Here is a 72,089-nt window from a genome sequence, read left to right as displayed (position 1 = left end):
AAATTTACATGTTTTGTTGTGTGCGAGTGCGAGTAATTATATGTCTCACATCAGATAGAAAAGTAAAGGTTGAATACCTTATAAGTAAGCGACTGTGTCGGCCCGTTTCCGGAGAAAGCAACAACAACGATACGTAAGAGCTTCCTCTTGAAGGGGGAGCATGATGAATTAATGGACTCACACTTGAGAGAGAGTGTTATGTGCAAGTGTGAGTTATATGTCCCGCATCAGATAGAAAAGTAAAGGTTGTACACCTTATAAGTAAGAGGATCCATAAACACGTTGCCTTAAGGTTTTGGGTAAGAGTGTGGCGTCCCTATCACTTATGCGGTTGTTCTGACCTCGATGTGGGCAGTACCCCATGCTCCACTCAGTGACCCAACAGTGGTATCAGAGCCCCGGCTTGACGAAGGGTACAACCGAGACAGTCGGTTCGTTGCGCAGAAAGCAGCAACGGTGGTACAAGAAGCAAGTGGCTCCTTGTGTCGGTCCATTTGCGGAGAAAGCAGCAACGACGATACAAGCAAGTAAGAGCTTCCCCTTGAAGGGGGAGCATGATGAATTGATGGACTCACACTTGAGGGGGAGTGTTGTGTGCAAGTGTGAGTTATATGTCTCACATCGAATAGAAAAGTAAAGGTTGAACACCTTATAAGTAAGATGTTTTAGCCTCGATGTGGGCAGTCCCCCATGCTCCACTCAGTGAAGTGGTATCAAAGCCCCGGTTCGACAAAAGGTACAACTGAGACAGCCGGTCCGTTGCGCAGAAAGCAACAACAGTGGTACAAGCAGTAAGTGGCTCCTTGTGTCGGTCCGTTTACGGACAAAGAAGCAACGACGATAAAAGCAAGTAAGAGCTTCCCCTTGAAGGGGGATCATGATGAATTGATGGACTCACACTTATATGTCTCACATCGGATAGAAAAGTAAAGGTTGAACACCTTATAAGTAAGATGACTCGTACACTCACTGCCTTAAGGTTTTGGGTAGGAGTGTGGTGTCTTTCTCACTAGTGTGGTTGTTCTAGCCTCGACGTGGACGGTCTCCCGAGCTCCCCTATAACCCAACACGTTTATTTAACCAATTCATATAAAATATAGAATCGTAGAAACTGTTTAAGGATCATCATTAAGAAAGAGCGTCGCGGAATGATTTATCTATGTATATATACAATATCTCTTAAAAATACACTCATATAAAATATAGAATCGTAGAAACTGTTTAAGGATCATCATTAAGAAAGAGCGCCGCGGAATGATTTATCTATGTATATATACAATATCTCTTAAAAATACACAAAATATCAAAGAACATTGCATTTGACATCAAAAATTATATTTCAAATTATCATTTCTCAAGGTTGAATGGAGTAAGTAGCATTGGAGTAATGGCCAACCCTTTGATTTCGAACCTTCTAATAGATGAGTTGCCCACGTTTCTATAATGTTTCTTTGACTCACGTGCCAACCCTTTGTAATTCAAGACTAATAAAAAAAAATGGATATCCAAACCCATCCCCCCTTGACCGGAATCTTTCAACATCACTTTATTATAACTAATTTAATCATTTTTTCTTTATCTATGTGGTCGTTTTGTTCCCTTTTTTCAATGAGTATATAAAGGAGCCAAACACCCCAAATCATAAAGTAGTTAAGAAAAGAAAAACATAACACTTAAAATATTGTGCCCACTTTTTTAGTTACACAAGACATGGATTTTGATTCTTCATTCTTCCAATTCCAATACCAAAACCTTGACACTTCATTTGAAAATTCTTCTTCTTTTTTAGAATCCTTTTCATTGGACGATTTCTTTTTCTTCAATGAAGACAACAACATTAACAATAAAACCTTTCCCATGAATTTCACTGACCAAAACACACAAACATTCAAAGAATCATCAACCTCTCATTCCAACTCTAACACTTCAAACTCTCAAGTCAGCACGGAATCACAAGAAGTTTCATCGAATTCAACTCCATTGGTACAATCATCATCACCTAAGAGGCCATATAGAGGAGTCAGAAGAAGACCATGGGGAAAATTCGCGGCCGAAATAAGAGACTCAACTAGAAATGGTGTTAGAGTTTGGATTGGTACATTTGATACAGCTGAAGCAGCTGCTTTAGCTTATGATCAAGCAGCTTTATCAACAAGAGGATCAATGGCAGTGTTGAATTTTCCTGAAGATGTTGTTAGGGAATCATTGAAAGACATGGTGATTAACAAGTCTTGGGAAAAAGATGGTACTTCTCCTGTTTTGGCACTCAAGAGGAAACACACTTTGAAAAGAAAGTCTAAAGCAAGTAATTGCAAAAAGACCAAAAGGGTAGAAAGGGAAATGGAGAATAACATTGTTTCACAAAATGTGTTGGTGTTGGAAGATTTGGGTTCTGAATATTTGGACCAACTTCTTAGCTTGACTTCTTCTTCTCAAGACTTTTTCTAGTTTCCTATTTTGTTGAGTTTTGTTCATTACTATTTTTGTTCATGTTAATTAATTCGTTCATGATTCTCTCCCTTTCATTCCCTTTGTTGGTTTCCTTCCATTGGATTGTAATCAATAGAGAGAGAAGATATAGGAGAGAGTATGCAATTGTATAAATTTTGCTTCTAAGAAACATTTCACAAACAATTATTGTTGAAAGGTTTCAATTAATATAATCTTTCATATATATATCGTTTTTGTCCCCAAAACAAAGGTATTCACCCTCACTTTCTTCTACTATATGAGTGGTATAAATGGGATGTGTTAACTCATGATATGGCAAATAGATTGACACATCATCATTGTCATTTGGCAAATAGATTAACTCATATGATATGGCAAATAATTATTTAATAATTTAAAAAATGTAAGAATCTTGAGTCGTTTGTGCTCTTCATTTAATAAATTTTACAAAGTATACTAAGTTAGAGGTATGAGGTGTTTATTAGGAATTTAAGTTGAGTGAAATATACAAGCAAGACTCGCCTATAAATGAGCAGAGATCCTCTCTATTTTTTAAAGGAAGTGAACTAGTATTTGTATTTGATTTCTATTAACAATAATGTATGTCACATGCTCTAAAATCCAATTCCTAGTATTCTTTTGTTGCAACAGAGGTGTTGTTAAAGACATATCTCAACAGACACATTCAATACTTTTTTATTATATTATTCCTTCTCTCCCCTTTGTCTGTGTTATAGTCATATCCTATTAAGCGCTAATACGTCGACATTAGTAAGAATTTGAGAAAGTGACTCAATTGAACATAGAGTAGTGATATGTGAACAACTATTTGAGATAACTTTTGATGACAACTTTTTTTTTTTCTCTCTTTTCATTTGTTAAAAACAATGGAGAGAGAAAAAGGAAGAGAGAGAATAAGATGATAATGTGAGTATGAGAGAGAAAGTTATCAAAAAATTGTCACAAATTGGTTGTACAAATATTATTTCTCTTGAACATAATCATATATGTTGGACATCTTATGCCCTTCGATCAGAAGTGTCGGTGCTGCAAATATTAGGGGTGGGCGAAATTAAACAATAACTGAACCGAACCGGTTTACCGAACCGAACCATATCAAAATTAACTGAACCATTTCACAAATTTTTGAACTGAACCATTATTTTGATAATCACAGTTATCCAAACCGAACCGAACCGAACCATAACCATATAACACAATCACACAACACCTCTGTTTTATCTTGGTTTTTCGGGTGTCAAACATTGATTAAGTTTGAACCTTTTTAACCTTTGATATCTCATTTTTTCTTGGGAAGGGAAAAATAAGAAAAACCCTTGAGAATCGAGGTCCGGGAGTTGTTTTCGTCATGGGAAGGTGTTAGGCACCCATAACGACTATAGTATCCTATAGGAACCGTCTTTACTTTTTACGCGCGCGCTTTATTTTTAAATGCTATTTGAAAATGTTATTTACACCTAAGGGTTTGCTAGTTTAAGAATTGGAGGGAGAGGAAAGTGTTTGGATTTTTGTTTTATTGGAATTGGAGAAGTTTTGACTTCTTGCCTACATACCCTTTTAAGGGATCAAAATCCATGTAGTTCTCTTCCAAAAAAATGTTTTTGTTTTTGTTGGTTGATTTTAATTTTGAAAATGGAATTTTGAAGAATGAGAGAGAAAGGTCTCAAGGACATAAGATTTGGAAAATGTGAGGTGGAATTAGTTAATTTGCAAAAAAGAAGTCTAAGTATGATTAAAGTTCATTAAAGTTTTTGTTTAAGAAAATAAAGGGTAAATTCAATGGGGTTTTGATCCCAAGGTTTCTTTGGAAAATTATTTGAGTGAAGTTGTTCTTATTTTTTGGGAAAAGAGAATTTTTCTAAGTATCGTGATTCCTAAGCATACATCTAAAGCATACATTCCCTAAACATTCATCTAAAGTATCCATGTGATATGTGTGCATGTGTCGGTGCTTGTGTCGGTGTAGATCATTAGAGTCCATTGTCCTTTACATAGGCCCTAGTTTACATGCTATGGTCTTGCAAGAATTTAAATTGCATAAAAGAAATTACAAAATCCCTAAGTTTTACATGCTAAGCCTTGGCAAAACTTAAAGTGCAAGAAACAAAAACTAAAAATATAAGATGGAGGATGAGATGCTTATGGATGAGTGAAACATGAAATGAAAGGGTTAGTAGCATAAGGCATAATAGAAATTGAAATAGAAGCAAGTAAAATAGCATAGTAAAGCAATGAAACTTGACAAAGAAGTAACAAGTTCTTAGCACACGAAAGTGGTGAAATGTGCCTAAACTTTGTCATAAAATTCACATAAACATAAGGCCCATAACTTTCATGCCATGACAATTTTCAGAGTGTTTTATTTCAACTATGACATGGAAGTTATAAGACAATATCAAACCAAGAACTATGACACATTTCAAGCACATTTCACACTTTGTTTTCACATAGAAATATTCACATAACTTGTAAAACAAGAAACTAACAAATCAAACCTCAAAACAGTAAAGAATAGCGCCAAATCAGAGGCATACACATTGTAAATTCACATATCAAGGATCAATAGATCATAGTGAGATTTTAGGATCAAGAACATGCAAAAAAACTCACAAAAAATTAACAAAAAGTAACACAAAAATCACAAGAAAATTACACATATATTTTTATCAATTTTTAACATGCCAAAATATCATAAGAAACAAGTTTTAAGTGTCAAAAATAATTGCAAGGAAGTTCACAAAATTTTAGAAGTTTTTAACAAGATTTTTAACAAGAAATGAAAAAGAATTGAATCAACAAAGAACAAATTATTTTCATGTATTTTTTTTATCAAGATTAACATGTAAAACACATCAAAAATTATTGAAAATAACAAGAAAACATTGAACAATTTTTTTAGGAATTTTATAGCACAAAAACAAGCATGCAGGGGTTCAAACAGCAAGAAAACAAGTGTACATAGCAAAAGAAACAAAGGAGAACGAAAAAGAAAGCCCAGGCCCAAAGGAGGAAGATCCAGACAGATTAGGGGACAACAGGGACCGTAGGATTGATCCAGATGGATCAACCCTAGATCCAACGGCCAGGATGCAAGGGGAATGGACCGGTTGAACTAGACCGGTTCAGGTGCTTATATAAATGCCTAAGGACCGGTCCAATTCATTCTCCTCCTCTCTTTCTCTCTAAATTCTCCTAGTGAGAGAAGCTCTCATCTCTCTCCTCACCGGTGTTCTTCCCTTCGCCGGTTTCTGGAAAGAAACGGCTGGAGAAGATGAAGATTCATCGGAATCTTCATCGTCACCGCCGTGAATTCCAGATTCCGTCAACACTTCAAACAACTTCGATTTGCCTGGATCTAAACCCTAATCCACTTATTTTTTTCACACTGATTACGAATATGAACTCTGATTTGCAAAATAAACGGTGAAATGTTATAGATCTACATTTTGAAGTTTCGGTTTCAATTTTTTTTTTATCTTTTCAAAGTTTTGTGAAAAAGCAAGTCCAAAAACTTGTTAACATACTTCAATCCACCGTTTATTTGTGCTTACGAACTCTCGTTGAGCTTTTGCGATGAAAACGAAGGAGTTTTGAGAGATTACCTGAGTTTGATTTGGAGATTCGAACAAGAATTCTTCGGAGAACTTCAGATTCCTCTGGTAAGTGCTTTTGATTCTGCAAACCGAAAATAAATCGGTGTTAGTTCTCTTCTTCTTCTTCTTCTCCAGTTGAATTCAACTTCAATTCCTTCTTCTTCTCTGGCTCACACGCGTCCTTGCGATCGTGCTTTAGTTTGTTACACTTTGTAACGAACTCGCATTCGAATTGCAAGTGATTATGTGATCTTTTGCTGGATTAACAACTCGATGATGATGAATTTCTGAGAGTTCTTGTGAATTTCAATCGGTTATGTTGAATCTGAGGCTTCGATTGATGAATTTTGGTGGAAGATTGAGTTGGTTAGGGTTTGGTGATGATGAATATTGATGAAGTTCTTGATGAACTTCAACAATGTTCTTCAATTCTGTTGAGCTTTTGATCTAACCGCAAAGAGAGAGAAAACTCTGATTTGTTTTTTGTGATTTGATGAGTTGGCCAAATCTGACTGAAATTGTGATGATTGGATCCTTTTATAGCTTGACATGTGTATTTGATAGCCAATGGATTGCTGCCATGTGTTCCTGGACTTGAGAAATTCGGCCTTGCTGAGTTTCTTGCCTTAGGGGCCTCTCTGCAATTTTTGGAATTTTGGGACCCTTCTGCAATTATTGAAACTAAAGGACTGGACTGCAAAATAAACACTAAAGGACTAAAATGCAATCAATCAAAAATTGAAGGACTAAAAAAAAGAAAAAATAACAAAAAGGACTAAAATGACAATAAAAGAAAAATAGGGACTAAAATGAAAATAATAATAAAATTTGTTAAAATTGGTAATTTGAAAATAACGTAAAGTGAAACCAAAAATAAAATCGACAAAAGGACTAAAATGAACCAATTACCAAATGAGGTACTTTAAAGTAACCTCTCTTTGTCAAAATTTTATGTGAAATGACCAAAATGCCCCTAGGGACTAAACTGACCCAAAATGACTCAAATGCAATTTTTGAAATGGATTTTAACATAGAATTGGAACAAAGGTTTATACCAACCAATTGAAAAGACTCATAGACAATTTTTAGAGATTATAATGAGTTTGAATGCAGGAAATGGCTAAAATGCCCTTTTTCACGAATTTTTGCAAATAACACTGAAATAAAATGCAGAGAAATATGCAATTGATCAGAGACAATCTTCAAATGACTTGGAATGCAAGAAAGACCCTTTGGATGGTTTAAAATGCAAGAAAACATAGACAGAGTCACAATTGAAAAATTTTCAAAACAAAGATAGTAAAACATGCAGCTCAGGCATAGTAAAATATCAGGGTAAACAATATCAAATTGGCAATTGATAGACGTTTGGCAAGTGCACCAATAACTATCGAAGTAGTAAAAAAATCGTTCCCACGAGGACTGTTTTTAACTTCAATTATTCAATTTCGTTATAAAAGTAGGATGTATAAAAGTTTATTTTGTTTTGCCACTAGGCAGTAGATTTGGTTTGATTATAAGAAATCAAATAAAAAAGTAAAGATTTGATTAAGAAAATAGGAGAGAGATGAGATCAGGTCTTCGAATCCTCTATGTTTCCCCTAATTGGTTACTGCACCTATTATTACTAATGATTCTCTAGTTTCACGATAGTTAACAAATTAGCCCTAATCAATCCCTTGAGTTAGGACCCTCTTTTTAAACTACAGCCCCTAATTCCTTAGGTGGTCTAATAATCATCAAAGGTTTAAGCACGTTAACCTAATATCACTAACAAACGATTATCCATTCCTAGACTAACCATGTTTATTAGAACAATTCAATTTAGGTCTAAGTCGAAAGCTATGGTCAGTAGTCATTCGATCTCACAAAATCATGTTTATATTTGATCAGGATATAAAAAGCAGTAAGAACAATTGAATTGAATGAAAACTAGAATATCATTAATAAGTAATAGAGTTTCACAGCAACATATGATCAATTAGGGTTACATAGGTTCATCTCCGACCTAATCTCTAAGAGATTTAGCTACTCATAATTGAGTTTACAAATAGCATAATCAATGAAAGAATTAAAACATACATAAACTGGGTTAGAGATGATGAAATCCTCTCCGCTGCAGCCTTCTGGGTGTTAAAATCGCACTTTCGTTCTCCAAAATCGTCCCCCTTGTTCTTCAGATTGAGTGCAGTATTTATAGAAGTCATGGGCCTGACCCGTCAAAATCGCGCCGCGCCTTGTTAATTGGCGTGCCGCGATTTCCCTCAAACAGGGAGGATGTAATTTTGCTTCAAAAATCGCAGCACAGCTTGAAATTGGCGTGGCGCGATTTCCTTCGAACAAACTTCAAATTTTAAGCTTTTTGCACTCCAGAACAGTATAAATTGCATGAGAACTCTATCAAAATGTCACAATAAGTCCCTAATATTACGTAATGACAGAATGTCATCACAACCCCAAACTTAAACCATTCCTTGTCCTCAAGGAATTTGCTTGCAACAGTGACAAACGACAGTAAAATAACAGTTACCTGACAAAACGATAGTACCCAAAAGTTCATTCTCCTTCTAGCTAAAGATGAGCTAGTTTGACTTGTTCGCATCCACCAATTCACAACTCCACACAACAATATGAAATAGGGTTCTACCAGTCGACATGCAGGTCTACATATTACCATACGCTTGAAAAGTTTCTAAACATCAATCAAAGTCAATATCATTACACACTTTTGAGGTCTTTAGGGTTATAACGGGGCTTAGGTGAAAGGTGGGATATATTTGGATAAGTAGGCTACACAAAATTTGAGTTAGGCATTCCTACGGAAATTAAAGCACAAAATTCAATCCTTCGATCATTCACCTTGTGGAAATACAATCAATGCAAAGGTACTAGAGAATATTTTTAACATTTAGGGACAATCGAGTTTGAAGTTACTCGGATTTTCAATGTTTTGTCCCTTTTTCATCATTCAATTTTTTTTTTTTTGATACACCATTTTTATGTGTATATTTTGCATGACAATCTCATATTTCTTTTCATTTTTGTTCTCTAATTCTCTAGTACCCCCACCCCAAACTTAGTTGGTTGCAAATTCCAATAGCAACCCCAAACTTAATCTCTAGCAACATTCTACAATGCCTTAACTCAGAAATTCATTAAGGGACAAGTCCTAAAAGTCTCTAGGCTTGTAATGTAGTTTGTCACCGAACAAAAAGTTCTAATCCTACCGGCTCACAATTGGTTAAGAAAGGATAAATTCAACAAATTAAAACAGGGTAGGGTTCAAAAAGGCTCACAGGACCAAGCACTTTTGCCTCAGTGTGTAATTGACAAAGACCAATCAATAATAGAGAAACAATGCAAGTTCTAGAAATGTAGTTGCATGGAAAACTAATCTAAATATAAGTAAATTGAAAAACAAGATTTGGCAATGAACCTTATGGCTGAGATTTCTGGGAGTATGTGACTGCCTAGCAATGCCGTACACTTCGCCTTTGAATCAAGTCACCCCTCCTTTAGAACTTTTGGAATACCGTTTCATCAAACAACTGTTACTAAACTGGAATAGGTCACATGAAACAAAACAAATTCATTCATAATAAACAAGTGCAGGAGCAATTACAATAGGGAAATAGGTTCAATGGACTTTGACATTAAAAAGAAAATAAAAACTGAATGTATTGAAAAACAAAGTAAATCTAGTGGGTTGCCTCCCACCCAGCGCTTCTTTATCGTCACTAGCTTGACTGCTAAGGATCCTCAGAGGTCCTTCAGAATGAGTGCCACCCTTCCTTTAGGTAGGTCGCCACCTAGGTATGGTTTAACTCTTTGTCCATTAACTTTGAAACTTCGATCTCCTTCAGGTGTCACTAGTTCAACAGCTCCATATGGTGACACACTTTTGACCAAGAATGGTCCAGACCATTTTGACTTGAGCTTCCCAGGAAACAGCTTCAACCTGGAATTATACAACAAAACTGTCCTTTGGCATTTGTCACATCTTGTGACGAAGTCGTGGCAATCTTTGAAAAGGGTGGGCCACCAGAATCCACTTTGCAAAATTTTTGCAGCTGTTCTTTCTCCACTGTGGTGGCCTCCATAAGCTGAGCTATGGCAGTGCCACATGATACTATGTGCTTCCTCACCTGCAACACAACGTCTAATCAAACCGTCAGTACCTACCTTAAACAGATAAGGGTCATCCCACAAGTAGTGGTTTGCATCTTTGAAGAACTTTTTCCTCTGAGGGTAGGTCAGATCATCAGGAACTATGTTGCCGGCCTTAAAGTTTGCCATGTCAGCAAACCAAGGTCTTTCTCCAATAGCAAACAGCTGTTCATCGGGGAACTCGGCCTTGATGGCCTTCTCCTTCTTTGTTACCTCGTCATTCTCCAGCCTTGAGAGGTGGTCAGCTACCACGTTCTCGACTCCCTTCTTGTCACGAATTTCAAGATCAAATTCTTGCAATAATAGGATCCACCTCAACAGTCGAGGCTTTGAATCCCCTTTTGTTAAGAGATATTTGAGAGCTGCATGATCTGTAAAAACAATGACTTTGGAGCCTATTAGATAAGAACGAAATTTTTCCAATGCAAAGATTACCGCAAGCAATTCCTTTTCAGTTGTGGAATAGTTAACTTGATTTTCATTTAAAACCTTGCTTGCATAGTAAATTGCATGAAAAAATTTGTTCTTGCGTTGGCCTAGGACTGCACCAACAGCATAATCACTTGCATCACACATAAGTTCAAAAGGTAAATCCCAATCAGGTGCAATGATTATTGGTGCAGTTACCAACTTGTTTTTAATCAAAGAAAAAGCATTTAGACATTCAGAATCAAAATTAAACTCGTTTTCTTTGACCAAGAGGTTACAGAGGGGTTTGGAAATTTTAGAAAAGTCTTTTATGAACCGCCGATAGAAACCGGCATGCCCCAAGAAACTCCTCACTCCTTTAACATTGATTGGTGGAGGAAGTTTCTCTATAACCTCTATCTTAGCTTGGTCCACTTCAATGCCTTTAGCACTTATCTTATGCCCCAAAACTATACCTTCGGTTACCATAAAATGACATTTTTCCCAATTCAAAACAAGGTTAGTTTCGGTGCATCTTTTAAGTACAACATTTAAATGGAACAAGCATTGATCAAAAGACTTACCAAAAACAGAAAAGTCGTCCATAAATACCTCAATGTTCTTCTCTATCATATCAGAGAAGATGGAAAGCATGCACCTTTGAAAGGTTGCCGGCGCATTACACAGCCCAAAGGGCATCCTTCGATAAGCAAACACACCGAATGGACAAGTGAAGGCAGTCTTTTCTTGATCTTCCGGAGCCACTGCAATTTGATTATACCCTGAATACCCATCCAAGAAGCAATAAAAGGCTTGGCCAGCCAGTCTCTCAATCATTTGATCCATGAATGGTAATGGAAAGTGGTCCTTTCTTGTTGCGGTATTCAACCTCCGGTAGTCTATACACATTCTCCAACCAGTGACGGTGCGGGTAGGTATCAATTCATTTTTTTCATTTGCTACCACCGTCATTCCTCCTTTCTTGGGTACCACATGAACTGGACTTACCCATGAGCTATCTGAGATAGGGTAGATCATACCTGCATCTAGTAACTTCAGCACCTCTTTCTTTACCACTTCCTTCATTGTTGGGTTAAGTCTCCTTTGAGGTTGAACCACCGGTTTGTATTCAGCCTCCATGTGTATTTTATGCATGCAATAAGCTGGACTAATACCCTTTAAATCAGAAATGTTCCACCCCAAAGCTCCTTGATTGTCTCTTAACACCCTCATCAATTTTTCTTCTTCCAAAGGTGTCAAGGTATTGCTGATGATTACTGGTTTAGATGCATCCTTAGTGAGAAAAACATATTTCAAGTGAGAAGGGAGTTCTTTTAATTCTGGATTTTTCTCTCCTTCTCCACTCAAAATAGGAGCATCTATAGAGTGCTTACCCATTAATTCTTCTGTTTTTACCGGACCCAACTCTTGCTTGCTTGCTGCTAGTTGCTTCACACAATCACTTACTTCAAGATCTTCATCATCTTCACCTTTTTCTATAGAATTCACAATTGCACGTTCAAGAGGGTGTGTTGGTTGATGTTCACAAGAGTCATCTTTAACTATTTCTTCAACAATGTCAATCCGATAACACTTGGGATTTTCATCTTTGTGCTTCATGGCCTCAAATATATTAAACACTACTTGCTCCTTATGGAATCTCAACATTAGCTCTCCTTTCTCAATGTCAATCAAAGCACGGCCAGTTGCAAGGAAAGGTCTTCCTAGAATGAGTGGCATATCCTCATCTTCAGCCATATCTAAGATCACAAAATCTGCCGGGAACACCAAGTCATTAACCTTGACTAGCACATCTTCAAGCACACCGAAAGGATAAGAGATTGACCGATCAGCTAAAGTAATGGTCATTCTTGTTGGTTTTGGTTCCCCACACTTAAGCTTCTTCATCATTGAAAGAGGCATCAGATTTATACTTGCTCCCAAGTCACATAAAGCTCTTCCAATGTCTACCGGTCCAATGGAACAAGGGATAGTGAAAGCACCAGGATCCTTCAACTTAGGTGGCAGCTTCTTTTGAAGAATAGCACTACAATTTTCAGAAAGTGCTATGTTCTCATCATCCTTAGGCTTCCTTCGTTTGGTTAACAAGTCTTTCATGAACTTAGCATATAACGGCATTTGATCAAGAGCTTCGCCGAAAGGAATGTTCACCTGAAGTTGTGAGAAAAGTTGCATGAACTTCTTGAATTGGCCTTCATCCTTTTCTTTCTTCTTTGAAAGGTGAGGGTATGGAAGCTTCACATATGATGGAACAATCTGTGGTTTATCTCCATCTTTCAAAATTTGACTCTTCGACTTCCTCAAGATTGAATCTTCATCAATTAACTTCTCACTTTTTTCTCCCTCTATTTTTTTCTTCCTTTCGTTTTCAACTACTCCATTATCATTTTCTTTTTCAACTACACCCTCATCATTTTTTTCAACTACACCGTTCTCCTCCACCTCAACTACATCATCAACCTTCTTTGGAGCTTTAGGAACTAAAGGTGTCAAAACCTTTTTGCTCCTCAATTCAATAGCATTACAAGACTCATTCTTAGGGTTATCTTTAGTGTTACCTGAGAATCCGCCTTTGTTTTGTTCAGCCAATTGCTTAGCCAATTGCCCCAGTTGAGTTTCAAGCATCTTCCTAGAAGCTTCATTGTTCTTTCTTTCAGCTTCTTGACTCTTCTTCATCTCTTCAAAGTTGCCTTGAGTCATCTTCATGAAGTTCATCATAGTTTCCTCAAGAGCTGATGGCTTCCTTTGTTGTTGTTGAGGAGGAGTGAGCATCTGAGAGTTCAAAGCATTGTTATTTGAGTAGCTTAGATTGGGATGCTTGTTGATGCCTGAATTGTAGTATTGATTCTGCCTTTGATAACCTCCCATGAAGTTAGCTTCTTCATTTGACCCTTCTGGAACACATTCACCGTTGGGATGTTCTTCACCACATAAGTCACACTTGATTGCAGCTACTTGTTGTTGTTTATGGGCCAAAGTGAAGCCTTGAAACTCCTTAGTTAGAGCTTCGATTTGTTTGTTCATAGCTGCTTGGTTCGCAAGGATAGCAGTTTGTTCACTCACCCCAAACACTCCTCTTTCTTTCTTCTTAGCTTCAGCACGATACTCATTTCCAGCCATGTTTTCTATCAAAGCTTGGACTTCATGATCATTTTTGCTCTTGAGACTACCTCCCGCGGAAGCATCTAAGAACATTCGAGTGTTTGGTGTTACCCCCTCAGTGAAGATTTGGAGGTATTGCTTCTCGGTGAATTCATGATTAGGGCATCTCTTGAGAAGCAAATTGAATCGCTCCCAAGCATCATACAATGATTCACCTTCTCCTTGCTTGAAGTTAGAGATCTCCATCTTCTTGTCCCAATACTTAGACATAGGGAAGTATTTCTCCAAGAACTTCAGCTCTAACTCTTCCCATGTTTGGACAGTCCCGTTTGGAATTGTTAGCAACCAATCTTTTGTTCTTCCCGTCAAGGTGAAAGGAAATAGCCTTAGCTTCTTTTGTGCTTCAGTCACGGTGGCTGGTTGCACACAAAACTCGCAGGTTTCAGCAAAACGGCTCAAGTGTTCATGAGGACTCATAGCTTCAGTCCCATCGAATTGCTTGTCCCTCAAACCGTTGAGGACAGTTGTCTTGATGTCGAAAGCTACAGGGTTAGCTGGTTGAAAAGTGTGGGTCAGTTGACCGCGATGAGTGGCTAACCCGTAGTCTCCTAGCTTAGGTCTCGGTGGTACAACTCTTTCTCCTTCCATAGTTGCAGATTTAGGAGAAGAGATTGTTTCAGATTCACTTGAGAGTTGCTCCGGTACTTGTTCTCGAACACCCGGTGGAACGGATTGAGCTAACCTTTGCGATCGGACAGCTTTCCGAAGTGCTCTAGCAGTTCTTTCAATTTCCGGATCGTACTCTAAGTCGTCCGAGCTCTGTTTACCTCGCATAAACAGCAAAATACCTTAGTAGCACTGCACAACGCAAAGTAATCAAGTGAATATGAAAACAGAAAAATAAAAAATTAAAAACAGAAAAATTAAATTGCAAAAACCCTAAATTATAACGTAATTGCCTTGTTGAAATAATTCAACAGTCCCCGGCAACGGCGCTAAAAACTTGATAGACGTTTGGCAAGTGCACCAATAACTATCGAAGTAGTAAAAATATCGTTCCCACGAGGACTATTTTTAACTTCAATTATTCAATTTCGTTATAAAAGTAGGATGTATAAAAGTTTATTTTGTTTTGCCACTAGGCAGTAGATTTGGTTTGATTATAAGAAATCAAATAAAAAAGTAAAGATTTGATTAAGAAAATAGGAGAGAGATGAGATCAGGTCTTCGAATCCTCTATGTTTCCCCTAATTGGTTACTGCACCTATTATTACTAATGATTCTCTAGTTTCACGATAGTTAACAAATTAGCCCTAATCAATCCCTTGAGTTAGGACCCTCTTTTTAAACTACAGCCCCTAATTCCTTAGGTGGTCTAATAATCATCAAAGGTTTAAGCACGTTAACCTAATATCACTAACAAACGATTATCCATTCCTAGACTAACCATGTTTATTAGAACAATTCAATTTAGGTCTAAGTCGAAAGCTATGGTCAGTAGTCATTCGATCTCACAAAATCATGTTTATATTTGATCAGGATATAAAAAGCAGTAAGAACAATTGAATTGAATGAAAACTAGAATATCATTAATAAGTAATAGAGTTTCACAGCAACATATGATCAATTAGGGTTACATAGGTTCATCTCCGACCTAATCTCTAAGAGATTTAGCTACTCATAATTGAGTTTACAAATAGCATAATCAATGAAAGAATTAAAACATACATAAACTGGGTTAGAGATGATGAAATCCTCTCCGCTGCAGCCTTCTGGGTGTTAAAATCGCACTTTCGTTCTCCAAAATCGTCCCCCTTGTTCTTCAGATTGAGTGCAGTATTTATAGAAGTCATGGGCCTGACCCGTCAAAATCGCGTCGCGCCTTGTTAATTGGCGTGCCGCGATTTCCCTCAAACAGGGAGGATGTAATTTTGCTTCAAAAATCACAGCACGGCTTGAAATTGGCGTGGCGCGATTTCCTTCGAACAGACTTCAAATTTTAAGCTTTTTGCACTCCAGAACAGTATAAATTGCATGAGAACTCTATCAAAATGTCACAATAAGTCCCTAATATTACGTAATGACAGAATGTCATCAGCAATCTCTCAAGAGTAATAGACACATATCAAAGGTAGGAAAATATTTTGAGCAAGTGTTTTTAGGTCCAAAATTAGGGTATGACAACCTCTTATTTTTCACTTGATCCATATAATATTGATGCTTCAAAATACAATATTGGCACTTTAAAATTTTTACTTCTGATCCATATAATATTGATGCTTCAAAATAGTAGTAAAAAAGAGAATTTAAAGTACCGTTCCTGCCAAAAGATATCCATATGCGCATTGTATTAATTTTCAGCATGCATGTTTGGTTATTATTACATGTAGTTTTATGAAGGAACAATGTTTTTAAACTAAAATTCACTGTTTCATTGATCTGTCATAACCAAAAACAAAAATGCAGACACGTTTAAATACCATAAACCATGCTTGGAGATCAATATGGACAAAAGTAATATTAAGTGAATAGCAGTTTATTCACCATGTTAGTGTATATCGTGTTATTATGATATAGGCTATAAATAATATGTGAAATAGTAAATAACAGTCACATTTAAATACCCTAAACCATGCTTAGAGATCAATATTTGAAGTAACATGAAGTGAAGAGAAGTTGTTTCACCATGTTAATGTAATTTGTGTACTTAAAATATAGGATAAAAAATATATTTTGGTTCAAAATTTTGGTTTTGGTTCGGTTCGGTTAATAGGCAAGCAAACGGTTAACCGAACCATAACTTTGGTTCAGTTCGGTTAGTTCCAAACCTTAAACGGTTCGGTTTAGTTATTCCGAACCATTTCAACACTTCGGTTCAGTTCGGTTCGGTTAATATGGTTAACCGAACCATGCCCACCCCTAGCAAATATTAATGAGTTGTATTTTATTATTACTCTCTAATCGATTCATATTAAGTAAATTTTTCACCGTTTCTGACTTTCACAAGATCAAAGGGAGTTCAAAGAAAATCACTATTGTCATACATTCTTATTCTTGACAAACTTGGGCTAATTAGGATAATTTTGTCACCAATGATATTTAGACACTTAATTCTTTTTTTTTTGTCACACTCATTCAACATCTCATTTTTTTTAATCTCTTTCTATCACATTATTAATTTACCATATATATCACATCACTTTCTCTTATCTCTCTCGGCATCTACATCTCTCGGCATCTACATCACATCACCTTCTCTCCCCTTTCTCTTATTAACAAAACAAACATTTTTCTACTTTTATTTGAATAGTCTTAGTTGAATGAAATTCCATCGAAGAACAAATATACGATTAATAGTTAGTCTTACATACACACGATCACAGATAAAATTATTTGGACACACACAACAATGAAAAAATAAAAAAAATAGTCACATTATTAAACCATTTTCTCTTTATAAAAAAAAACATTTGTGTGAATGTGGTCAAATTTTTTAAGTTAGGTTTGTACGTATTTCTCTGGGATTTGATCAATTGATTGACTCATGTTGTTTTCGGTCAATAGTTTATTTGCTAAAAATTTACATTATTAAGATGAATAAGTGGGATATTTGAGGTTCAAACTCCGACCCCTGCATATATTATACAATACCCATGCTAACTGTGTTAAAATCCCAAAAACTGATTGATTCATTTGTTGAATGAAATTTTAATATAGTATTTTTTTGTCAAATAGTTTGGTGACTAGAAATTCAGCTTTTTAAAGTGCATAAATGTGGGTTCGAATCCCGACTCTTGAATATATTATGCAATGTTCGTATCAATTGAACTAAGCTTACAAGAACTATGATTATTTTATATTGTAGGATTTTATGTGTTGTATAATTATATAAATATTGCTCCCCTAAAATAAATTATGTAAATATTTCTCTTGTTCTCCCTGCACATCTTTTTTATTTGTATTGTCGAACTTAATTTTTTTTCTTCACAAAACTGTTGAACTTCACGTAAAAAATTGATTGTTTGAGAAAGTTTTAAGAGAATGAGAAATGTTAACTTGTGCTTTTAGGGTACTCCCTCCGTCTCTAAATTATTGTCGTTTAAGGTTTGTGCACGGTTATTAAGGAAATGATTGATTGTGTTGATTTCAATGGTAAAATTAATATCATTTACTAAAATACCCTTATTAATTGTAGTTAGTGGAGTAGTTAAGTTTGATGAAATTCAATAAATAAGGGTATAATAATGGAAAATAATAATAAATGCTGCATTGGTATTCTAAAGTGACAATTATTTTGAGAAAAAGAAAAAATGCTAAAGAGACTATTATTGTGAGACGGTGGGAGTATATGTTTAAGAACCTAAAGTGAAAATTTTGTCTAGGAAATTGTGCCAATTTATTATTTTAGAAATTGAAAATTAATGTTTTGTAATAAATATTTACTATTTATTGAATCCTTAACATATGCCCTAAAGACACAACATAAGTTAGCATAACCTTAAGAGAAATGCTTATATAATCACAAACATAAATAAAAAGGCTAAAATGCACTTTTCCCCCCTTAACTTTCAAAAACTTGCAATTTTGGCCCCCTAAGTACAAAAACTACAATTTTGACCCCCTATGTTTTAGCCCCTTTGCAATGTTAGTCCTTTTGCCCAATTTTGACTCAGTCAAAGCCTGTGTGGCATGCCATGTGTGTAATAGCTAATTAAAAAAATAAGAAAAAAGCCACATCTCTATTGATTAATTAAAAAAATAAAAAAGAAAAGAAAAAGGGAAGGGGCACGTGACTAAACCCTTCGTCCTCTCTACCAACACCAACCACCACACACCAACCTTCATCAAACTCAGCAACAACTTGAACAAAACAAAAACAAAACATTCACTTCACTTTCAAGCCACAAAATATCAACACTGCTATGATATTGTATTAGCCTATTACCAATCAAAATAAACTAGTTAGTTTTTTCTTAAACAAACAAAAGATTAGTTCTTGAGAAGCATATCCAATTTTGCTTTTTCCTTTTCCAACGTTCTTAAGAAGCTGGTGAATATTAGGCAAAACACCACCATTGTTCAGTTCCTATTTCCTATTGTTCCTCACTAGCAGCGTTCCCAGCCAATTCCAAAACCCAAACCACAAAAAAATGGGTTTGTACGGTTCCGATTTTAAACAAACCCTAAATATCAATAACAAGCGGGTCAAATTTATTTGGATATGGACTTAAGTTTCCACGGTTCCGGAGCACCAATACCAACACATTCTATGAAGATCTGGAAACTAATTTGGTGGCCTTTGGTTTACCTCTTCTGCCCTTGGTTTAACGATTCTGGATTGAAGAGTTTGGATCTGGATTGCAGAAGAAAAGAAAAGAAAAGAGTGATTTAGTTATGGATTGAAGTTTTTGTTTGAATGAAATTTACCCATACTCTTAAAATTGATGAAGGAGTTTGGTAGGGTTTGAATGAAAACTCAGAAATTGTTTTAGGATTTGATTTGGTTTTTAATTTGATTTTAAGTTTTTGGTTTGATTTTGGGAAGAAAAAAATCTTCTGGAATTGTTGAAGTTGATAGCTTAAGAAGATGAAGGAGAGGGATTGTTTGATGAAGTTGCTGGAAAAAAGTCTTCACACGTGCTCCTTCCCTTTTTCTTTTATTTTTTATTTTTTTAATTAATCATATCAGATGTGGCTTTTTTCTTATTTTTTTAATTAGCTATTACACACATGGCATGCCACACAGGCTTTGACTGAGTCAAAATTGGGCAAAAGGACTAACATTGCAAAGGGGCTAAAACATAGGGGGCTAAAATTGTAGTTTTTGTACTTAAGGGGCTAAAATTGCAAGTTTTTGAAAGTTAAAGGGGGAAAAGTGCACTTTAGCCAAATAAAAAATAGTTAGACATACACACATAAATCACAGATTAAAAAAATTAAATAATTTAACTAAATTTTTGTTGTGTCTAAACATATTTAATTTCTATTTATGTTTAAGCAAGACTATCTAATAATATGGGTGGCACTTTGGTGACATAATGTCACCGTGACATTAAATCTGAGCCACACAACACACACCTTTGTGTGGCCCAGATTTAATGTCACCCATACAACACATCTGGGCCACACAATACAACCCTTTGTGTGGCCCAGATTTAATATCACGGTGACATTATGTCACCAAAGTATTATCCCTAATAATCTAGAGGCGGTACCTGTTACATCAGCCGCCAGTGTGCCCCACGTCACGTGTGATCCCACCAACATAAAGCTAGGTACGTATGTTCGCAGATTTTAGTTTACGAAAGTAGCAAAAATCACATAACATAAAATTTTAGTTATGTTTTTATAGAGGCAAAATTTTTAGTATCTTACTGTGATATTAGTCTTTGGTTAAATTTTTAACTAAAAATATTTAATTTGGTTATTTAACTGGAATCATAGAATAATATTTTTTTTCTTTTATATTTATACTGTCTGTTGGTTATTGTTGAGTTTAATTTTTATTTTATCTTCAAGAAAAATTAATTGTCAATATATATGGACGGATCCGTGGTTGGGAGATTCTCCCTTATATATGCGGTATAGCCGCTTTTCGACTTAACTGTAGATAAATTGATTTTGGTGGCGACAATGTGCGATTTAGGTTAGAAGGAAGGCGGATGTTTGGCAGTGGCGTTATCGGTTATAGGTATGATAGGAGGGTTTGTTAGGGGAGTGTATGGTTTTACTTCACGATATTTCTTTGCAGTATAATTCTACAGATCAGTGGTAGTGGCGGCTTGATCCTATTGGCGGTTACTTGGTCAGGGGTGTGTACAGGATGCTCACTAGCCAGGAGGCCCTAAACTCTGATGTTATTACAGATTTAATTTGACATAAACAAGTTCCTTTGAAGGTTTCGATTTTGGTCTGGAGACTCCTTCGAAACAGGTTACCGACAAAGGATAATCTGGTGGCGCACGATATTATTTCTCACGATAATCAGTTATGTGTGACTGGGTGTGGTGGGTTAGAGAATCTGTTTTTGTCTTTTCCTTGCTTTGCTTCTCTATGGGGTGTTGCATGATCTTGACTTGACATTTCTACGACCGATCTATCTCATCTTCAGGAACATGCTATTTAGTTTACTTATTCTTCAGGGGTTTGAGAGCTCGTTGTTCCTTTTTGCATCTTGTTTGGCTTTGTTGCGTTTGTGTTTTTTGGAATGAAAAGAACAACATATATTTAAGAACATCAAAAGTCTTATCCATCAGTTGCTAGATAAAGTGAAGCTACATTCCTTTTGATGGATGAAGACTACTAATATTGATATTCATCTAAATTTTCATATTTGGTGGTCGAGCCCGTTTATTTGTCTGAGCATCAACTAATTTGTTGTATTTTCGCTTTCTTTGTGATTTGATCGTTTGTATACTTTTGATGTTCTTATTGGCACCACTTGTGCTATTAAAAATACACCGTTGTTTGTAATATACCTCATTTTGTCTTTTTAAAAAATAGTAACAATTTAGTGAGTGGTAAAATAACTATTTAAAGTACTGGATTATATAACCGCTTTCACACCTGAGTGAAATGAGTTAATATTTTTTTTTTTGGCTACAAGTGAAATGATTTAATATATATCATCATTATCGATCTAGCCGTCAACTTTTGATTAAAAAAAGTCCAACCATCAAATTTGCTTATATTTTCTTTTACAAACAAACTTACTTTCAAATTGATATTTTGTTGAGAAAATTGACATATCAACCATGTTATATTCAAAGAAATAGAAATTATATTCAAAGACCGATGAGTATGTAACTTATGATTCATGAATGAACCATAAAAAAAATAAAAAATATTCATGAATGACTCCTGCATTTTGGTTATGTTCAATTCAACCTTCAAAAGTGTAATTCAACACTAATAAAAAATACATATCCAAAGACACCCCGTTTGACCAAAATCGTTCAACATCACTTTGTTATTTTTTTTTCTAAATCGTTTGATTTATATGTTAATGTTTGGTCGTTATGTTTCACTTTTTTCACAATCGGTATATAAAGGAGCCAAACACACAGAAAGAAAGTAGTTAAGAAAATAAACAATACAAAACACTTTAATTTGGTGTCTAATTTTTTAGATTCAAACAAGACATGGATTTTGATTCTTCATTCTTCCAATACCAAAACCTTAACACTTCATTTGAAAATTCCTCTTCTTTTTTAGAATCCTTTTCATGGGAAGATTTTTTTAGCTTCAATGAAGACAACAACAAAACTCTTCCCTTGAGCCAAAATGCACAAATATTCAAAGAATCATCAACCTCTAATTCCAATTCCAGCACTTCAAATTCTCAAATCAGCAATGAATCACAAGAAGTTTCATCCAATTCAACACAATTAGTGCAATCATCATCACCTAAGAAGTCATACAAAGGAGTTAGGAGAAGACCATGGGGAAAATTCGCGGCGGAAATAAGAGACTCAACAAGAAACGGTGTTAGAGTTTGGATTGGTACATTTGATACAGCTGAAGCAGCAGCTTTAGCTTATGATCAAGCAGCTTTATCAACAAGAGGATCAATGGCAGTGCTGAATTTTCCTGAAGATGTTGTGAGGGAATCATTGAAAGATATGGTGATTAACAAGTCTTGGGAAAAAGATGGTTCTTCTCCTATTTTGGCACTCAAGAGGAAACACACTTTGAAAAGAAAGTCTAAAGCAAGTAATTGCAAAAAGACCAAAAGGGTAGAAATGGAAATGAAGAATAATAATAATAATAATATTGTTTCACAAAATGTGTTGGTGTTGGAAGATTTAGGTTCTGAATATTTGGACCAACTTCTTAGTTTGAGTACTTATCAAGTCATTTGTTAGTTTCCTTGTTTGTTGAGGTTTTTTTTTGTTCCTTACCTTTTTATTCATGTTAATTAATTCTTTCATTACTTCCAAAATTGTTACCATTGATCATGATTCTTTCCTTTTCACTCCATTTGTTGGTTTCCTTCCATTGTATTGCAATCAATGTAGAAAAGATTTGAAAGTATCCGGTTGTATAAATTTTGCTTCTAAGAAACAATTTGGATCCTCTCATGTTCATTCTCTTATGGTGTTCATCTTGCCTTAATCTCAGACATTCATTAACTTTTTTCTCTCCCTTCTTTATTATTATCATCCTTACTTTCATGTATCAATCAACCATTGAATTAGAAAAGGAGAGATAGCTGAACCAAAAAGGTTGGAGAACCCTATGCGTAGGGTAATACAGTGCCTTCCACATACCCGCGTTTGTAAAAAATACCCGTACCCATACCCTATGGGTAAAAACTTTAGTTCCTTTCCCCATACCCTATGGGTACCTAAGTGCTCATACCGGTACCCATTACCCGCACTTTAACTATGAAAAACAATAAAAATATCACAATTGAAATAAATCTATAGTCCAAAAATTTTCAAATCAACTCATAAAATAGTACGAAGTTCCATGTTTATGTTGTTCTAATTCAAGACATAAAGGAGTTAAAAAAATCAAAGAAATATTAAGTTTTCTACACACTGCGCAAAGGGAATTAATGTGCTGACTTCATAGCTAAGCTTGAGGCGTTGTCGGATATTGTGCTTTTGCACCATTTATCTCCTCTGAAAGAGCTCTTGAAACTCCTTCGGAATGATGTTGTTGGAATTTATTTTTTTTACATGAATAACATAAATTAAAATACTGATTAAAAAAATCATAGACAATGAAGGTTGGCGGACTCATGTCATTGTTTGAGCCTTGATGTCTGACATGATGAGTCATAAAACCTAGCTCACCTAAATTTTCTTATAAAAATAAGAATTTTTATGTATATAATACAATTGATCTAAAAAAATATAATTATTCAATTGATATTAATTACGTATGAATAAAAAATTGATCTAAATATACAATTAGTAAATGAATCTGAAAAATTGAATCCTAAAAACAGAAATATGTGTTGGAAATGTGGATCTAAAATAATAGATCTACCAAAATGTATATCAAGAAAATACATTACAAGATTTTAACTTTGGCTAAAAGCACAAAGACTACAATGTTTTAAGTCTCTCTTAACAACAACAAATGCACTCAATTCTTCAAAATACTGATTTAACAATGTAACTTTGAATTTGAATCAGCAGAAGAAAAAAAATTGAAACTGATATTGTTAATAAATTCGAGTTAATAATAAAAATGATAATGACATAACTCCGATTGGTATGACTAACCCATCACCATCCTGCTTGTTTGTGATCCTTGCAAGAATAGTGTTCCTGTTATAACGACATGAATAAAGAAATGCTTTAGTGAAGAAAAGCTTAAAACCATATTAGTATATATAGAAAAATACCACATCGAGTCATGAATAGTGTTCATTAGTTAAAATATTGCATACACCGTTTGATTTTCATAAGAGGGAAAAAAATTGGATGACTCGGCTTGAGAATTTCTGAATTGATATGCACATTGCACATGTTAGCATGGATTCAACCGATGTCTGCTCATCGAGTCTTAGGGACTAAGTTGTCCCGGATCTTTTGTCACAGACTAAAAAAGTACCCTTTGCATATTTGTGTTTTTGTTATTGATTCAAGACAAGTTAGCATAAGATAACAGTTTCATTTTGCATTTCCGAATTTTGCAGAGAATTATAAACCATTTCAATAGCGAGAAAGGGAAGCAAAAACATTGAGGCATGGCTAAGGAGAATCTCCAGGTGTTAAATGCACTAGATGTAGCAAAAACACAATGGTACCATTTCACAGCAATTGTCATAGCTGGAATGGGCTTCTTCACCGATGCATACGATCTATTCTGCATATCCCTTGTCACAAAGTTACTCGGTCGCATTTACTACCATGTCGATGGAGCTGAAAAGCCACCAACATTGCCACCAAACGTTGCAGGAGCAGTTAATGGCGTCGCTTTTGTTGGGACACTTTCTGGACAACTCTTCTTCGGCTGGCTCGGTGACAAACTAGGCCGTAAAAAAGTCTATGGCATGACTCTAGCTCTTATGGTTGTTTGTTCCATAGCTTCTGGTCTTTCATTTGGACATGAACCAAAAACAGTGTTGGGAACTCTTTGCTTCTTCAGATTCTGGCTTGGTTTTGGTATTGGTGGAGATTATCCACTTTCTGCAACAATTATGTCTGAATACTCGAACAAAAAGACACGTGGTGCGTTTATAGCTGCAGTTTTTGCTATGCAGGGTTTTGGAATTTTAGCAGGTGGTGTATTTGCTATCATGGTTTCAATTGCATTTAAATCGAAATTTGATGCACCGACTTACATGGTTGATCCTTTGGTTTCAACTGTTCCGCAAGCCGATTATGTTTGGAGGATAATCTTAATTGTTGCGGATTCGTTGTGAAAACCACAACAATAAAACTTGATGTGTGAAGCAAATTAATACCAAGCAATCAATCAAGCGGGTGACAAAATAATTCAAACAAAAATAAACAGCAAGAGAAGAGAGAAAGAGAACACAAGAATCTGTTTACCCAGTTCGGTCTAATGATGACCTACTCTGGGGGAGAGAGCAGCTCTCCGTTCCACTATAATGATATGAGTTTCTTTACAAAGAGGTATTGAGTTACAAGAATCAGTCTTCAAACCTAATTCTACCCAAGTCCCAGCCTCTTCCCGTGACCAAGAGACTCAATCCTAATAGTGCTTTGTTCAAGGTGAATCAAAACAATCCCAACCCTAGTGTTGTTGCCAAGAGAAATTCTCTATAAACCCTAGTTTGTATGTTGGCTTCTAAACCCTGTTTTCTACACACAAAATCATCTGATACAAGGTTTATATTTATAGTGGAAAGTATCCCCAAATAAAGTGGAACAAAATCTACGCTGAAATACGTTTCTGTTTTTCTGCATCAGCGTACCATCGTAGTACGATATAACTCCATCGCACTACGATTTTTCCAGTGACGAACCAAAGAACTGAACATCCAACATCGTACTATGATGCTTGCCATCGTACTACGATTTCCCAGAACTCCAGCTTCTAAATTTTGAGTCACTTTCAACATTTCTCCACCTTGACTCCAAATTAGTGATGATGCCAATTTAACCATCAACCACTTTGCTGCTCTCTCCAACCTTCATCTATTTTCAATGAAGTTAATCAAGTCCAAGCAATGCTTGAACCTTGATCTCGGTAATGATTTGGTGAACATGTTTCCTGGATTTTCTTCTGATGCCACTTTCTCAACCATGATCTCCTTTATCTCAATCATGTCTCTAACAAAGTGCAAACGAATGTCAATGTGCTTTGTTCTTTCATGATAGACTTGATGATTTGCCAAATGAATGGCACTTTGGCTATCACAATATATCTTCACACACCCTTGACTAATCCCCATTTCTCCAATCATACCTTTCAACCATATGGCTTCCTTGACCCCTTCAACAAGGGCTATGTACTCTGCTTGAGTTGTTGAAAGAGCTACAACTGATTGTTGATTTGCCTTCCAAGTTACTGCTGTATCGAACAAAGTAAACACAAATCCTGATAGAGATTTTCTAGTGTCTACATTACCTGCATAGTCCGCATCCACATATCCCTCCAAAGCATCCCTTCCTGGTTGTGACCTTGTATACTTCAGACCACCTTTCAAAGTCCCATTCAAATATCTCAGAACCCACTTCAAAGCTTGCCAGTGCACTTGACCCGGATTTGCCATAAACCGACTTATCACACTTATTGCATAGGATAAGTCCGGTCTACTACAAACCATACCATACATGATGCTTCCAACCCCACTTGCATAGGGAATACCCTCCATCTTGCTTTTCTCTTCATCGGATTGAGGACAGTGCTTTATTGACAACTTTGTGTGATGACCAAGAGGAGTGCCAACGACTTTAGAATCTTTCATTCTGAACCGCTCCACCACTTTCCTCAAGTAACCTTGCTGAGATAAGAACAGCTCACCTTTGTTTCGGTCCCTTATGATATCCATACCAAGTATCCTCTTTGCATTACCAAGATCCTTCATCTCAAATTCATCATTCAATCTTTTATTGAGCTTCTGAATCTCTTGCATGTCAGAACTTGCCATAAGAATATCATCTACATAAAGGAGAAGGTAGAGGATGACTTTCTCATTCCTTCTCATCATGTAAACACAACTATCATAGTTGCTTCTCACAAAACCAGCCTTTACTAGGAACTCATCAAACCGACGATACCACTGCCTTGGACTTTGCTTCAACCCATACAAAGATTTCTTTAACAAGCACACTTTTGTATTATCTTCCGCGAAACCTTCTGGTTGTTGCATATATATAGTTTCTTCCAACTCTCCATGTAGAAATGCGGTCTTCACATCCATTTGTTCTAACTCAAGATCATACATGTTAACAATCGCCATAAGTATCCTTATAGAACATTGTTTTACCACCGGTGAAAAGATTTCATTGTAATCAATCCCTTCCACTTGAGTAAAACCCTTTGCTACAAGTCTTGCCTTATACCTTGGTGCTTCGACCCCTGGTATACCTTCTTTCTTCTTAAACACCCACTTGCTTCCCACTACCCTTTGATTCTTAGGTAATGAAACAAGTTTCCAAGTCTGGTTCTTTTCCAATGAAAGAATTTCCTCATTCATTGCCTTCAGCCAGTCCTTGCTCTCATTGCTTTCTAATGCTTCCTTGAAGTTCTTTGGTTCCGAGTCTTGCAATTCTTCAGCTGCATTCAAAGCATAAGATATGAGGTCAGCATAACCGTATCTAACAGGTGGATTAATTTGTTTCCTTTGCCTATCTCTTGCTAGCTGATAGTTAGGATCAATTGTTTCTTGGCCTTCACTCTCATCAGGTACTGGAGTCTCATCCTCCTCTTCCCTTTCATCAGTGGTAGGCTCCACCTCAAACTGAATTTTCTCTACCCCCGTTTCTGAGCTTGTATCCAGGTCTTTGCACTTCATCCCCATGCGGGTCTCATCAAAAGTAACATCCCTGCTTATAATAAATTTTGATCCTCCAGGTTCCATCTTCCACAGTTTGTAACCTTTCACACCTTCAGGATAACCCATGAAAATACACTTCACAGCTCTAGCATCAAGTTTGTCCTATCTCACATGATCAAATGCTAAAGCTCCGAAAACTTTCAAATTAGAGTAGTCTGCCGGTCTCCCACTCCAAACCTCCATAGGTGTCTTGAGATCTATCCCTGTTGATGGACATCTGTTAATCAAATATGCTGCAGTACTAACAGCTTCTCCCCAGAAACTTTTGGACAATCCAGCTCCCAACAGCATACACCTCACACGCTCCAACAAGGTCCTGTTCATTCTTTCAGCAAGACCATTCTGTTGAGGTGTGTATGCCACGGTTCTATGCCTCTTTATACCTCGTTTCCTGCAAAACTCATTAAACTGCTCTGAAACAAACTACACGCCATTGTCAGTTCTCAACACTTTCAGTTTAGTTCCAATCTGATTTTCTATAAGTGTATGCCATTCTTTAAATTTTTCAAAAGCGTCACTTTTATTCTTCAGAATATAAACCCATACCCTTCTAGAAAAATCATCAATAATAGACATGAAATATGAACCTCCCCCATGAGTTTTAACTGATGCTGGACCCTACAGGTCCGAATGAACATACTCAAAAGGCCTACTAGATTTATGCACACCCACCCCAAACTTCACCTTGTGTTGTTTGCCTAATGTGCAATCATCACAGAAATCTAGTTTGTTCAATTTTTCATTCCCTAGCAAACCTTGTTTAGCTAGCTCAACTAAACCCCTCTCACTGACATGACCTAACCTCAAATGCCACAATTTAGTTATGTCCAGAGTGTCTACACTAGCAACCGATGCATGACCTATAACAGTGGAACCATCTAAAATATATAAACCATGTATTTTAGACCCTTTAGCTATAACTAATGCACCATGAGAAATTCTCATCATACCACGTTCAATTCTAGTACAATATCCTAGACCATCAAACATGCTTATAGATATTAAATTTCTCTTAAGTTCAGGAATATACCTCACATCCTTCAAAAGGAAATCACGGTCATCAAACATTTTGAGACGGATAGTACCCATACCTTGAATTTTGCAAGCCTTATTATTACCAAGGCGAACAACTCCACCTTCTTTCAGCTCCAATGTTTCAAAGTACTCCTTTCTCGGACAGATGTGATAAGAGCACCCAGAGTCCAAGACCCAGCCCTTTTCAGGTTCCCAACTTGTCACAGTTAGTGCTCCAGCACTCTCATAACCTTCCTCTTCACTTGCAATCTGAACGGATGGATTACCACTTCCATTGCCCTTTCTCTCCGGACAATCCTTCTTGAAGTGACCATAGTTGTGACAAATAAAACATTTGTACTTTGTTTTATTATCACCACCCTTTGACCTAGACTTTGATCTGGAATTCTTGCCTTTCCCCTTTCCTCTGTTTTCACTTCTCCCCCTTGAGACATTCAAGTCTTCTCCACTATCATCAACCTTCAACTCTTTGAACTTGGTTAACTCTTTGGTTCTCAAAGCTGCTTGAACTTCCTCCAAAGTGATAGTGCCTTCCTTGCCATAAAGCGTTGTATCCTTGAAATTCTCAAAGGACTTAGGTAAAGCACACAGTAGGTGTAAGGCTTTATCCTCGTCATCCAGATTTACATCTATGTTCGCCAAATCATCAATAATCTTATTGAATTCCGTCAGTTGCTCCATTATAGGTTTTGACTCCACCATTCGGTAAAAGTAGAGTTGTTGTTTCAGACATTGTCTATGTGCCAAGGACTTGGTCATGTACAATGAATCAAGTTTATTCCACATAGACACAACAGTAGTCTCCCTTGCTACCTCTCTCAACACCTTATCCCCAAGACACAGAATGATAGCACTGACCGCTTTATCATTCATCTCTGCCTTCTCAACAGGTGTCAGATGCGCAGGCATCTGTGCTTCTCCCTTCAATGCTTCAACACACTTTTGTTGAATTAGAATTGTCCTCATCTTTACCTTGTTGGAGTAAGCCCTAATAGCCAATCTATATTGATTGGGTTTGGCTTTGTATCATGATATTGATATAAATATATATATTGTTAAAATATAAATTAAAAGGCATTTCTTTATTGATTTTGTTTTGTTTCAAAATAATGAAGTCCCTAGAATAGTTAGTCCGTTTAATGGAACATTAAGTATAACTTAATTGTGAGACCCTGTTAAACATAAGGAAACTATTCTAAAAGTATCCGTAGTCAAGCTTTATTGAGAAGTGGGATATCATTAAAGCATAGAGACTATTATGTGGGTAGACTGATGATCACATCTCACAGATCATGGATAAAGAGTTATCAAGTCTTCACATAGATATAAATATTAGGAGTAATATTTATATTGGATTGACCCGCCGTGAGAATACTACATAGTAAGTTATGCAATTGTCATAAGATATTCTCACAATGATAATAGTGTATATCGCTCTTGGACCTGAAACCACTATGATCCCTAGATGTGGACTCAAGTGCTTTGTTGCCATTCTAACGTTGTCTGTAAAAGGATAACCATAACGTTGGTTGATGGGTACTTGATGAAGCATGCTGAGGGACATGAGTGTCCTAGATGGGATTTGTCCCTCCTCATAAACGGGAGATATATCTTTAGGCCTCTTGATGAAATACGACTGTAAAACTGCATGGCCATGCCGAACTAAGTCAATATAAGATATTGGACTTATTCGTTATTCAGTATATTTCGGAATCAGGAAATATAAATATTGATCTATACAAGGGTGACAATATCTATGCCTTGGGATCAATAAAGATGTCGAGACAAAGGAGTAATTGTACACATGAGTATTATCATGGAAAGGTTTCGTCAGATCACTTGACATTCTTGTCACTTGGGTAGCAATGATGTGTTGCTAGATACCGCTCATTGTTTATAATATTAAATGTTAGATTTAATATTATTGCCAACATGACTAGAACCTAAAGGGTCACACACAAAGAACAGTCAAAAGAGAAATATATAAGTATGACTTATATAAGGGGTGCGTTTAGTAAATAACGCTAATTAGTTAGCAAAATTACTAAACTCGTTGTTGGGCTTACGGAAGCCCAATAGTGACTTCTGACTTGCAGAGCACACTAGAAGTTCTATAAATAGAACTCTAGTGCTGAAGTTTTTGGTTACACGTTTTGGAGCAACCCTTCTTCTCTGCACTTCCCATTCATTGGCTAGCACCGAGTTTTGGAGGAGCACTGTTCGTGTGGACTTGCTAGAGGCTTTGCTGCTTGCAGCTTGCTTGGCTGTGATCGAGATTCCAGTTTCCAGTTTCCAACGTTCAGATTCCAAACTTCGAGGTAACAATCGAATCACTGATTCATGTTTGAATTTCGTAATGATCCAAGGAAAGAAAATCGAAATTCTTCTTCTTCTTCTTCTTCTTCTTCTTCCGCTGTGTATGATATCTTTCGATTTTCCTTCAGTGGTATCAGAGCCAATTACGAAACCATGAATCGGATTGCTTTGTTACTGCTTTATGTTTTAATATGATTAAACATTTTGAATCGGAATTAAATAATAAAGAGAATTAAAATTGGCATCGTATCATGTTTTCTGTGCATGGCTTTTCGATTTGTTTGATGTTTCAGAAACCGTTTCTGGTGAAGTATCGACATATCGATTATACATATCGACGGGAACATGATTGGAAACAAATCAAATTAGATTATCTTTTAAAATTGTTTTAAGAGATAATAATATTTTCGCAAATATTTGATTTGCTAATATTTTGATATTCTATAAGGAATTAATTTGGAATGCAAATCCGTTAATAAAATAGAATATTAAGTGTTAATATTTTATTATTTAAATTTAAATATTAATCAAAATTGATTGATCAATATCATATATGTGATATATGATTTTAATACAACATCATTATATGTGATATATTGATGATATCATTCGTTCAATAGGTTTTATAAAATTGATTGTGAATTTGTAGTCAACTCGTGAGATTGAGCTTCGAATACCGATTCTGGTGAAGCATCAAAGATCCGGTTGTCCATACTGAACAAACAATTGTTAAAACTATTGATGTTTGATTGTTGTATTAGGATACCTAACTATACAAGCGTTGTATTATTATGGTTGTATCATTCGATCAATTGTTTTCAAAGAGATTGTTGTGAATTTGAACAATTCGTGAGAGTAAGCTTCAATATCCGAATCTGGTGAAGCATCATAGATCCGGTTGTTCATGCTGAACAAACAATCCTTGAAAATATTTATGTTTAATTAATTTATTTAATTGAAGAAAGGTAGTAAATTTAAAAGATCATGATTTTGAAAGAGTTTCAATATCAGATATGATTTTTGAATTTGGTAATAAAATATTTGCTTAATTTTAGCCCTGTAATTTGTTTTGGAAACAAATTGATTGCCTAAATAAAGCAGATTTAATTATAATAATTATTGAGTGTCAATATTACTATAATTAAGTAAATAAAAATTCTACCTTTTGGATTGTTTTTCAAAAGTTGTTTGAAAGGTAATAAACGATCCTAAATTGATAGTTAATTTAAAAGATCGTGATTTGAAATAGTTTCAATGTCATATATGATCTTTTGAAATTATTTAATCGATTTGCATGACTTTAACTTGATTTGTTTATAATTTTAAAGAATCATGATTTGAAAGAGTTTCAATATCATATATGATCTTTTGGATTTGATCATAATATTTGCCGAAACGATTTGGGTGTTCATAAACGTGTCAAGTGTTGATGCGAAATACGCAATCTAGAATATTTTGGAACACAATCTGAGATATTTTGGTATGCAATCTAATATATTTTAGTACTTGATCTGAAATATATTTTGGTACATAATATAATATATTTTGGTACTCAATAAAATATATTTTGGTACATAATATGAGATATTTTTGTACTTAATATAATATATTTTTGTACTCAATATAATATATTTTGGTACTCAATTAAACCCCCAGCTAATCTGCGTAGTGTGATCAAATGTCAAATTTTAATTTAATTTATTTTAATTATAAGACCTTAATAATAATAAAAGTGTGTTTGTTATTATTATGTGTGTGTGAATGATTATGGCCTTAGTCCTTTTTATTTTATTTTGTTTGGATTTTGAAATACGGCCTGCGTGTCGTGCCTCTCTCTCATATTCTATTTGTACATTCTCTTCTCATCCACTCCCTCGTATGTAAAACGAGTTTCTTATTATGTAATGTAAATAGAATACAAGTAGGTAATAGGGCTGAAGGCGTTAGGATAGTCCTGGAGGTCCAGCTTGGAGAAGCAAGGTCGTTTCTAGGATTAGTTTAGATTCTCTCATTGGCTTGAGAGAGTCATAACGTTAGGAGGCCATAATCATGTCACTTTTATTTTGTATAATTGTTATGCATGCTTTAATGATTGGAGTGCGAATATATATGATATATAAGCCGTGGTGAGGTGAGATCAAACTTAATAAAAATCCTTCAATTTAAAATATTAAGTTTAATGCTTTCCAAAAGTTTAACACCCTTCAAGACTAATATCGAAATGTGTAGGTTTCGCCTCCGCGAGGTGCACTTTCTATACTAGTAAGTTGCGGTGCGGTAATCCAATTTACCCAAGTGTTATTCTTTTGGGTTTAACTTAACTAAATTAATTTTAATAAGATTAAAATAAATTTAGAAGCAATGTTTGGGAACATCTATATGATAGATTAGAGTAAGGAGTTATTCACTCAAATGATTTGAAAGTTGTATGAGATACAATTGGAAGGAGTTCCTACCTAAATAACTGAGTTTTGAGTACAGCCTCCGTTGACTTAAAGCAAGGTGAAATATGGATTTCAACCCACTAGAAAATCTTCCAATGAGATTTTCCGATTCAAATGTTGAAGGTCATTTGTTTTGAGTAAAATAGTGGGAGCATATTTAATTAAAAACCTAATTAATTATGTTTTTATATCATGATACAATTTTATTTTATTTTCTGTATTTAGAATTTCTTCGGCATATATAATTTTATTATACTGTTAAATGTTCTTATGAAGAACAAAATCTTCAGAAAAGAGTTTCTGAATTGGTACAAAATTTAAGAATTGTTCTTAAGAATGAGAAAAACTGTATATTCTCGAGCAGTTATTTCCTAGCAACTTTCTATGTCTATATTTGAAAAACAACGCTTATCAGAAGCATTAGGTCAAATGAGTAGATATAGGATATCTCATAGTGGTAACGACGATGGAGAATGATATGATCGTTCAACCTCAATGTTATAAGATGAATAGTTTAAGCCTATCAAGTAGATGTACATGGATAAGAATAAAATTCAAATTCTGTTTTTTCTACCTTTGAAAGGTTAAACACGGTTGCAAAAGGGGGAAGCAATTATTTCAAAAGTTGAAAAACAAAAATTGCTCGTAGTTTTGAAAGGGTCAAAATATAAGAAAGAAGTAAGACTTCTTATTTACCCATATAGTTATAGAAAGTTAAATTTCTACTTCTTCATCATAAGTATATGATACTTGATGATTAATCTCATATTTGTTGAAATATAGAGAGTTTTAAAGAAGCAGAACATTAACTATAAGTGAAGTTCACCTACGTCTGGAATGGAACAAATTGTTTCATTGACTATAAGAGCTTATGCTTGGACTTAAACTTAACTTGATATGAAACCAAATAATTGTTATTAAATTCCATATAAAATAGAAGCATTAAATCATAAATCTTGTATTGACAAGAGAATGATTGTGTAGTTGAATAATAGACAAACGTTGTCCTATTATGCAAATTATGTTTTCTATAGAAGTATGCTAATCAAGTAATGGATTTGAGTTCCATGATCTTGATAAGCTGGTCTATAACTTATGTGAAAAGAGGATCAAATGAGATTTGAACCTTTTGTAGATTATTGGCATCAACGTTTAGTACAAACAATTGTGATTCACATTTCCAAAAATCCATGGATATGGACTATTGGACTCATTTGATTTTATATCATTTGAAGGATGTGAGCCCCACTTTTCAAAATAGATTAGTTCACCGGTCACCAACAAAGGTGAAAGGACACATAATTTATTTGAATTGATATACATATGAGATGTTGAGAACTAAACATATTTGCTAGATATTGTTTCTATTACTTCATCTAACATTACTAAATCATTTAGTAGATAAGCAAAGTGTATTTGACACGATTCAAGAAAACTTTGAAATTGTTCAAAGATTTTAACAATGAAGTAAAAGGAATAAGTTTGAAAAGTATAAAGACAATACGAGTAAGTCGTGATGGTAAATGCTTGATTAATGAGTATAATGATTATTTATATCGCTTCATGTTTGACATGACTCGATCTAAAATAGTTTGATTATAACTCAATGACTCTTGAAATTAATTAAATTACAGTTATTCTTCACCCACAACAAAGTTCCAATTAAGTAATTATAAAGACACCATATTAGATATGGAGGTAAGAGTACCTAGTTTTGACTTTATGATAATTTCAGGTTATATGGTTTATTAGATAAACTAAACTTCGAATTTAATGAATGTATAATTGTGTAACTATCCTTAGGAAACTAAAGGATATTATTTTTACATCTTCTTCTTTGACAAAATTTGTTTGTCGCTAGAACTGGAGTATTCCTTTTCAAGGAGTATGTCTCTACAGGAGCCAGTGGGAGTGATGTAGAACTTGAATTAAGTCAAGTAACACAAAATACACATCTCTCTAAAAATGGAACACGAGTTGATTCAACAAAGGGTTGTTGTTAAATCATCAGTTTGAGTAGCATAAGATCTAAATGGCTTGAACTTTGAGAAGTGGCTATATGCCATGGGATCTTATAAAGAATCTATGTACACAAACCATATATGGATATTGGAATGTGATTTTTCTTTTAGAAAACTGACATGGATGGTATTATGAATTCCTTTAAGATGTGATTGATTGTAGAAGGTTTCATGCAACTCGTGATGCAAATCATGACGAAACTATTACATCATCATAATGCTTAAATCTAACGATCCCACTTGTCATTATTGTATAATGCAAATTCTAGGAGATGGAAAACGATGTTGCATTCTTTAATTAGAATGACCTTGTATATGTATTTGACATATATGTAGGGTTTCGTTAATCCAAAGGATGCTAGAAAGGTATATATATATTACAAAATTCATGTATGAATTGGAGCAAGCTTCTTGAAGTTGAATTATTTGTTTTATTAGTGAAGTTTTATGAAAAACTTTGATTAATAAAAATCTTGTGCACACAAGGAGAATAGTGGGAGCATTGATATTAGTTTGGTGGAGTATGTGGATGACATACTAGTCACCAAAATAATTTATCTACACATGTGAGACATGGTTAGAAAATTATTTCCAATATGTACCAAAATTGATTGTAGTGTTCGACACTAGAATACTTTCAAGAATATCCATGGATGTCTTAAAGGACTAAGGATTGTTTCTTGAACACATATGAAAGAAACATTGTAAATGAGTTACAATGGTGTTGACTTTCATATCGGTGTACAGTATATCCAGATCGTAATTTGAAATAAATGTTATGCTAGGATATCAACTATGAAATTTGTAAAAGTACAAGCTTCAGATAGTAGTTGTTTCTATTACAGATGTTAAATATATATGATTTGGATTGTTTAGCTCATAAATGAGTGAAAACACGCGTTTCTTGCGTTGCGGATTCCATTGATCTCTTCTGAGGTAAAATTGGTTTAAATCTTGCAAGCAATGAAAACTTGATCTCACCAATGATCCAAATGTATGCTTTGACACTTCAATTTCTTTTCGATAGAAAATCGAAAGTGTAAATTGAAAGAAGAATGACCTACCAACATAGGAAAGAGTTCCTTATCTGCTAGTAGAGTATCTTGCCAATAGTGTGCTTGATGCTAACACTTGACCAATAGATATTGAGTTAATATTTGATTGGCTTTTAGTGTTAGTGGGAGATTGTTGGAGTAAGCCCTAATAGCCAATCTATATTGATTGGGTTTGGCTTTGTATCATGATATTGATATAAATATATATATTGTTAAAATATAAATTAAAAGGCATTTCTTTATTGATTTTGTTTTGTTTCAAAATAATGAAGTCCCTAGAATAGTTAGTCCGTTTAATGGAACATTAAGTATAACTTAATTGTGAGACCCTGTTAAACATAAGGAAACTATTCTAAAAGTATCCGTAGTCAAGCTTTATTGAGAAGTGGGATATCATTAAAGCATAGAGACTATTATGTGGGTAGACTGATGATCACATCTCACAGATCATGGATAAAGAGTTATCAAGTCTTCACATAGATATAAATATTAGGAGTAATATTTATATTGGATTGACCCGCCGTGAGAATACTACATAGTAAGTTATGCAATTGTCATAAGATATTCTCACAATGATAATAGTGTATATCGCTCTTGGACCTGAAACCACTATGATCCCTAGATGTGGACTCAAGTGCTTTGTTGCCATTCTAACGTTGTCTGTAAAAGGATAACCATAACGTTGGTTGATGGGTACTTGATGAAGCATGCTGAGGGACATGAGTGTCCTAGATGGGATTTGTCCCTCCTCATAAACGGGAGATATATCTTTAGGCCTCTTGATGAAATACGACTGTAAAACTGCATGGCCATGCCGAACTAAGTCAATATAAGATATTGGACTTATTCGTTATTCAGTATATTTCGGAATCAGGAAATATAAATATTGATCTATACAAGGGTGACAATATCTATGCCTTGGGATCAATAAAGATGTCGAGACAAAGGAGTAATTGTACACATGAGTATTATCATGGAAAGGTTTCGTCAGATCACTTGACATTCTTGTCACTTGGGTAGCAATGATGTGTTGCTAGATACCGCTCATTGTTTATAATATTAAATGTTAGATTTAATATTATTGCCAACATGACTAGAACCTAAAGGGTCACACACAAAGAACAGTCAAAAGAGAAATATATAAGTATGACTTATATAAGGGGTGCGTTTAGTAAATAACGCTAATTAGTTAGCAAAATTACTAAACTCGTTGTTGGGCTTACGGAAGCCCAATAGTGACTTCTGACTTGCAGAGCACACTAGAAGTTCTATAAATAGAACTCTAGTGCTGAAGTTTTTGGTTACACGTTTTGGAGCAACCCTTCTTCTCTGCACTTCCCATTCATTGGCTAGCACCGAGTTTTGGAGGAGCACTGTTCGTGTGGACTTGCTAGAGGCTTTGCTGCTTGCAGCTTGCTTGGCTGTGATCGAGATTCCAGTTTCCAGTTTCCAACGTTCAGATTCCAAACTTCGAGGTAACAATCGAATCACTGATTCATGTTTGAATTTCGTAATGATCCAAGGAAAGAAAATCGAAATTCTTCTTCTTCTTCTTCTTCTTCTTCCGCTGTGTATGATATCTTTCGATTTTCCTTCATACCTTCCACAACCCGAAGTCGTTACTACCGGTAAACTTTTCAATATCCCACTTCGAACCCATGATACCTGGTTATTGATTTGACCTTTGCCCCACGGTGGGCGCCAATTGTTGCGGATTCGTTGTGAAAACCACACCAATAAAACTTGATGTGTGGAGCAAATTAATACCAAGCAATCAATCAAGCGGGTGACAAAATTATTCAAACAAAAATAAACAGCAAGAGAAGAGAGAAAGAGAACACAAGAATCTGTTTACTCAGTTCGGTCTAATGATGACCTACTCTGGGGGAGAGAGCAGCTCTCCGTTCCACTATAATGATATGAGTTTCTTTACAAAGAGGTATTGAGTTACAAGAATCAGTCTTCAAACCTAATTCTACCCAAGTCCCAGCCTCTTCCCGTGACCAAGAGACTCAATCCTAATAGTGCTTTGTTCAAGGTGAATCAAAACAATCCCAACCCTAGTGTTGTTGCCAAGAGAAATTCTCTATAAACCCTTGTTTGTATGTTGGCTTCAAAACCCTGTTTTCTACACACAAAATCATCTGATACAAGGTTTCTATTTATAGTGGAAAGTATCCCCAAATAAAGTGGAACAAAATCTACGCTGAAATACGTTTCTGTTTTTTTGCATCAGCGTACCATCGTAGTACGATATAACTCCATCGCACTACGATTTTTCCAGTGACGAACCAAAGAACTGAACATCCAACATCGTACTACGATGCTTGCCATCGTACTACGATTTCCCAGAACTCCAGCTTCTAAATTTTGAGTCACTTTCAACATTAATGTTTGGAGCAATTCCAGCTGCAATGACTTATTAATTATTCGAGATCTAAGATGCCTGAAACTGTGCATTACACCGCACTTGTTGCAAATAATTTGGAACAAGCTGCAGCAGATATGTCAAAGGTTATGAACATGGATATTCAAGCTGAACCTAAAAAAGTTGAGGCTGTTGAAGAGAAGAAACAATTTCGACTTTTTTCGAAAGAATTTATGTCGCGTCACGGTTTGCATTTGAAAGTCCACATGGTTTTTGCTTGATATTGCATTTTACAGCCAGAATCTTTTCCAAAAGGATATCTTCAGTGCAATTGTTTCCTTAAATTTAAGACAATTGTTCACTTCAAGACATTAATTTTCAAATGTTGTATATTTTTTGGATACACAAATGTTAGTAATTTCTTATTATATTAGTATTTTCTTTGCAACAAATTTAAATCCCGAGTTTAAATCCTGACACAAGAACAATTTTTTATAAGACTTTCACTTACACTTTCTGATCAAATTTCGAATTACTAGAATCCCTCCTTCTAGATACATCAATACACAAGGGACAATTTAGTACCACCTCCTTCCATATTTATACTTCTTTCCGTCACTTTTCAAATATATTAATAAAAATTGATAATGAAGAAATGAATTGCTTGATAAAGATTTAAATAAATTTGTTAATGTGACATAATTTTTAAAACTTTAACAGTATTATTTTCGGAAAATAACTTTAGTAAATTAAATGCCATAATTTATTTTAATTAGTTTTTTAATTCAACAAAGTCTCAATGAAATATATGATATATGTCCAATTAATGAATTAGGATAAAAAAAATTTAAGAAAAATTCGAGATAACAGCACATACAATTAGGAGATTAACTGGAGCACAGAATGTGCGAAAAAGCAGGAACACATGCTAGTTGTTTTTCTCTGCAATATGTTCTGTTCTATTGCCTATAAATCATTGTCCACTCTGTTCATTTTTTTGGAGGGGACAGACACATCCTTTTATTCATCATTCATTGTCTTTTCCTTTCCTCTCGCAATTCTTTATTACTTCTCTGTTACATGCAGGTAATTAACAATCTTGCATTGTCACTTTCTTCATGTTTCATCCATGCATGGCATGCATAATGTGACTATTACTTAAATGATCATCCATCATTAACATTTTTTATAAATTTACATGTCCTTTGTGTTTATTGTTAGTTTTATCTTAATTTAGATTTGTCTATGTCATTCATTACTTACAATATTGCATATACCATTTGTTTTACATGAAAATTTCTGAATTGATATGCACATTGCACATATTAGCATGCATTCAATGATCTTCTATTTATGAAAATGACATTATTAGCTTTTTAAGAGGGGAATGTCATTATTTAGAGGCACACCTAGGAATCAAAATTCAGACAAAATTTTGTGGATTTGATTTTGAAACTAAACGAATGTCTTCCAATTTTCCAATTGACCAATATTTAGTAACCTTGAAAAAGTTGCGAGGATACACAAATTTGGTTAATTAAAAGTAAATTAAAAGCAACTTAGTATCTGAGACTTGGTACATGAGAAAATAATTTAGTCACCGGGAAAATAATCGGGACAACTTAGTACTTGAAAACTCGTTTTTCGATGTATCCTCGTTAAGTCTCACGGACTAAGTTGTCCTGGTTCTTTTGTCCCGGGACTAAAAGTTGCATTAGAATTTTCCAGAGACTCAGATTGAGTTTCGCAGTTTAAATGGTTAGGATCACTCTTAAAAAAGTATGGACAAGTTAGCATAACATAACAACAACATTTTGCATTTCCCAATTTTTGCAGAGAAGTAGAAACATTTAATATAGTGAGAGAGGGAAGGAAAAACATTGAGGCATGGCAAGGGAGAATCTCAGGGTGCTAAGTGCACTAGATGTAGCAAGAACACAACGTTACCATTTTACAGCAATTGCCATTACTGGAATGGGCTTCTTCACCAATGCCTATGATCTATTTTGCATATCGCTTGTTACAAAGCTACTTGGTCGTATATATTACTATGTCGAAGGATCTGAAAAGCCAGGAACATTGCCACCAAACGTTGCAGCAACAGTTAACAGCCTCGCTTTAGTTGGAACATTAACCGGACAACTCTTCTTCGGCTGGCTCGGTGACAAACTAGGCCGTAAAAAAGTCTATGGAATGACTCTAGCCATTATGATTGTTTGTTCCATAGGTTCTGGTCTTTCATTTGGACATGAACCAAAAACAGTTTTGGGGACTCTTTGCTTCTTCAGATTCTGGCTTGGTGTTGGTATTGGTGGTGATTATCCACTTTCTGCTACAATTATGTCTGAGTACTCAAACAAAAAGACACGTGGCGCGTTTGTAGCTGCAGTTTTTGCTATGCAGGGTTTTGGAATTGTAGCAGGTGGTGTATTTGCTATCATAGTATCACTTGCATTTAAATCGAAATTCGATGCACCGCCTTACATGGTTGATCCTTTGGGTTCAACCGTTCCACAAGCTGATTATGTCTGGAGGATAATCTTAATGTTTGGAGCAATTCCAGCTGCATTGACTTATTATTCAAGATTTAAAATGCCTGAAACCGCGCGTTACACCGCACTTGTTGCGAAGGATACGGATAAAGCTGTGGCAGACATGTCTAAGGTTTTGAAGATGGATATTAAAGCTGAACCTCTGAAAGATGATGATGATGAAGAAAATAAACAATTTGGATTTTTTTCAAAGGAATTTATGTCGCGTCACGGTGCACATTTGCTTGGAACAATGTCCACATGGTTTTTGCTTGATGTTGCATTTCATAGTATGAATCTTTTCCAAAAAGATGTCTTTTGTGCAGTTGGTTGGATTCGGTATCCGAAGACAATGAATGCACTTGAAGAGGTTTATATAATTGCGAGGGCGCAAACACTTATTGCATTGTGCAGTACAGTTCCTGGTTACTGGTTCACAGTGGCACTCATTGATAGAATGGGAAGGTTCACTATTCAGTTAATGGGATTCTTCTTTATGACAGTTTTCACGTTTGCAATTGCTATTCCTTTTGAACACTGGACAATAACAAAGAACAAAATTTGGTTTGTTGTGCTTTATGCCTTAAACTTCTTCTTCGCAAATTTTGGGCCTAATACTACCACATTTGTTGTGCCTGCCGAGATTTTCCCGGCTAGGTTTAGATCAACTTGTCACGGAATATCGTCTGCAGCAGGGAAACTTGGAGCGATGGTTGGCGCGTTCGGGTTTTTATTTTTGTCACAGAATCAAGATCCCAAGAAAACTGATGCAGGGTACCCTGCTGGTATTGGTGTGAAAAACTCGTTGTTTTGTTTAGGTGCTGTTAGCATTTTGGGATTCTGTTTTACTTTCTTGGTGCCTGAGGCAAAGGGAAGATCTCTTGAGGAAATGTCTGGTGAGGACATTGATGATATTGTTGATGATACTATTAGTCATAGTAACAGTAGTAACAGAATGATGTCATATCCTTAGGTTTGATCATTACCATTGTCATCCTCATTTTACTAGAATAAAAGGGGAGTGCTTTCAACGAAGATTTCTAGTCCCGTTTGATGTTTTTTTTAAGGGTCTTGCTAACTAGTGTCTCTGGGACACTAGTTAAGGAAACAAAACAAAAAAGAAATGTTTGCATTGAAAGCATTATCTTTTACACTTTTAAAACGTTAACTATATTTTGTTTCCTTAACTAGTGCCCCAGTGGCACTAGTTAGTAGTTTCCTTTTTTTTTAATACGTCAATTTGTAATATGGACATATGAGATATTCTCTTTCTATTCTAAGAATATTTGGAAATATTGCTGTTTGAATGCGTATATTGTAGGTTTTCTTTTCTTTTTCGGATTAGCAATGTGTATTTCTTCCTTGTCTCTTTAATTAGATCACTAGTTTTATGAAAGTAAGGAAGATTTGAATAGAGTGATACATGATCCTTATTACACTTACCAAATTAAATACTGGCTTTGACACTAAAAATATAACGGTTATTAGTGGAAGATCAATGAATTTCACTTTAGTTTTCACCTTTATTGGGCTAATAATGTTACTTGAATCAATAGACACATCAAAATATTCAAAGGCAATGGGAGAAAGATTAAGTATCAGATATAAATTATCATGGAGATCCATCCACTAGCAATGTTACCATCTTCACTTAAGACACAACTATACTCTAATCATAACGAAACATATTTGTAATACATTCTTCTATTGAGGCTGTTGTCTTCTTTGTTGTCTTCTTTGCATACCCATGAAAGAATATAGAGACAGCATGCACGAGCACAAAATTTTCGAAGAATCAAATAGATAGACTGGACTAGAATGTCATTTGCAAAGTTATGTAAAGGACTAAAGTGTCTCTTTAAAGTTTAAACTATTGCTAGGGACTAAAATGTTCCTTAATTTTGCTACATGGCATATGTGGTAACCGTATGACATGCCAGATTGGACGGGAAAAAAATTCCAAATAAGGCAAAAAAAAAAACAACTTTTAGAAAGTTCTCCTCTTGGAAATGGTTCTATAGGCTAAGAGTTATGCGAGCCTCTGCTCCTCATACGAGTGGGAGGAACAACCTATCATGTGTTGGTATCGGTAGTGTGTGTGGTGTTGTGGGTGCGGGGCGGTGGTTGTGTTTGGGGGTGTTTGGCTGGTTGCCCCTGCTCGGTTTTTGCCTAGCAGCTTGTTTTCCTTTCTGGAGGGGTTGGTGTTTATTTTGGGGGACGATTTTGTGGTGCCCTTTTGGTGTTTGTTGTGTTTTCTTTTTTCTCGTTTTTTTCTCGTTGCTTTTTTGTCTCTTTTCTTTATTGTCTCCCTTGCACTACTGGTGTTGGTTTGTGTTTGTGTTTCTTTGTTGTATTTGTACTTGCGGAGTTGCGGGTTAAATCCCATGTTATATCTATTTAATATATATTTTGTCATTCAATAAAAAAAAGATAGTGGTTCACTTAACTACTTAAGGATTTAAATGTCCATTTTATTTTTGTAAAAAACTCAAATGAGTGTTTTTTTATTACAAGTTCAATTTGAGTCGTTTTATTAGGAAACATTTTTTTTGTCTTCGCTCTTTTTATAATTAAATAAAAGAAGGTTAAATATGTATCCTCCTCCTTATAATATTATCGAATTTCAGTTTTTGTCCTCATAAAACCAAGTGGTATGTTTGCATCCCTGTAAAAAAAAATCAACATGTAGTTTTAGTCATTACTAAGTTCAAATTTCTTTAATTGTCTTTAAATTTTTAAATTTTTTTAATGATTTTTTGCTACAATATTTATAACATTATAAAATATGATTTTAAAAAAATAGAATTTTTTAACATGGAACACATTAGATATGACTTTTTTTAAATGTCAAAAGGTTCAAAATAAAAGTTTGAAAATTTGGACTTATGAATTACATTTTAAACTCATTTTGCAAATGAATTTTTTATAAGGTTCTAAACATATTTAAAAGAAAAATAATATAAAAAAAATTCATGATTCAAAATAATTAAACAAATTTGAATTTAGCGAAAACGAAAATCCTATTTAAGATTTCATTGAATAATTTTAATGACCAAATGTTGAGTAAAAATTGACTCACTAGCACAGTTGAGAACCTCCTTAGAACTCAACTCACTTATCTTTTTTTTTTTTTTTTGCTTTCGCACCGGTTTCCAACCCACCAACGGTAGAGGCATGTAGATGCATGCGCACTGGCCAAGCCCACCAACGGTGGATGACTAATCTGGTTCGTACGTAGAGGCATGCGCACTGACCAAGCGTTGTTCCTCTATAAATCGAACCCGATATTTCCCGGATACGTCCTTGGAATGAGCTCCTTGCCACCGGAGCTCAAGCAACTTGTTAACTCACTTATCTTTTCTTTTCTCTCAAAATTTATACGACATCTTTTACCCTTTTTGTTTAATTATTACTCCCTCCGGTCCTATTTACAAGAAACAATTTACTTTTTAGATACATTAAATAATTTATGTATTTGGTTTAGGTTCTTGACTAAATACATACATTCTTCAATGTATCTAAAAAGTCAACTTTTTCTTGTAAATAGCATCGGAGGGATAATAATCTAAATTTAACTTGCTGACATGGCATAAAATGATTGGTTACTCCTTATCGTGTTGCTGAAAATCGAATACAGTAGAACGCGCGCGTCTGAAACAGAGTAAAATTTGGGATTTTAGGGTTTTCTTCTGCCGAATCCTCAATCAAATCGTTCCTTGAAAATGGAATCCGAAGGTAATAACCCTTAATTCATGTTATTCTTTTGTAATTTCAATTTGGTGTTTCAATTCGTAATTTTTTATTATATTAATTTTAGGTCAAAAAAGTGCGGTGAACCCTTCAGCAATGTTGGCTTCCTTGCTTAGTAGAAGAGCCAAACTTCATGAAGAGCTTCGTAATATTGAAAAGCAGGTAACTTTTTCAATTTTAGCTTCTGGGTTCCATTCTTTGACTATACTGGATTAAATTTTTTTTAAATTTTTTTTAATTATTTTGAATTTTCATTTGGAAGCTTATAATATAGTCCTTTTATTAATTTTTTATTTGATTCTATAAAATAAATGTACATTTCTATGAAGCACGGACACAACAACGCGGCACTGACACGTCTGACACTAATAATTATTTGAAAAAATGACACTTCAACTCACTTTTTATCAGAAGTGTCAGTGCTACAGAGGTGCATTTTGTTTGATTGTTTGATTAAATTTTCAATGCAATAGGATAATTGGGAAAAATACAATTTAACCTTAAATTGGGTCATCTACTTGCTCTAACAATATATGATTTATCTGTGTGTATTTTGTTCTCGGCACAGGTTTATGATATGGAAACAAGTTATTTACAGGATCCTGGACAGTGTGGCAATGTATTAAAGGGATTTGAAGGGTTCCTGTCGTCAACAAAGAACACTGCATTGTATGAACCTCTTTAGCTTTCTTTCTTTTTGATTGAAATACTGATAATTTTCTTCTTTACGAGAATTCTCATGTTCATACTACCTGTTCTTTCAGTACTTGGTAGTTTATGAAGTATGTTTAGTTTCTCCGTAGAAGAAGTACCATCGAAATTTTCTGTCCAAATCTGTAGTTTTGATTATCCTAAGGAAGATAGGATTGGTAATGTCATATTTGTATGATCTGTTATATTTTATAATCACAAATCATATTTATTAGGCATCTGGTCGGGTCATCCATGATTTTTATTCATTTATGGTCGAGAAAAGCAAAATCATGGGTTTTATTGCTTCCATTGATTGCTAAAATACTACGCACTGTGATACTGTGCTTGGTCTTGTGTAGATGCACTAGCAATTGAATCTTACTAAGATTTTAGATGGAAAATTTAAGTTTGAATTACTGAGAAGAAGAGACAGTTTATAGAGTGCTGCTGAAAGCACAATGAAATTGGATCAAATGTTGTTTTTGAATACATCTGAGTTCCATGTAAAAATAAATAGTAATTTATGGAATGTATGCCTCTATTCATCTTAGCGAGATACATGTTGTTTTGTTATTCATGGTTTATATGCCATTGTTGAAACTATTTTTTTTTCTTCTTGGCAGCTTGAAGCGGTCTAGAAAGTTTCAGCCCGAAGACAGGCTCTTTTCATTATCTTCAGTTACCTCGCCAGCGGTGTGTTTCTGATTTTCAGTGATAGGCTTCCAACCAGAATTAGATAAAAAATATAATGTGCACTAGTGAGCACCAAGTAATAAGAGTGTGACTAGGTCTTGGTAGAACTGAAGCTAACTTCATCTTTTGCATTGCTTATTCACTTTTTACATCCTTATTATGAAAGTGGTCTTAGTACTTTTCAGTGACTTTGGTTTTTGGAATAGTTTAGCACGTTAATCTTCTAGGATGATAGAAGTGATTAAAACAGGTTTAGCATGGAATATCTGATCTGATCGTACCAATTTAATCCATTTGAAATAGGAATCATTTCAGAGGATTTTTTTTTTCCGAATATAAAACAATAACCGTAGTTAATAACTTCCTCCTAGACTTAATTATATCATATGATTGTTCTGTGTTTGATCTTTGATACAAGGAGTACTAGGAACCCTGGTAATTTATTGTTCCAGAAGTTTACATTCACATTTCCGGTTGAGAAATTAAATGCTTTACATGAGTGGAAGGTCCTGTCATTTATTTCAACTTTGCCAGGTGTTATATTTGCTACTAAATTAGAGGAGTACATGTCTGTAGTTTTCAAACTCAAGAAGTCAAGAGCATCAAAATTTAGTCATTACTAGAAATAATTACAGCTTACAGGATGCATCCAAGTTTCATGTTGATAAAACCTATGATAAAAGATCCTTTATTGAGCATGATCCCTCCATCCTTTTAACAGCTCTCACATCCCATAAAATGATTACTCCTTTTAAGCCTTTTCTTGTCAATTCTGTTTAATCATGGTCCATATATTAAGTGTAGGCATCTTAACTCAACAAGGTTATTTCTGAATTCTGAGATGATCTTCATCATTTTATTGTAGGCAGAAGAGCTTGCGGCTGGACGAGACGGTGAGATCCTATAAGCAACATTTCAATGACTTTTCTTGCAATTTTTTTTGTCTATTAATTATATATATTTCCATTTATCTCAGATGGGAGATCAGATTTTGGTCCTGGCCGATCAAAAGGTGGAACAATTTATGCAAATGGACAGTAAGCACTCAACTAATATATCTTCGCTTTAATGTTTTTGAATTGCATAATTGCTTTTTGTTTATAGAAATTTTCTCCACAAATCATGTCAAACATGTCAAGAATGTTTGCTGCATATGCTAAAATATCATAATGTTACTATAGGGGTAAACCGAAGAAAGGAAGAGGTGCACCAAGAGATGCGAAGAGAGCAAGGGCTTCAAGTGAACAAGATTTTGATTATGAAGATGATCCTGACATGACATTGTGATTGAACATGCTGGAGCAAATGCAACTTTTTGTTAAACTTTGTGGAATATAAGAGCCTGGAAAAACCTGCATTAGATAGGCCATTGGTTCTCTGCAATTCCTCATTCTATGTATATATTGGCTCCTAGTAGTCGTGGATTTTCTACTTAGGTGAATTTTATGCTTTGTGCAACATAAAAAATTGGAAGACTAGATGATTGTTTCATTAGCTTTTTTATGATTCGTTATTGTAAACCTGTACAGAACTAAGTTTGATCACCAACTTGTAGAAGTTGATGTTTACCGTTTGCGGTTTTTGGTGGGAATCCAGAGTACCACTACCTTGGAAAGAAAAAAAAAACATTTGCCCAATAAAGTGAAAATGTTCTATATTTGATAGTAACCACGTGTGAAAAGGATTAGATATTGAGACTGCATTGATATAATTTTTGTGATCCGGAACAAGATACTTGGTGCATTTTTTTACTTGATTCGATATTTGGGACGCTGAATAGCTTGGATGGTGCTTTTAGTAGTACTTGTTCTTCAAGAGTTGTATATTATTGTATTTAGGGTTGAATTCAAACTCAATATTACTTATTAAGTTGGAAGAGGCTTCTAACAACTCTTCTAAGAACTATTGAGCTATGATTCTATCTGTTGTTTACAAATATTTCTGCAAAAAGGTGCGAAAAGGAGTTTTAGAAAATATTTTTGATTTTCATTCGTTATCGATTTTAATTGAGGAAAAATATCATTTTTAATTAAAAATGTGGCCTAATAATAATTTTTAATAAAACCAAGCTTCAAAGAAATCTTGCCTAGCTTAATTGATCATTCCCTTATAAAAAAAATAAAAAAATAGATTGTTTGTGGAAATATTTCTTATCTTTTTATCTTTAAAAACTGTGGTAATTGATAATGAAGATGGTTACCACAGTTTTTTAAAATAAAAGATATAGATGAAGCTCGAAAGAAATTCTTAAAGGAAAGTCAGCTTAAGAAATTGAAGAAGAACAGCCAAACTGGTGAGGATATGGCAACTGATGACAAAGATGATCTAAGGGTTGATGAGAGTACAGGAACTGTTAGGTAATTTTCACAGTAGCATTATTTAAATAATGCAGGGGAAAGTTGATTGGTCCTTTAAGTTGGATAATTATATTTATATATCATATTACTTTCATCATTTTATCATTGATGAAATGGAGCTAAAATGCCTTTATCTTCAGGAACCTGCGTATTCGGGAGGACACTGCTAAATATCTTCTTAATCTTGATGTCAATTCTGCACACTACGATCCCAAGACTAGGTCAATGTGTGAAGATCCTCTTTCAGTTGCAGATCCAAATGAGAAGTTGTATGTGGTAGCTTATCTCACTAATTAAAATTCATAACAAAAATTATAATTTACTAACTTATCTTTTATAAGCTTATTGCACTTGTATTTGAATTAAATACATGTTTTTGTGCAATAGGGTGATAACCAGTATAGGAATAGTGGTCAAGCTTTGGAATATAAGGAATTAAACTTACATACATGGGAAGCATTTGATAAGGGGCAAGATGTTCACATGCAAGCATTTCCGTCTCAAGCTGAATGGGTTTATAAGAATTTTAAGATCATCAAAGAGAAACTGAAGTCTCAAATGAAGGAATCCATTTTGGAGAAGTATGGAAATGCAGCTGATGGGGACCAACTTCCCAGAGAACTTTTGCTAGGTCGAAGTGAGATGCAAGTTGGGTATGATCGTGCTGGTAGAGTTATCAAGGGACAGGTGAGACAAAGCTTCTTACTTAACTATGCATTCCCAACTTTCATATATATATCTTTATGTGCACATTCAATGCTTGTTGATGCTGTAGCTTTACCTTTGAACACTTAACAGTGTCATTATTAGTTCTAATCTGAACTTTAGCTGCTTTATGGTTACTATTTTAAGTTCTTTTGGTGAAAACAATCAGAGAAAGGGAGAGGAAGTTTGGATGGTTTTCCGAGAGTTTGAATTCCGTGTTTCTGAATGAATATATCTTAATTAATGCAATTGAGAGTACGCCAATGCCTTCATAACTAACTGATGAAAATAACAGAATTTGGTACTTGACACAAACTAACTGACTAATCTTCAAACTTTACTATTCTGCAAGCTATATGGATTAAAAGATGGCACAAATTCAGAAACTATACTCTAGCAGAAACTGCACTATTACGCTAACAAATACTGTTTTTAAGATGATAGATTTAGTTATAATCATCTGTATGTTGCTTTTCAACAGGAGGCTGCATCATTGAAGACACAAAAAGCACTTGAAATTCATAAACACCTAATTGATTAAAGAACTAAAAAGCACTGTTTTATTCAAATGACTCCTGAAATCAGTCAAAACATACAATAAATAAGATAAATAACGACTCAAAAGATACTAAAAATCTGCATATGATGAAGAGTTATCAAACAAAGAGGTCATTGTTTCATAAATATAAGCTATGATGATTGATTGATGACAGAAGGATACGGGAAAGAATTTCGGTTCATGGCAATAAACAGGAAGATAAGTTTGTGCATCCCGGAACATTTTACATGAAATTATGTCGACATATAGATTTTTGTTGTTGAAAAAGAACATGTAGATTGTTGGGAAACAAATGTTGTTGTAACCAAAAAACTTACATTATGTTAAGACAAAATTCATCATTAGTGCCAATGAAGGACTTTTCTTTTTCAAAAGTGTCTACATTTTTTTATGGCAATTGGAAGGTGTACAAAACTAGTGGCATTATTGCTCCCTATACATGGCAATTGGAAGGTGTACAAAACTTCACGGTCCAGTGTGGAGCATATATAACATTCTGCATTTATGTGCATAAATGTTATGTTATATATATAATAGTCCCTCTAGTTCTAAATATAAAAACATCAACAAAAGTTCATGTATTTAATCTAAATTTAGATCAAATATATGAACATTTAATGATTTGACTGTCTCTTATACTTATGACCATGGAAAGGGAGAATCATGCATGGAATATAGAAATATATTGTACCCTGTAGAGGACTACATATTCGGCACCAAGACGTAAATTACGGAGGATAGGAAGGGTTAAACTGTTGACGGTGCTGATTCGTCCGGCACGTGGGTTGTAGAGGTCTGCACGTGCAGGGTGAGCTATGTTCTCGCGAATCTTCAGACTGCAGATAGTTTCTTCCAAACCATTCTTCCTTCCCTTTCCCCTGCAGCTTCTTCCTTCCCTCGCAGCTTTCTTCCTCTTCTTTGGTAGGTCTTGGACGTCTTGGTCCTTGTTCCTCGCTATGTCTACCTGGTCTTTCTCTTCGTTCTTCTTCACCCTCATCCACTTCCCTCCTGTGGCTAGGACTACGTCCTGGTCTCTGTTCATCTTCTTCTTCTTCGTCCTCTCTGTGACTGTGATTTTGTTCTTCTTCTTGCCAAACACATATTTAAGTGTGATGGATTGAGTACTATATACAGATATAATGATCTAAGTTATTAGATAAAGCACTGATACGAACATTAGATACAACACTGACACAAATACATAGACAATGTTAATAATTTTTGAAAATAAATGTGATAAAACATAACCGCAAATGTAAGCGTGTGTGTTGGACATCAGATACGTCTTAAATCTGAAGTGTCTACGCATATCTATTAGCTAGCATAGTGTATATATAGTTATACTTACTCTTGGAGTTGAATCAAGCTGGTTTACAAACAGGGGCGGATCTCTTTGGAGACCCCTAGGTGCCATGGCACCCCCCAAGATTGCTATATATATGATATTAGGGATAGTTATAACACAAATTTCCCTTGGTTGCAGTGGTGGGGGTGCCATACTTTCAGCGAAATTGCACTGGTTTGAGTCCTGCCTCTGTCGTTTTTTTCTTTAATATTTATATTTCTACATATTTATATTTCTACTGTAATTTTTATGTTTTTATTCAAAAAAAGCATTCCCGTGGAAATCGAACCAGCACCCTCAGACCATAATCAAAATTGAATAACCACTGGACTGTTGGTTATTCACTGTTTCTTCATGAAACTATTTAATTTATATTACATACAATTTTGGTATCCCCTACAAATTTACTCAAGATCCGCCACTGTTACAAAGTTGGAGATGTCAAGAAGACTAATGGCAACAAGAGGTCCGTCGCCATGGTTATATGTCCAGTAAGGAGTTCCAGCTGGAATTGCAATGACATCATCTTTACTGAAGCGACGAATCTTCTGGTGGCTGTCAGGTTGCTGCTGCTGTTCTTGACGCCTGGATCCCTGTCTAGACCGTGATGATCGTTGCTGTTCGAAAGTCTCAGGACAACCAGGAACTGAAAGTCCAAGTACTCCCTTTCCTATACATATAGAAGAACAATATTCAGTCACAAAACAATTCAATGCATGCATTATATAGAATTGTTGGTAATTAATTTACCTAATCATCATTGTGTTAATTTGTTCATGTAGTAGAACCTTGGATGATGAAAATCAATTGTGGAGAGGGTGAGTATGATGGCAAGTGAAGGCCATTAGGGTCAATGGTTCGTCTGATAAGAGAGACACCGGCACATTGTAGCTCGGTGATTTGGATTCCATGTCTCAGTGAGACCGGCTTCTGATTCAACATGGTGATCTGGTTCCAATGCATTGATATTATTCAGCTGGCATTGGTTTAACCTATCGAACTCAGAACGAGTAGCTAAACATATAAAGAGTAGCAAGGAAAGCGAAAACAAAGAGAGAAAAGATTTTCTCATTGTGATTGTGATTGTGATCATAAACTGATTACTAATGAGCTTGCTGAATGAATTGGTGAAGGAGAGAAGGGTGGAATATAAATGCGGTAAATTTATATAAATTTGAAGAGAAATTTTTAAAGAGAAATTTATTGTGTGGAATATAAATTTGAAGAGTTTTTAAAATGAAGAGATTTTAAGAAGTATCTCGTCAAAACTAAATTGGAATAATTTCAAGTATTACTTAAACACTGATAATTTTTTTATTTTATTACAAGCAAATAATAGCAATGTTAGTAGTTATGTTAGTTATCGGGGATTGAATTTGAGACCTCTTTCTTCAAACTCTTTCAATGTCTCTTAGCTCATCAACCAAGTTACCTACGCATGATCTAAAAACTAAGAATTTAAAAATACTTCTCCATATGAATCTCGAATTGGTTTCTATATATCTCAAAAAATTATAAATTCCTTCCTATTTATTTTTTTATTTTGGAAATTGATCCCTGTATTTTTCAAATTTTAAAAATTGGTCCCTATGAGTTTTCAAAAATTACAAAATTATCCGTATAAATTTTTAAAATATGTGAATTGGTCACTTAAAAAAAAGTGAATTGGTCCTGTAATTTTTTTTTTTTTAACAGGGTCACTTAAAATTTAAAATTTGTAAAGTTGTCCTTATTTTTCATATTTCGAAAATGGTCTCTCAACTCTTAAAATTTCAATTTTGGATCACTTTTAAAAATTATATTTTTATAAAATAAAAAAAAATTGAATGACAAATGTTAGTAATTAGTTTTTGAAGAACGGTAACTTGACATCAAAATACAAACACAAATTAGACATCAAACACTGTTATTCTTCTATAGTATTCCACTCTATTATCTTTTGCGTTAATTTTTCACATAATATCTTAAACCACTATGACACTTTAGTAGAGTGCAATCAAATCTAGTATTCCTCTGCCAATAACATGTCTCTGAGGAAGTGCAGTAATAATCTAGAGTCACATTTTTTCACTTCCATTTTAATAAGTTTGCTAAATTTTGAAGGCTTCAAAATAATTGGCATGTAAATAAATGTAAGCAATATTCTCAAAATAAGTATATTACAAAGTTTATAACAGGGTCGCTTGAGTGCTGGATCATCAGTTGATGCGGGGGTTCCTGGCAAAATATCATCTCACAACCAGGGTCGGACCCAGAAATACCGTATAGTGAGGGCCATGTGTATATATATTTCTAACAATAAATATATTATATACACATTCTGATCATTATTATAAGTTAAAATCAACATTTTAAATTCATTCGATACATGATGTATGTGGTCTATATTATAGACCATGTACATCATTTATTCAATGAATATAAAAAATGTATTTTTGCTTATAATAGTGATCAGAGGGTGTATAAAATATTTCTTGTTAATTTTTTTTTACATATATTATTATATATTTAGAATGTTTTGATGGAATTATCATATATATTTTATTACATTTACAATATTAAATATGACTATGCTATTTTCTTTCAAAAATAATAGGCACAATATAACCATGCTAGCTAGTGAACAAATTCCATGGACATGGTAATTGAGAAACTACAAAATGTAGTGAGGGCCATGGTACAAAGACCCTTCAACGTCGGTCCGTCCCTGCTCACAACTCATGTCATCAAAATCTGTAAATCAAAAGACAATGTAACAAGAAAAATCTGTAAATCAAAATCTATAAATGAATATATATATATATATATATATATATATATATATATATATTCATTTAAATTTAAGTGAAAAAAGAAATGTAATTGAAGTTTCTCGCAAGAGATAACATGACATATTCTCTTTGTTACCAGAATCACATCTTGCAATCATTTACTCTTAGCCGCTGCAACATGTATCCTTAACAAAAAAAAATGGTTAAGGATATGGCAATTTGGTGCCAACATCAACTTCAACGAAAACCTTTTTGTCAATTCAACTTTGGATGAAATCAAACAAGCACAAAGAGAAGTTTTCATCAACTTCATCACAAATTGGATTGCACACTTCAGTAGCTGTGCATTAACAAATTTTCTCTCATGGTTTCAAACCCTCAAACTTGTGGGAAAACAAACGAACGTTGTGTTACTTTCGCAATACAATACGGTGTGAAATATTTAACTCTTGATTTCTCATATCCTAAATGGAACTAGAACGATTTGAATGATAAAAATGTGTTGTTCCAATTGCCAGTGCATGTTTATCAGCTCAGACTATTCCTCAAATCACTAAAATTGTATTCATGTGATTTTGATATGCCAGATTTTCTTAACTTTGATGCACTCAAAGGTGTTTCTTTAGTTTGGATTGAAGTTCACATCAATACTCTCAAAAATTTGTTATCAACTTGTAAGACTATTGAGAGTTTGAGTCTTAACAGGTGTTGGAATTTAGCGGACTTTGATTTGGAAGATATTGTACAACTAAGATTAAAAAGATTGGTGCTAAACAAGAGTGATGCGCAGTGTATCAAATTAGATGCCCTAATTTGATCTTAACTAGCTTCCTTTAAAGCTAGTGCATCAAATCATTGCGCATATCACCAAATCTTTTTAATCCAAGTCGTACAATGTCTTCCAAATCAAAGTCCACCAAATTTCAACACCTCGTTAGACTTAAACTCTCAATATTCTTACAAAGTGATAACAAAGCTTTGGGAGTATTGATGTGAACTTCAATCCAACCCAAAGAAACGTCTTTGAGTGCACTAAAGTTACGAAAATTTGGCATATCAAAACCACATGAATACAATTTTAGTGAATCAAGAAATGATCATAGTTGATAAACATGTGTTAGGAAATTGGAATAACACATGTTTATCATTCCAAATCGTTCTCATACCAATCAGGATCAAAGAAATAAAGAGTTAAATCTTTCATACCTCGTTGTGTCGTGAAAGCAACAAAACATTCGATTGTTTCCCCGCAAGTTTGAGGGTTCAAACCGTGAGAGAAAATTTGTTAATGCAATGGCTAGTGAAGTGTGCAATCCAATTTGTGATGAAGTTGTTGAAAACTTCTCTTTGTGCTTGTTTGATTTCATCTGAAGTTGAATTGACAAAAAGGTTTTCTTTGAAGTCGATGTTGTCACCGGATTGTCATATCCTTAACCACTTTTTGTTAAGGATACATGCTGCAACGGCTAAGAGTAGGATAGTAATGATTTCAAAATGAAGTGATTCTAGTAACAAAGAGAATATGTCACTGTTATCGCTTGCCATGGTAATGGTTCTGGATAAGAAGATGAACATAATTATGTAGGTATGGTTTCTGAAGAATACAACAATGGTGTGTATTCATTTTTATAAATTTGAATAGGTGTAAGTTCAGATGTATAAAGATGCAACCTTTGGAAATTAAGGTGTTCAATTGCGGTCTTAATTTTGGATTGATAGTTTTTCTATGTTGATATGGATCCGGAGTTTAATTTTTTACTAAAAAAATGAATTTAATGTTTGACCAAAAAAATAAAACTAATGATATGGACTTTTGAAGTAATAAATTGGAGAAATTTGGTAGCTTAATTATGTTTCAATAAGAGGCAACCTTTGGTCAAAGAAGCGTTTTGGTGACATGGTGCTTTTTCAGAAAGCTAGTTAAGGTCTTAGCCTTAATTTGGATTGATATTGTTCTATTTGTGCTCTACCCAGAATTTAATGTTTAGCACACTAACTATTTATTTCTTAGTTTGGTCTAGAAATGCAGAGAGATTTCTTAATTTTACAACAACCCCAAGAACATGAAATCAAAACTAAAGAACATTAGACATATAAAATAAATAAATCAAATGTTAGTAAATCACTAAATAGTTTAGGGCTAAATCAAAAAAACTAAATATATAAAGATTGAATATTTACCTCTTGGATCTGGACAATAAGTAGAGATCTAAAAGTTTTCCAAGCTAATAAGAAGAGAGAAAAAAAAATCATATGTTAGTAACAAATTTACAGTAAACTGAAAAATGAAAAAAAACCATAATCTATGTTCTCTTTCTAGAGAAATGAGTCAGATGAAGGTAAGGGAGGATGAGGACGAACCTTTCGTGTCCTCTTTATCTTTCCCTCTGTCTATGTTCAGTTTTTTGTTCTAGATCAAGCCAGGGTTTTTTTGTGAGGTGAGATGAGAAGAGTGAAATCATGTTGGAAAGTGGTGATTGAAGAGGAAGATTTGATGGTGAGATGGTAGTGAGATGGTAGGGTATCTTTTTGAGGTGAGAAGAGTGAAATCGTGAGTGATGACTAGGGTTGTGAGTTATGTTTAGTTAGATATATATTGATTGCAAAACGACACCGTTTTGCTTTACTTGTGCGGGCGGGTTCAGGTACCTGCGGTTGAAGTTCATCTACCCGCATCTACCCACCTGAACCCCTACGTACCCACATTTGTAACCCACGGACCCGTAGACCCGCTAAAACCCGCCCAAATCAGTTTTTTACCTCCGATTTTTTGGGTCGGGCCGGGGGTCTTTGTCCAGCCCTAGATGATGATTTCACAAATTCCAATATTTTTTATCAGTGTGGCTTGGATAATTGATATTGTATGAGAGTGTCTTTACTCTCCAAGGTATCTCTTCAAGGCAACGATGCTTTTTCGCTTTCGCTGCTTACTTTTGCTGACTTTTATTATTTTTTAATTAATAAGTGTGTGCCTTTTATTATTGCAATGGAATATTTTTTGAGATTAGGGGAACCCATTTTTGAGTTTTGGAAGAGTGGTATGAATATTTGAAAAATATAGTTGAGTTATTTAAATAATTGAAAAGTGTGAAGTAATATAATGTATCGAGTGGGGTCCATTTATACCACCCGTATGAATGACATGGATGTGAGTGCTATTAGACAGGGACGGATCCAGGAATTTCAGAAAGTGGAGTCAAGATCGTTTATCATAAATATTTATACCAAAATATATAAAACCATAACCATTAAAATGATGAAGTCATTACCATTAAGCAAAATAGTGAAAATTACAAAAAGTATATGACTATATCAAAAAACTAAAGACACGAAGAATTACAATTGCCCTCTTGTGACGTCACTTTTTGAAAGCGTTGCAAGATTTTTTTCATTTTCAACACTATCAAATATATCACTCTCAATGTATGTTACCAAACAATCATTAAAAACTCATCTCCCATACGGTTGCGCATTGGATTCTTCACAAAACTCATAGTAGAGAAACTCCTTTCAACAGTTACAGTAGCCACAGGTAAAAGTAATGCTAAGTTCAAAAGTAAATACATCATTGGATAAGCAATATGTCTTCTACTTTCCACCTTCATTCTTGAAAGATCACTAATCCCATCTAAATTAGAAAACTGTTCACATGAACGAACATCCATGATATAATTTTCAAGTTGATTGTCTATTCCCATAAGCTCCAAAGAAGAAAATTTTGATGGATAAAATCGAGCCAAATTAACCAACTTCTTCTTGTCAAATGCAAAAAATGAATCTCTTGGATTTAAGCTTGCTACACAAATAAGCAATTCACTACTCACTCTTGGATTTAGGGATGTTGCATACTTAAAATGTTTGTTATTGTGATCAAACATCATTCTATATTCTTTATTCAAGCACAAGCAACACTGCATCCGTATATTTTCATGAACAAACAAGATTTTAGAAATTACAATTTCACTCAAGCCATGATATATACGAGGGTAGTAATTGAAGTAGTTTCCACAACAATATATCAATAGTTACTTTTATCCCTACTTATTTTTTCTTGATGATGCAAACTGTCATATTACATTGCAGAGTTAGTGCTCCTAATTTCTTAACAGGGAAACAAAGAGTCATTAGAAACCATACATGACATTTTAGGGCCTAACGGAGACATATGCATGTAAGGGCCATAAGTGATAAGAAACCATACATGTTCCGTATTCTTATATTAAATTTTTCATTCATACTACGTGTACCTCACTTATTTAACTAGACCAATGAATTTGAGCAACACATAAGGAAATCCACGAGGTGTGTCGACAATAGCTCTAAATTACAGTGTACAAAATCAATATAATGATTTTAAAATCCTCCATAATTGTTTCAACATTGCTAAGAAAGAAATAGATTAAAAATGAGTTTATAAATGAGAGGTTGCTGTCAACTTATAAGGCGGTTTTGTATACTGAAGTTAAATTTTAAGAGCTATTGTGGCCGTATCGGCCTTTTTTGTTTCCCCTGAATATACACCGATGAGAAGAAGAGATACAAGTGAAAATAAAATAAAGATAAAAAAGAAAAATGTTATAAGTGTGGAAACATCGTTATAGTGAATAACGAAAAGACGGACACTCACGTGCTCATCTTTCTGCTCTTTTTACTGCGGTAACTCGTGTAAATTATCAACGATATACACGCTAACTCATAAGTTTCAACGTTATACCCCATTTTTTAGCACTTGTAAAAGGTTGATAGTCTTCTATTCACACAACATATATGTGCATAAAATTGACACAAGCTGAGTAGTGAACACTTTTAAAAGGATCTTCCATTCACACAATGGTTTCCTTATATAGCAATGGTTTTTTTGATAAATTTTCAAATTCAAGCAATTTTGAAACCATGCACCAATTGTGGTAGACACAATCAGTTGAATTTTATGCACATGTATGTTGTGATAGGGGTGTTTTCAATTGAGATTCTAAATGAGTGTTTTGGTAACAAAACAAAAAAAAGCTTTTAATATTTTAAAAGATTTTTTACAATCAAGAATTTTAACATATGATTTTAATGGATTTATTACACAGATCTTTAAGATTTCAAAGAACTCAATGAATTTTAAACAACAAAAAAAGTTGGAAAAAGATAATAATAAATTCCAACATTTGAATAAAAAAAATATGTGATAAAAATTCTAAATCTTTTAATAAAAAAACTCATTATTACCTGAAAAAATAACAATGTGATTCTAACTCCATGTATATGAACCTTTCAAAAAATAAACTCTGTGTATATGAATGATAGACGTTTGGCAAGTGTACCAAATACTATCGAAGTAGTAAAAATATCGATCCCACAAGGACTGGTTTTAATTTCAATAATTCAATTACGTTGTAAAATAGGATGTATAAAAGTTATTTTGTTTTGCCACCGGGCAGTTGATTGGTTTGATTGCATAAAAGTAACGACAGAAATATAAAGTTTATTTTTAAGAATAAGAGAGAGATGAGTTTAGGTCTTTCGAATCATCTACGTTCCCCTAATTGGTATACTGCATCTATTCTTATGAATGATTCTCTAGTTCCACGATAGTTAACAAAATAGCCCTAATCAATCCCTTGAGTTAGGACCCTCTTCTAGGATCACAGCCCCTAATTCCTTAGGTGATCTAATAATCTTTGAAGGTTTAAGCACGTTAACCTAATATCACTAATAAAGGATTATTCATTCCTAGACTAACCATGTTTATTAGAACAATTCAATTAGGTCTAAGTCAAAAGCTAGGGTCAGCAGTCATTCGTTCTCACTAAATCATGTCTATATTTGATCAGGATATAAAAAGCATTAAGAACAATTGAATTGAATACAAACTAGATTGTCATTCACGATAAATAGAGTTTCACAGCAACCTATTTCAATCAGGGTTACAAAGAATCATCTCAGACCTAACCTCTAATGAATTTAGCTACTCATAATGGTGTTTACAAATAACATAATCATTAGAGGAATCAATACATACATGAACTAGTAAGAGAGTGAAGAAATCGCTCTCCTAGCCGTCTTGTAGTCTTAAAATCTCACTTTGCTCTCTTCAATTCGTAACCCTTGTCTTTGGAATAGACTTCAGCTTAAATAGGCAGAGAAATTTGCCTAAAATCGTGTCACATTTTAAGTAAATCGTGACACGTTTTCCTTTGAATCGCAAACAGCTGAATTAGGGTTTCCTCAAATCGTGCCACGTTTTTGCCATCGTGACACATTTTCCTCAATGTCGAAAGCATGTTTTGGTCTTCTAAAATCGTGTCATGTTTATACCAAATCGTGACACGTTTTCTTTCTTTGCATTTTCTTCAGTTTTTCTGCTCTTTTTACTGCATAAGTTGCCTTGTGAACTCCAAATTGTGATCAAAATACATATAAAATTACGTAATGACGAGATGTCATCAATGAACATATAGTAGTCAAGTATTAATTTAAGATAATACTATTTTTTACGAAAATGTAAACGACGAAATGTAAGAAAGGTTGTTTTATGAGTAATGATATTTTGACATCCATTTGATGACAACTTTATTGACAACCTTGTTTTTCTCACTTCTTATTGGTCAAAAACAATGGAGAGAGAAAAAGGAAGAGAGAGAATAACAACATCATGTGAGTATGAGAGAGAAAGTTGTCCAAAAGTTATCAAAAAGTGGTTGTCAAAATATCATTTCTCTTGTTTTATAGCATTGTAATTCATCCACCACCTCCTTGTATTGTGTACCAGTGAAACTAAAAGTTGTTGATTTGTTTTAAAAGGGACACGTGTTGATTCTTGCTTTTCTTATACCACATTTTTGTAAGAAATAGCAAGACTCATTAATTTAGCATCGGTCTTGAGATTTTTGTCACTTTAGGCCAAATAAAATAATGTGCCTCTCTTAATTACTCCCTCCGGTCTCAAATATAAGAAAAGATTCCTTTTTTAGATTCATTGAATAATTAATGTATCTGCTTTACAATGTAGACTAGATACATTAACTACTCAATGAACCTAAAAAATGAATATTTTCTTATATTTGAGACCGGAGGGAGTACTCCCTCCGGTCCTTATTATAAGAAAAAGTTGATTTTTTAGGTTCATAGAATAATTAATGTATCTTATTGTAAATATAGACTAGATACATCACTTGCACAATGAACCAAAAAAATTAATTGTTTCTTATAATAAGGACCGGAGGGAGTACATCACATCACATCTCTTCTCTTATTTATAAATCTTAACTGGTCAAGCTATACTTAACCTTAATTCTAACATAAAAATTTATCTCCTTTCTCCACGCAATTAATACTCCTAAACCATCTTGCTAATTTGAAAATCGAATTTGAATTCCCACAACATGTTATTAATGTCATTACTTTAGATGATTCATGTTTAATACATAATAACATCTCTCCCACCCATTTTGATCAATTCCAACGTAATCATTGACATATATTTCCATCAACATTAAATTGTCATTCCCTTTCCAATGCATATCAAGGCACACTCAAAGACTAGATTCGTGGAATTAAATCAACAAGTAAATGAAAAGTTTGCACAAAAATAACATGCATAAAAAGTTTACGTTAATGTCTTTGCATCCGAGGATTTTACTTGGAGTAATTTTTATGTATATTGGTTTATGTTCTTCCTATATTGATTACCGTTTTTAGAGGGAAAAAAACATATGTTAAATGGATGTAATATACTCCACACGTTGTAATTATAAGTTTCCTATGAGAAAAAAAAATTGTGTTCCTACATATAGGTTCCTACTAGAGTTTTTTTGTTTTTGTTTTCAAGGGATAGATAAATGTGAGTTGTATTTATTATTTATATGTTAAATAGATGTAATATGCTCCACATTTTGTAACTATAAGTTCCCTTTGAATCCCTAAAAAAAATTCCATTTTAAAAAAATGTATTCTTAGACCTTATTAAGCATAAATTTTAAATTAACATTTTTGTAAACAACCAATTTTACCATGTTAATGGTTAGAATCTGAAAATCACATTTTTAATCGACTTTTTAATTCTCCCTTTTTTTTTACAAAACACTAGAGGTATTTTAATTTCAATTACGGGTCAAATCTATAATGTAATATACTTTATAGTTGATATGACCCGTGCATCGCACAGGTCGATGGCCTAGTTATTATAATTTTTCTGATGTGCACAACACTAGGAATTGAACAAAAATCTTGAAAATGACAAAGTGAAGATAAAAAATTTAAGTCATAAATTTACAAAAACAAAAATAACAAAAATAAAGAGACAAATTCATTACTAGTAAATCTATAAAGAAACGGGTCCATAATAGCATTAGTATGGTTACATGTACATTCAGTCAAAATAAAGAAAGACACTTCATTACGGAGCATACAAATAAATATAAGAAACATCACAACAAACAACATAAGATAACTTTTCTTCAAACTGATCAAACATCAATCTTAATAAACAACTAGATTTATTTTTTTAGTTAATATGAATGACCTAAAAAATTAAATTGTCTAAATCCTATTAAGAAATTAGTCATAACAATATTTAATATTATTGTGAATTGATTCACAACTGGCTTGAATCAATTAACAAAGAAAAGTATTTTAGAAACTTATCAAACTTTGGTGAATGCATGATTTTATAAATTAAAAAAATGATGTTAAAACACAATTATTATATTATCAATTTTAAATTAAAAATTCAATTTTCAATATTAGACGAATTACACACAATTTATATTCTTTGATTTTCATCAATTATACATTACTCTTGAAGTCATGAACTTTGATCACAAACAACAGCTCCAACTACATGCATGAATTAGCAATATATCATGCAAAGAATACAGATCTCCTTTATTATTCATGTATTAAATATGAATACTTGAGTCATACATGTCATGTGAAAACAACTATTGAATATGTTATAAGTACAAAGTGATTGTAAAATTTAACCCTATTATATCTACTAAACTAGATAGGAAAATGCTTGTCCGTACGTTTGACAATTTTGCCCTTGGAGGGGTATTTTGGTAAATTGGTAAATGGCCATCTCCCTCATATATATATATATGTTGTGGTACAATTTCTTTCTTCCTTCTTCTTCAGTCCGGTTCTCTTCTCCTCACACGGTAAACAAAAAAACGGGTTCTCTTCTTCCTCACACCGCCACCTTGCCGTCTCCTCCGTCGACCTCGCCGTTGAACACACCAATCTCCACCGTTTTCTTCTTTCTCAGTGTGCGACGTCTTCTTCGTTTTGCTCCTTCTTCCATTTGTCTCTATCATCAATCAAAGGTTGGATTTTTAACTTTGATCTGCTTGCATGTCCCATTTTTTGGTGCGATTTTGTTCATCTAATTGATTGAGGCATTTTTTCTTTTTAATCGATTTAGATTTTTTGGTATGTCTTTGGTTGATTGCAGTTCTGAGATGATGACCTTGAATTTGAAAATACCATTTGGCATGGATCAGATATGGGTAAGTTTCAATTTGTGATGTTACTGGTTTTTTTTGTTCCTATCTTTCCAAGTTTTTATTTTTCAGTTCATTTTAGGAAATTATGATTGTATTTGCATAGATTTTTATGAGTTTGTAGTTATATTTGATCAGTCTGTGTGATTGCTTCTCTTCCTTTTGATTTTCTCTATTGCTGATTTGTTTGTGCTTTGTTTGATTTCTCAGCATCAGATGACACACAAAAGTCCTACAGATCATTAGGATCATCTCAGGGGTGGACGGTATAAATACTTGACTATTTTTTTCTTTGATTTTGGAACTAATTAGTATATTATATGATTTACTATTTTAGGCATTGTTTTAGTTTTGTATTTGATTTTTGTAGGTGGATTTAACACAGCTCATGTTGCTGCTAGGTATATCTTTGAACATATTTTCAATTTTTTTGTGTAATTAATTTTTTTATGGTTGAGTTGATTCCAAATTTTGAATATCAGAGCCTATGATCGAGCTGCGATTAAATTCAGGGGAGTTGGTGCTTACATAAATTTCAATTTGAATGATTATGATGATGATCTTAAACAGGTTAGAGAATTTTCAAGTATACTTGATGAATGTGAAACTAGATGGATTATATCATGTAATTTTTCGATATTTTGTTACTTAGACGAAGAATTTATCGAAAGATGAGTCTTTGCAAACACTTCGTCTACAAATCAATGTTTTCTCAAGAGGGAGTTCGAAGTACAGAGGAGTAACACTGCACAAATGTGGCAGTTGGGAAGCTCGAATGGGTCAATTCCTTGGTAAAAAGTGAGAACCTATTTTTAATTTAACTGAAGTTATTTAGGAGTAACTTACCAACAAAATTGTGCACGGTTTAGTTTATATTGGCTTTGTATAATTTTGCTTGATATTGAAACATCATGTATCTGGCTAATGTAGTGTAACATTTTAAATTGTGGCCGCGCCATGGTCCGTGATATAACAGAGAATTGCTGCATTACATGACGCAATCTACAAGATGATGGTTTGTTTTTGCCTCCTTTCTATTCATTTTCTTTCCTGGAGGATGATGGTTACCCTGTTCCAGCTCTGATACATTAACTTTTTCCTGATACAATAACTTTGTTCAATTTATTTAAATGGTTTGGTGGCTCTCTCTTTGTAGGCCAAAACATCAGGAAGTTGTTTAAGGATGGCTTCATTATCAGGAAGCCAACTAAGATTCACTCCCTATCCTGTGCTAGGCGCATGAAGGAGGCCAAGAGGAAGGGACGTCATTCTAGATATGGTACCTTGATAGTTTTAATGAATTGAAGGATATAGATTATGGCAAATCTCTGTTAGTTTGTAAGGTGGTGCTTGTCTGCTTGTGAAGTTATCGTCATTTAGACATTATAGAATAGAATTCATTCTATTTTGTTTGCAAGATTAGTTAATTAGTTGTGCTGAGTATTCTAGGATATGAAAGTTATATACATTCTGAAACCTATTCACCAACAGTAGAATTTTATGGCATTTATTTGAACCAAAATTTTAGAGCAACTTATTATCAACCCTATTTGAAGTGTATGGAGTGCAAGTTCAAAAACAAATAAACCTATCTGATACTTTATTTGGATGAGAGCAAGTTAGAATCATATGATTTCTTAATTTTGTTTTTGAACTGCATGGAGTGTGCAACTTTTGAATATGAAATGTTGTTATTTCTTATTTACAGATGTGTCGTGGTCGAGGACAGCGCTATAGGTCTAGCAGCCGCTAAAGTAGCTGGGATGAAGTGTATAGTAACAAAGAGCTGGTATATTTCTATTTACTGAATGGAAAGCAACTTTATGTTTTTTTATAGGCAGACAATAGTAAGTTATGTTAGTTTCCCGGATCAAATCCGAGATCTCTGACTTTAAACTCCTTCAATGTCCCTTAGCTCACCAACCGAGCTGCCTTCGTAGTGTGGGACTTCTAAACATGTAGTGACTTTTCATTTGACTTCTTCTTAATCTCAAATGCATTATGCAGGTATACGGCAGATGGAGATTTCTTAAATGCAGACGTTGTATTTGACTTCATTGGTGATCCTCCTGAGGAGAGGTTTGATCTGGCATTTTGTGGTAGCCTTCTTTAGAAGCAATATGTCAGCTAGCAAACTATGAAGTGATGAGGATTTTGTATGATTATTCAAGTCTCCTTCACTATTTCTATCAGTGCTAAATTCCTCATTTCTTTTCACTCTTACCCTATTAAGCCAATGATGAAAAGATCAATGTTTATATTGGTTGTGTATAGAAGCTTATTTCTTGATTGTTATAGAAATTTTGTTTGTGCGCTTTTAAAAAATGTTATCAGTCCTGTAATTTGCTCCACGAATGAGTTAGCTTCTCTGATATGAAATGTTGATGCTAATTAATGTTGTTGGATTATTTTGGGTTTGATTATTTTGTGATTTTCTGATTCTGATTCTGGGTTTGATTATTTTGTTTTTTTAGATGGACAATGAATTTGAGGATGGACAAGCAACTTCTGATATGATGGCAAGCAGTCAACAAAGGTTAATTTAACAGTTGCTTATTCTGGGTTTGATTATTCTTTGAATGTGATTTCAGTCCTTTATCTGGAAGGTGTTTACTATGAGAGAGAGAAATGGAAGGACAATAGAAAGTGGTTCAATTGATTCACATGGTGAGTTCTATTTCAAATTCATTGTAGTTTATCTAAATTAGAGGCATATAATTTTCTCACAATCTATACAGTTAGAATAATCTTTTTTATTGTAATAGGTGACAAGCATAGACAATGTTAATCTCCATTTATATGTTAAATAGTTGAATTTTATATAATTTCTAATCTGTCTCAAATTAATTTTCCATTTTATTATAATTCTTCCTGGATCTTCATTTATGGCAACAATCAGATCTTTAAAAGTCGTTTCTAAATGTTGACTTTTGTATTTTATCAGGTGTGACATCAAACACAGATGCCGCACAGCTTGCAGAAACATTTGTTGTTGCAAAATGCCCTACAAAGGTATATAATCGTTCGTTTTCGAACTTGTCATTTGTCCAATGATCGAAAATGGAATATCTTATTATCATAATCTTTGTAATTCTTTATTGCACTTGCAGTTCATATTGGCATGGCAGCAAAGTGCAAAATCAGGCTCTATTATTGGCATTGATTCTTCCCTTAAGAGGTAAGTTCTGAAACAACTCAGTCTTCTTAAATATCTCAATGACTTGATTAATTTTGCAGAAGCCTACTTACTGATGGATCATTGTTTCATAATTTGGACCAGTAACTTTCATAAGCTATCATATATTAATTTCCAAATTGGTTAATTTGGTTATAAATCACTTTGCTAACTCATAGTTCATCTATTTTCCTCTTTTCGTTCCTGCTTTCAGCTATGAGAGGGAGCGAAGATTACGAGTTACTATTGTTTATGGAATGGCTAGGTTGTGCAGCTAACTACGAGGATTATTCAGGGGATAAGAATTATCAGAGGACCCCATTTTTGTCTGTAGAAGCAATCTCAATAGCGACTATTAATAAAGAGAAAAAAAAGTAAGTTAATTAGTTCACTCATATTCGAGTATAAACCAGTTGGTTGGATGTATCAAGAGAGAGCATTGTGCAATATGGGAAGAGAAAAAGGTTTTGATTTGGATTTTGCAACTCAACTTGATCTTTCCCTTTCATTTTCGTATAAATATAGAGCATTGGAAAAATTTGAGGAGAAGCAAATAAAGGAATGAATTATGTAGTTAGATAAGTTTCTAGGATTTAAGCTTTCACCTGATTGTTTAGAGTTGAAGGCTTGGTTGTATATTGCATTAGATGATTATGATAGTGCTATAAGAGATATTAGAGCTTTGTTAACCATGGAGGCTAACTACATAACTTTACATGGGAGGATTAAAGGTAAGTGCTTGGTTCAAATTCTTAATAGTAGAATTCAGAAGAAGAATCAGGTTGACTGTTGGATGCAGTTATAACAACAATGGTATTCAGTTGATGATGTTGGTTCTTTGGCTATTATACATCAGATGCTAGAGAATGAGCCTGGAAAGAGCCTGCTAGAGTTTCGTCTGTCGCTACTACTCTTGAGGTAAGCATCTTCGGAACTAACTCAAAAGTATCACTTTTTCCTAATTTTTCAAATTTGACCTATATATGTAGCATTGATACTTCAGATTGAATGCGTGTTTAGTGTCTGACGTCGATATGATTCTCACACGTGGTTTATTCATATACTTATTTTCTTAAACTATTACAACTGTCTATGTGTGAGTATAATGTCTAGCGTCTGTCTCAATTATTCTTATATTTTGACTAGATGCAAACTCACGCGCTGCACGTGTTAGTAAATACAATTGGTTCAAATTTGATTTATTTACTAAACATGCTCTTATGTTGAACATATTAAACTGTCAGAAGGCTGCAAAGAGATACTTGCCTGATTCTACCGGCAAATACTGCAAGTCTATCACAAAATCAAAGAAGGGTTAGACACATCTACATTACTAAATCTATATTTCATCAAATACTCGAGAGCATGGTATGTAATCTTGGAAGACTTATTTTCAATTTTTCACCTTTGCTTAGTTTCAAGGCATGAAACAAGCACTTTGTGATAGTGCACAAATTTCTGTAGTACTGTTCTAGACCTTATTCATGTAAATAATATCAAATATGAGTTTTTATATATTGCCTTCATATGGTATCAAGAACATCCCATTCTTAGTTTAACAAAATCTAACTGGAGTTTCTTATGAACTTTGATATATTTCAAGACATGGAAATGCATAACAGAAACTGTGGCGCGAATCCTTATAATGGATGCATAAATCTAATTGCAAAGTAATACAGCTCTTTGCCTAAGGCCTTATAAGTAGAATTATGCAGCAGCACTGCATACAGCAGACAAAATATTTCACACACATGATACTCTTATAATCAGAATTGAAAATCCTTATATAGCATGAGCATATAGATCAGTAGTGGTGATATGTAGCATCTGAAATGCATATTATTATTTTGGTCCATAGTTCGATCATGTATCATTTTATCCGCGTTAATTTTTTCATCTTGTTTTGTAGATGATGGTAGGCCTAATATCTGCAACAGTTGGTTGTGTTTGAAAAAACCACGCATGTGTATTGGTGGATGATCTTTGAGCAACGTCAAAACAATCAGAATATGCACCTGTGTTTTTAATGTTGGTATCAGAGTTTCTGATATAGTTTTTGCATAAATGTTTGTTTACTGTTTCAGCAATAATGCCAACAGGATTGGCACAATCATTGTATTGTAAGTTGTAACTGAAATATATTGAACTAATGTTATGTTCAAAGGTATTTAGAAAAGGCTTTTGCCATTGATGTCCTCTATTGTTTAACTAACCTTATTTCACAATACTCACCAATGACTCCTTTCCATTGACTATACTTTGTTTTGAATGTCATATTTTTGTGGGATCAATGTGAGTACAGATTATTGCAATTCTCTTTTTATTTTTCTGTGATGTGAATTCCACATGTCTGATTCTTGTCTGGATAATTTATATTTTATTTGTCTTTAAGATTAATTGATAAATGGGTTTTTCTGTTAAAAAATTAATAATTGATAAATGGTTTTAAAAAATATTCAATGATCCTCTTCCTACATCCAATTTGTGACAGGGTGGAGTTTTAGTATTTGCCAACCAGGAAGTTTAAACTGTTGCTAAACTAAGAATGAGCACCAGCTCTTGACTGCATAAGTTTTCTTGGTGCAAGATAGATTGTGCACTACATTTTATATTGTTACTTCTCACCCTTGTGTTCCTTTGAGTCCATTTTCCTTCTACTTTTTTGCCTACATTCTAAAAATTTGGAAGCAATACAAACAATATCAATGATTTTAACCGTTAAAATCTTATCGTTTTGTTGATTCTAATATTTTTGAATTCATAGCAAACATTTTTTTTAAAGTTTGAATTGAATTTAGAGATTTTGTTACAATAATTATTATCCATTCTTTTACAATTCAAAAGGTTATCAGCTATAGTTCATAGACAAGACTTTTACTGATGTAATTTTTGGTTAGCAGTTTGTTCTTCTACAATTCTCACCAATGACTTTTGTTTTAAATGGCATGTCACTATAGGTTCAATGTGAGTACACATTATAGCAATTCTGTTTTTGTTATTAGCATTGATGTGAATTTCACATGTATAACCTTTGTATGAATAATTTTATTTTACTTTTCTTAAGAATAATTGATGCATGGATTTCAAATACATTCAATTATCTCCTCACTGCCCCGATCGAATTTTATAGACAAAATTACACATTTAGTCCCTTAACTTTATTTTAGGTAACACTTTCGTCCTTTATTTTTTTTTATCACGATTTAGTCCTTTATGTTATAAAATTACAATATCTTATCATTTTTTATGAGATTTTTTTCAAAGAAATTTTATTTTCTAGGCTTGGATGATGAGGATTTGCAATTGTCTATGAGTTTGATGAATTTTTTTTTGGAGTTTTTGATTTTTTTTCCATAAAAAAGGATTATGAAATTTTGAACGGATTATGTATGGATGTTTAAAAGTTGAGGTTTTTGGTAATTAAAAAAGTTTTTATTTGTACCAAAAAATAAATAAATTCAAAACTCCATGGGTACCCATGGATACCTGAATACCCACGAGTACCCGTATAATGGGTACCCATGAGGTTAGATTGACTCTGCATAGTGCAGGGGTGGTGGATCAAATCAAGTACACAGTTCACAATTATTCTACTAAATTAACTTTACGGTTATTGAGTTGTTGAAAACCACTACTTTTCCAATGCATGTTTAGCCTTCTCAATTGTTTTCTTTGCTGCAACTTGCTTTCTATCTCTCTCTACAATAAAGTCCTTGACGTTTTCATTTGTTACTCGTGATAAGCCGTTTTTAACATTTCATTTTCTAACCCGTGATGCAGGAGTACTCTAAATATTGTGTTATGGTTTATAATTATCTGTCATTTCGCAATCTATCCGTCCGATATAATATTTTGTCAAAAAAGTAGCTAACCCCCGTGCGAAGCACGGGTTTGTAACTAGTTTATTTTTTAAAAGATTAACCTTATTACATTTATCCTATTACATTTATGTATTGTATATATTATCTATCAAATAACTATTTTTATATACAAATGGTGGCATATATCGTGTAACATTATATTACTTTAAGAACAAATTGTAAATGACGTCATTTACCACTTTGAAATTATAGAAGAAGCATCAACAACTTTAATTATTTATCTGGTATTTCATTTCTTCTTGATTATTCTTTTATAGTTTCTTCTTTTTCTTTCTTTCTTCTTTTCTTCACAAATGCATAAAATCAAAGACAAATTTGTAAACATGAGTATACTAAAAATTGTTACCTCTTTGATTATTAAGAAAGATTGTTAAAAAATATGCAATGCCCCTTTAAATATTTAATCTTAATTACAGCTTTGATTCTCCTATTTTCATCCACCCACTCACTGAATTGGTCATCCCATTTAGAATCGCACAGTTTTGATCATTTTCTCATATTTTTGGACCCAAAAATGGCAATGTAGAATAATCAAAAACAATGAAGTTAGGAGAAAACCCCATAATAAAACTTTCGATTTATTAGTGACAAATTTGCGTCCCGGGTTTTTTTTATATATTTATTAGTAGAAAGTATTTTTTTTTCGTTAGTTTTTTATATTTACCAATTACAAATAATTGTCTTGTGTTTTTGTATTATATTTATCAATGACAAATATTTTTCCCTTATCTTTTTTAATATTTATTCCGTGTTCTTTTATTATATTTATCGGTGACAACAATTGTCCCGTTTAGACGATTGCCACCTTTCTGTTTTTGGTTCTCATGGTGGTGTCAATACCACTTGTACTCTCTCTCATGTATTATGTATAGAGTTATACTTTTTTTTTGACAAGGTGTATAGGTATACTTATACTCACTCTCTTTACCAATAAAATTATTTAACTTTACCGTTCAAAAAAATAAACACACACTTGTCCAGTGTTTTTTATATGTTTACCCTTTATCCATTGTAATTAGTTGTCTCGTGTTTCTTTTATATTTATCAGTGAATATACTAGTCACGTTTTTTATATATTTATCAGTGGCAAACATTTGTTTCGTGTTTTTTATATATTTATCATAGATAAACACTTATCTCGTATTTTTCAAG

The 72,089-nt window shown here is 34.0% G+C and overlaps 4 protein-coding genes, 2 long non-coding RNA genes, 1 other non-coding gene and 5 pseudogenes across 20 annotated transcripts; 9 read left to right on the top strand and 3 right to left on the bottom strand.

Annotated features, from left to right (window-relative positions):
• The first annotated feature begins 1,632 nt into the window (after positions 1–1,632).
• On the top strand, positions 1,633–2,674 carry LOC146956357 (ethylene-response factor C3 pseudogene; annotated as a pseudogene).
• An 11,237-nt stretch (positions 2,675–13,911) lies between these two features.
• Positions 13,912–14,018, top strand: LOC146956356 (small nucleolar RNA R71). Its single transcript, XR_015025245.1, has one exon. It is a non-coding gene; the product is annotated as a small nucleolar RNA R71 (small nucleolar RNA).
• Positions 14,019–21,801: 7,783 nt separating this feature from the next.
• LOC146956355 (ethylene-response factor C3 pseudogene) lies at positions 21,802–22,894 on the top strand (annotated as a pseudogene).
• A 1,571-nt stretch (positions 22,895–24,465) lies between these two features.
• LOC146956354 (inorganic phosphate transporter 1-4 pseudogene) lies at positions 24,466–39,361 on the top strand (annotated as a pseudogene).
• Positions 39,362–39,956: 595 nt separating this feature from the next.
• On the top strand, positions 39,957–42,810 carry LOC146956353 (inorganic phosphate transporter 1-4 pseudogene; annotated as a pseudogene). The gene is made up of 2 exons (XR_015020122.1): positions 39,957–40,072; positions 40,823–42,810. The product of XR_015020122.1 is annotated as an inorganic phosphate transporter 1-4 pseudogene (transcript).
• Positions 42,811–45,180: 2,370 nt separating this feature from the next.
• LOC146956352 (histone acetyltransferase subunit NuA4-domain protein) lies at positions 45,181–48,321 on the top strand. Its single transcript, XM_085728532.1, has 7 exons — positions 45,181–45,252; positions 45,335–45,429; positions 45,836–45,936; positions 46,584–46,653; positions 47,519–47,546; positions 47,630–47,690; positions 47,835–48,321. Exons 1-7 carry the CDS (start codon positions 45,240–45,242, stop codon positions 47,938–47,940), a joined length of 474 nt encoding a protein of 157 aa, XP_085584658.1. The 5' UTR covers positions 45,181–45,239; the 3' UTR covers positions 47,941–48,321.
• Positions 48,322–48,954: 633 nt separating this feature from the next.
• LOC146956351 (pre-mRNA-splicing factor SLU7-A-like) lies at positions 48,955–50,256 on the top strand. Its single transcript, XM_085749271.1, has 4 exons — positions 48,955–49,010; positions 49,151–49,286; positions 49,398–49,697; positions 50,197–50,256. Exons 1-4 carry the CDS (start codon positions 48,955–48,957, stop codon positions 50,254–50,256), a joined length of 552 nt encoding a protein of 183 aa, XP_085605397.1.
• Positions 50,257–50,643: 387 nt separating this feature from the next.
• LOC146956350 (legumin type B-like) lies at positions 50,644–52,722 on the bottom strand (annotated as a pseudogene).
• Positions 52,723–53,724: 1,002 nt separating this feature from the next.
• LOC146956349 (uncharacterized) lies at positions 53,725–56,954 on the bottom strand. The gene is made up of 3 exons (XR_015015062.1): positions 56,752–56,954; positions 56,572–56,599; positions 53,725–54,352 (listed from the first exon to the last, which is right to left on the bottom strand). It is a non-coding gene; the product is annotated as an uncharacterized LOC146956349 (long non-coding RNA).
• An 864-nt stretch (positions 56,955–57,818) lies between these two features.
• LOC146956348 (uncharacterized) lies at positions 57,819–58,271 on the bottom strand. Its single transcript, XM_085749259.1, has one exon. It carries the CDS (start codon positions 58,269–58,271, stop codon positions 57,819–57,821), a length of 453 nt encoding a protein of 150 aa, XP_085605385.1.
• Positions 58,272–63,500: 5,229 nt separating this feature from the next.
• On the top strand, positions 63,501–69,251 carry LOC146956346 (uncharacterized). Of its 13 annotated transcripts, none has more exons than XR_015020117.1 (17): positions 63,501–63,704; positions 63,833–63,887; positions 64,092–64,147; positions 64,252–64,282; positions 64,364–64,451; positions 64,534–64,679; positions 64,812–64,896; positions 65,038–65,160; positions 65,590–65,670; positions 65,889–66,037; positions 66,356–66,548; positions 66,826–66,893; positions 66,992–67,059; positions 67,271–67,787; positions 67,913–67,974; positions 68,304–68,424; positions 68,966–69,251. It is a non-coding gene; the product is annotated as an uncharacterized LOC146956346 (long non-coding RNA). The 13 variants fall into 13 exon arrangements; XR_015020116.1 differs by having other exon boundaries at positions 68,301–68,424; XR_015020115.1 differs by having other exon boundaries at positions 63,503–63,704; positions 65,889–65,960; positions 66,356–66,417; ... (1 more) ...; positions 67,271–67,974; positions 68,301–68,424.
• LOC146956347 (floral homeotic protein APETALA 2-like) lies at positions 63,884–65,994 on the top strand. The gene is made up of 6 exons (XM_085749253.1): positions 63,884–63,887; positions 64,252–64,282; positions 64,364–64,451; positions 64,534–64,679; positions 65,590–65,670; positions 65,889–65,994. Exons 1-6 carry the CDS (start codon positions 63,884–63,886, stop codon positions 65,992–65,994), a joined length of 456 nt encoding a protein of 151 aa, XP_085605379.1.
• Positions 69,252–72,089: the final 2,838 nt, after the last annotated feature.

This window comes from Medicago sativa, chromosome 1 (assembly GCF_051527215.1).
Source record: "Medicago sativa cultivar Bolivia chromosome 1, Bolivia_mono, whole genome shotgun sequence".
Classification (NCBI taxonomy): Eukaryota; Viridiplantae; Streptophyta; class Magnoliopsida; order Fabales; family Fabaceae; genus Medicago; species Medicago sativa.
This window is presented reverse-complemented; position numbering and strand designations above follow the sequence as displayed.

Excerpts from the sequence above, each read along its gene's own strand:
- LOC146956348 (XM_085749259.1), bottom strand. The coding sequence starts at position 58,271 with ATGATGTTTGATCACAATAACAAACATTTTAAGTATGCAACATCCCTA.
- LOC146956351 (XM_085749271.1), top strand. The coding sequence starts at position 48,955 with ATGGCAACTGATGACAAAGATGATCTAAGGGTTGATGAGAGTACAGGA. Across the intron at positions 49,287-49,397 it reads CAAATGAGAAGTTGTATGTG|GGTGATAACCAGTATAGGAA; the intron begins GTAGCTTATCTC and ends TTTGTGCAATAG. Across the intron at positions 49,698-50,196 it reads GTAGAGTTATCAAGGGACAG|GAGGCTGCATCATTGAAGAC; the intron begins GTGAGACAAAGC and ends GCTTTTCAACAG.
- LOC146956347 (XM_085749253.1), top strand. Across the intron at positions 64,452-64,533 it reads ATGATGATGATCTTAAACAG|ACGAAGAATTTATCGAAAGA; the intron begins GTTAGAGAATTT and ends TTTGTTACTTAG. Across the intron at positions 64,680-65,589 it reads GGTCAATTCCTTGGTAAAAA|ATGTGTCGTGGTCGAGGACA; the intron begins GTGAGAACCTAT and ends TCTTATTTACAG.
- LOC146956352 (XM_085728532.1), top strand. Across the intron at positions 45,937-46,583 it reads TCAACAAAGAACACTGCATT|CTTGAAGCGGTCTAGAAAGT; the intron begins GTATGAACCTCT and ends TCTTCTTGGCAG. Across the intron at positions 46,654-47,518 it reads CTTCAGTTACCTCGCCAGCG|GCAGAAGAGCTTGCGGCTGG; the intron begins GTGTGTTTCTGA and ends ATTTTATTGTAG.